This window comes from Trichosurus vulpecula, chromosome 2, assembly GCF_011100635.1.
Source record: "Trichosurus vulpecula isolate mTriVul1 chromosome 2, mTriVul1.pri, whole genome shotgun sequence".
Classification (NCBI taxonomy): Eukaryota; Metazoa; Chordata; class Mammalia; order Diprotodontia; family Phalangeridae; genus Trichosurus; species Trichosurus vulpecula.
The window spans coordinates 43,492,099-43,564,187 of record NC_050574.1 but is presented as its reverse complement, the minus strand read 5'-3'; the positions used below and the strand labels follow the sequence as shown (position 1 = coordinate 43,564,187).

At 40.0% G+C, this 72,089-nt stretch overlaps 5 protein-coding genes across 5 annotated transcripts; 3 read left to right on the top strand and 2 right to left on the bottom strand.

The window, feature by feature from the left end:
• Positions 1-241: 241 nt before the first annotated feature.
• On the top strand, positions 242-6,247 carry LOC118836396 (olfactory receptor 5-like). Its single transcript, XM_036743706.1, has 2 exons — positions 242-250; positions 5,285-6,247. Exons 1-2 carry the CDS (start codon positions 242-244, stop codon positions 6,245-6,247), a joined length of 972 nt encoding a protein of 323 aa, XP_036599601.1.
• Positions 6,248-14,846: 8,599 nt separating this feature from the next.
• On the bottom strand, positions 14,847-15,791 carry LOC118836395 (olfactory receptor 10A7-like). The gene has a single exon (XM_036743705.1). The coding sequence runs from the start codon at positions 15,789-15,791 to the stop codon at positions 14,847-14,849; it is 945 nt and encodes a 314-aa protein (XP_036599600.1).
• A 6,327-nt stretch (positions 15,792-22,118) lies between these two features.
• LOC118836394 (olfactory receptor 5-like) lies at positions 22,119-43,926 on the top strand. Its single transcript, XM_036743704.1, has 2 exons — positions 22,119-22,238; positions 42,964-43,926. The coding sequence occupies exons 1-2, from the start codon at positions 22,119-22,121 to the stop codon at positions 43,924-43,926; spliced, it is 1,083 nt and encodes a 360-aa protein (XP_036599599.1).
• Positions 43,927-53,054: 9,128 nt separating this feature from the next.
• LOC118836393 (olfactory receptor 10A7-like) lies at positions 53,055-54,032 on the bottom strand. The gene has a single exon (XM_036743703.1). The coding sequence runs from the start codon at positions 54,030-54,032 to the stop codon at positions 53,055-53,057; it is 978 nt and encodes a 325-aa protein (XP_036599598.1).
• A 16,191-nt stretch (positions 54,033-70,223) lies between these two features.
• Positions 70,224-71,156, top strand: LOC118835624 (olfactory receptor 13H1-like). The gene has a single exon (XM_036742827.1). It carries the CDS (start codon positions 70,224-70,226, stop codon positions 71,154-71,156), a length of 933 nt encoding a protein of 310 aa, XP_036598722.1.
• The last annotated feature ends 933 nt before the right edge of the window (positions 71,157-72,089 follow it).

The following is a 72,089-nucleotide window of genomic DNA, read 5'->3' as shown; positions in this document are numbered from 1 at the left end:
GAGCAGGATGAAAACTAAAATCCTTTCTCCAGGTTTGTGGAATAAGTTCACTCATGAGTTTGGAAGAAGTGGGAAGAATTCTCTGTGGAGACCATGGGAATGTCCAGGTGTGATGCATTTGATGGGTCTTTATGTTCTTTCAGTGAGAGAATAGGACCAACCTGAGGAAAGTAAAATCTACAGGGCTCACAGGAGGATCTGAGGTAACGGAACCTTACAAGACTTATCACAGAAACACTCCATGGATGAGGTGAGTCTCAGAAAGGAGCTGAGAAGGAAGAGGTGGCTGAGCCAGCTTGGCAGGGGGAGGGAGTGATTGCTTGTTATGGTGGGCAAAGCAAGATAAGGAAAGAGCTGAAGCAGGAGAGGGAAACGCATAGGAAGGACTGAGTAATACCATAAAGAACACCTTGGCCTTCTGTTGTCTTGGGTGGGGGTTATAAAGCACTTTTCTTTTACCAACTCTCTGTGTGAGGTCACATGAGGGTTATTTTGATGATAGAACAGGCTCAGAAGGAGGAGATGGTGCATTGTTAAAACCTGGTAGATTGAACCAAGTCAAACACATGGGACTTCCCCATGCTTCTTCATATGTATGTATGTATATATAAGTGTGTAGATATATACACATATATCTATGTATGTATATATGTGTGCATGTATATGCATATGTATATGTATATGTATGTGTGTGTGTGGAGCTTAGTAACCCTTAATGACCCTGCAATGAAAACCTTCCAACAGGAAGGATCAGTTGCATTGTAATCAGATTTCCCTCTATCTGAGCTTCCCCTTCTCACTCTATCCTATTTGCCCATTTCCTTTCCAATGTTCCCAGGATGTTATGTCATTATTTTTTCAACAAACGCATATTTGACATCTGCTCCTGCTGGATTCAAGGCATGATATTGGAGCTAATTGTCTTGTAACCCTCATGTCACTGATCATTCTTTGGCTAATTAGCCTGTAGAAAAATTTACTTTATGACCATAAAGGGACATGAGATCAGTCCAAAAGTACAAGGTGTTGGCCCTAGGGTCTAGGGGCAGAGTTTGGATGACCATCTCTTTTAGAGGTGATTTCTGCAAGGGACTATGCCAAGTGACCTCTGAGATCCCTCCCAACACCAAGATTTGAGACATCAATTTTCCCCTTGGTTCAGTCAAGACAAATATGATTTTTTTTGTTTGGCAAAACACACACACACATGCACGCAGAAATACATAGGCCAATAATAACAACTAGCAGGAAAAATATATAGTCTTATTGTAAGTAAAATTTAACTTGGCTAGACTGGCTCAAACTGATTTTAATATGTATTTTTAATTTTATGCTTAAATATAAGATGAGAAAAGAGAAAAAAATATCATGTGCACAGCAGACCATAAGAGAGGATTCAACACAAAAAATAAATTTACATTTCAAGAAAACCTTATAATAAATACTACACATTGTTTCAAAGCTGCACAGCTTTTCTTTGTTTCCTTCTTGGTTTGCTTTTGTTCTCTGCTATGCACTTTTTACTTTATTTTTCCCTTCCCCCCTGCCCCCTACCCTAAAGAAGGATAAAATTAAGTGTGACATATATATATATATATATATATATATGTATATTGACATATATATACACACATATATATACCTACACATACACAGATATCTATAAACATAGACATATATACACATATACACTCAAACACGTGTATGTAAGACTGTGCTCTGCTTATTTCCTCCTATCACCTGGTTCTCTGAAGGTGGATAGCATTGTCCTTGATAAAGTCTAACTCTTTCTATATTTTTCTAAATCAACCATCCCATCATTTTCTATACCACAACAATGTTGCTTTCTGGATTCAAAGAGCATCTTCCTTCATAGGATCTTTCAGGTCAATTTGGGTATTTTTAATAGAACGATTTTGTTGCTCAAAGTTCTTCTTAAAGCAATACTGTTACTGTATACAATGTTCTCTTGGTTCTGCTCATTTATCTCTTCATTATTTTCTGGAGATCTCCCCATGGTTTTCTAAAATAATTGAACTCATCATTTCTTATGGCAGAGTAATGTTCCATCGTGAGTATGTACCACAATTCCTCAATTGACAGTATCCCCACAATTTCCAGTTCTTTGCCACCACAAAGAGAGCTGCTATAAATATTTTAGAATAAGTTTTTTTCCATTTTCCCAATCCTCTTGGGAAACAGACCTAACAGCGGTATTGCCGGGTCAAAGGATATAGACAGTTTAATAATTCTTGGGGCATAATTCCAAATCTCTCTCCAATCAGACTGGTTTTAATGAAGACCATTTCATAACACCAGTCCTTGCCTCAGTTCTGACTGGGAAATTCCAGTCAATATAAAGAAGAAGGATTTCAATGTTTTGAGAGCTGACCTCAGAGCCAAGATAATCTGGGTTCATATTCCACCTCTGACACTTACTTTATGTGTCATCCTGGACTGGTCACTTAACCTTAGTGCTCTAGACAGTTTCTGCAAGACCATAAGTTGTAGACAAAGTAGTGCCTTCATTGATATTTGATAGGGAAAAATATAAAGTCAGACCTGGGTTCAAAAAATCAATTTCCAGATACAAGATAGGAAAAACATGGCATTTCATGTAAAAAAAAACAAAAATTGGAGGATTTTCATGGACCTCAAGCTAAATAGGGTCCATAGCCTCATGACATATGGCAAGCCCACAAAGCTAATATGTCCAACCCTTGGCTGTGTGACAAAGATATGGGGAGTATTTTAGAGTATTGTGCTTAATTCTGGTCCCACAGTTTGTGAAGGGCATTGATAAGCTGAAGGACTTCCACAGGAGAACAAGTAGAATGGTGTCTGACTTCAAAATCAGGTTATATGAGATTGGATCGAAATGCACTGGGGTTGTTTAGTCTATCTCCCACACTTAGCATAGCACCTGAAACATAGTTGGTGATCAATAAATGGTTATTGATTGATTGAAGATGAGCAAACTAAGAAGCCACAGGATTGACATCTTTGTTCATTTGAAGGGTTGTCATATGGAAGAGGCATTAGGCTTTCCCTTCATGTTCCAAAAGGACTGGCCTGGTATCAATATGTAGTAGTGGGAGTGAGATTAGAATTGATGTTAGTGCAAACTTCCTCTCCATTAGAGGTCTTCCCAAATGGGAAGTTCTACTTTGAGCTAATTCCCCCTTCCCCTTTGGTTCCCCACCATTCAATATTCAGACAAAAGGGGAAGCAGCACAGTGAAGCCAAAAGAAGACTTGATTAGAAGACTGAAGACCTGAGTTCAAATCTTTACTTTGCTTCCTATGTGATTTAGGGCTGCTGTTCTAGGCCTCAGTTTCTATCTGTAATGTGAAAATTTGGGTTAGATGACATCTCATGTCCCTTCCAGCTCAGAATCTACCATTCTATGATCTCAGAATCCTACAAACACTGGATAGCCACTAGTCAGGGATTTCTCAGAGGGGATTCTTATTCAGGTATGGTTTGGACTATATAAATTCAGAGGTTCCTTGCTATGCTGAGATTCTGTGATTCCCTGACCTTAGGAAACACTGGATTATATGCAGAGTAAAAGAATCAGAGCATCTTGGGAAACCATTGCCAAAAGCTGGAATTCACTCTTCAATATGGTCAACAAATAGTCATTGAACCTCTTCTAATGATGGGGAACTCTCACCTTAAGTAGATTATTTCACTTCTAATTATTGGGAAAAAATTCCATATAGACAGCTGCAATTTGCCTTTCTATAAACTCTGTCTATTTATACTATGATATTATCTCTCTTTTCCATAGCTGAATGTAACTCATGATTACAATCATAAAAGGAGCTGACATTGATGAAACACTTTAGGTCTTGCAAAGCACCTAGCAAATATTACTTAATTTTATCCTTATAACAATTCATGGGAGGTAGGTGCTATAATTATCCCCATTTTGTAGATGAAGAAAATTAGATCAATTTTAAGTGACTTGCTCAGGTTCACAGGACTAGTAAGTTTCTGAAGTAGGATTTGAACTCATGTCTTCCTGATGCCAGATTTATTACTCTTTCTCCTGTGCCACCCAGCTATCTGATCCTCTTCTATATGACAGCTTTTCAGATATTTGAAGAGAGCTGTCATGCCCTGCACCTACCCCAAATCTCCTCTTCTCTAAGTTAAATATCACAAGCTCTTTCAAACACTTGCCATCTGAGGTCACAAGTGGAGACTCCAACAATGAGAAATGTCTTGACCACAGAGCCCCAGATTTCTTTTAGTGTTCCATTTTGGTCACATTCCTGTAAGCTCATTCAGTCCTTTCATAAAGCCACATGAGTGTGAATTATCATTTAACAGTAATAGCCATAGTAAAAATAATATGTTGTTTATTGTTACTTAAAAGGAAGCATTGTATAATATAAAAGGATATAATATATAAAATATCAATGTTGCACATAAGATATTGATATAATATAATAATATAAAGGGCATTGAACTCAGATTCTTAAGACTTGGGTTTACATCCCGTCTGTAGTACTTCCAAATTACGAAACTCTAAGCGTATCTCAAGCTTCAATTTTCCTTCCAGTAAAACTAAAAGAATCATATGTACACTACTCACCCTGCACAGATACTGTAAATAAAACATTTTGTTAGCTGAAAAGTGCTATGGAAATGTAGCTATGGCTAGTTTTGTAGCATCCAGAGTTCATGTTCTTTCCCCTACTCAATGAACCCCAGTGAGTCCACATTGCTGCTTGGTTCCAATATAACCTCCCATTAAGCATGTTAAGCTCTTCTCCAGCTGGCCATAACTATCTTTTCCAGTCTTCTTACTAAACGCCATTTATTTTATGGCTCAGCTACATTTTTGTACTTTCCATTCATCTCACACAATGGCCCATCTCCCAAGTCCGTGCCATTGAACTGGTTGTCTGCCATGTTTGGGATATAGTACCTCCTCATCTCTGATTCTTTAAAGCCCTGGCTTTTATCAAGATTCAACACAAACATTATTTTCAGTAAAAGGTATGCCCCTTTCCAGTCATCCCTGCATACAAATAGTGCCTTCTCCTCTGTGTCTGTTTTGAATGTTCCACTTTATTGGATGTATGACCTCTCACATTACAATGTAATCACTTTTTCTTCATTTTCCCAGGGTTTAATATAGTTACTGATGCATAGAAAGCACTTAAAAGCTTGCTGTTGGGTTGATTTATCACTCTCTGATCTTCCTCCGAATTAGTCCACTTAGCATTGTGACAACACGTAATGCCATGAAGACTGTGCTCTTTGTCCCCAGGCTGAAAGACAGTGGGAGGAGGCCAACATGACACGGGTCCAGGAGTTCATCCTGCTGGGATTATCAACAAGGCCGGGCCTACGCAGTGTCCTCTTTGCTGTGTTCCTGACTCTCTATCTGCTGACTGTCTTGGAGAACACGATCATCATTCTGCTCATCTGGAGCCACACAGAACTCCACAAGCCCATGTACTTCTTCCTGGGGAACCTGAGCTGCCTGGAGATGTGTTATGTCTCAGTCACAGTGCCCACCCTGCTGCTGGGGCTCTGGTCAGGGCCTTGCCATGTCCCTTTCACATCCTGCATGACTCAGCTCTTCTTCTTCATCGCACTTATCTGTGTTGAATGTACACTCCTGGCTTCCATGGCCTATGACCGTTATGTGGCTATCTGTCATCCTCTCCACTACCCAATACTCATGAGGCCCCAGGTCTGCCTCATGCTGGCCATGGCCTCATGGATGGGCAGCCTTAGTGTCTCTGTGATCAAGACAGCCTGCATTGCTGGGCTCTCTTACTGTGGCCCCAATGTTCTCAACCACTTCTTTTGTGATATCTCCCCTCTGCTCAATCTCTCCTGTACCCATGTAGCACTAACTGAGCTGGTTGACTTCATCTCAGCCATTGTCATCTTCTATGGTTCTCTGATGGTTGCCCTGGTCTCTTACATGGCCATTGGGGCAGCTGTGCTACGTATGCCCTCAGCTGCTGCCCGACTCAAGGCTTTCTCTACCTGTGCTTCTCACCTCATTGTAGTGGGAATCTTCTACTCAGCTGCCATCTTCATCTACGCCCGGCCCAAGCGCATGGAAAACATGGACCTCAGCAAATTGCTATCTGTCATCTATACAGTGCTCACACCCATGTGTAACCCAATCATCTACTGCCTGAGGAATAAGGAGGTCCAAGGTGCTCTTTACAGGACCCTTGACAAAATTAAGATTAATCAGAGCTCTGCCAGCTAGAGGTACAGCTAAGAATTGTATCCCCTTAATTTGTTCCAGTAGCTATCCTCCTCCTTCCTGACTTTCCTATCCTATTCTTATAGTCATCCAGGTTTAAGATATCATTGGCATGTTGGATGCATCCATCTCTCTTGCTTCTCGCATCTAGTCGTTTGCTGATCCTTCTTAGTTACTTGACCCTAAAAATGATCTATGATCTCACTGTAGCAGAAAGAACTCTAGATGTGAAGTCAAAAGATCTGTCTACCAGTCCTAGTTCTGCCACATCTATATGACCTTGCATAAGTCACTTGTCCTTTGGGGACCTCCATGTCCTCATTTATAAAATGAGGGGTAAAATTAGATCATCTTCTAGCTCTTTAGCTGTGGTCCCATGATTTCCTCAGTACATAGATTCCCTCTCCCTGCACAAATTAGAATAATTTCATGCTCTCTTTCTATCATATTCTTGTCCATATGTCTTTTTGTTTTTAAATGCTCCCCTCCAACACTGTCAAGCTCAAATAGAAATGGATCCCTACAGGCCACATATTGACCTAGAAAACCACAAATTAATACAATCTATGTTGTATTGGTTTTTTTCTTTTGTTAAATATTTCCCAATTACTTCTGCCTATTGGTCAAGGGTTTTGCAGCTGCTTGTGGCCAGGGTGGACTGCAAGTTTGACCCCTATGCTCTGCTCCTACCATGCCCCCAGTCCCCTCAATACCACCGAGGTGTTGAGCCTTCCTCTAAGAATTTTATTATTATTTTCAAATATGAGTGATTCTCAGGCTTTTGTACCTCACTCTATGTGACTCCCATACCTTTTTGACAATTGCATTTGAACCACTTTTTGCACACAATCATCACCCAGATGCACTCCTTCTACAGATGTTGCCATCCTAATTTAGAGCTTTATTGCCATTCATCTTGAATATCATAGAAGACCCCTTCCTGGTCTCTGTGTCTTTAGTCTCCCTCAATTCCAATACTCTATACATACAAGGTCTCCTGCAAATAACCTATTTACCTTTTGTGTGGAGGGTGTGAGTAAGATTTAAAATATACCCAAGGAGGAACTGTAAAACATGTCATCAAGGAGTTGTATGATAGGAAGAGAAGATGAATTGGTGACAAATTGAGAGGAGCTAGAGATGATAGATGGACAGCCAGAGTGATCACTCAAATCTTGGAAAGAAACATAGAAGGTCTCCATCATTGCAGGAAGACACTTTTTGGTGACTTTCAGTAGGACATGGATCAGATTGGCTGATGTTGGGCAGACCTACATGGGCCAGCATCTGCACCATTGAAAGAAATTACCAAGTGGATGAGATCATATTGAGTGTCCTTTGTACTTGGCAATGGGCAGAGGATGGGTATTCATCTGCATGTGGAAATTAGTTAGCATGGATTTGGCCCTGTATATGTCCTTGGACATGGATGATGACCCAGGAATCACTTGTGATATGGGGGGAAACACAAGGGAATGGAGTGACAGCCATTGACTTTGCTCAAGCAATATCTACTAAACAATAGACATAAAACATTTATTAAGCACCCACCATGTGCAAAAAATAATATGTTAGGAGAGGACATTGTAAAGTACCAAAAGCCTGATTTCAGAATTGTAAGGGATCTCACAGGCCTTCTAGTCCAACATGCACAAAACCATTATCTCTCCATAGCTCCCAAACATAACACAAAATATTAGCTAATTGTTATCTAATACGATCTAATGGTTTCAAAATAAAGTAGAAACATGATAAAAACAGAAGTGCAAGAACTTCTTGGTGACCTCCTCGGCCATCATGCAAGATCCCATCAGCCTTGGTACTCCACCTCCTCACCACCCTCTGTTCCTCTATTTGGAAAGTGGAATTATGAACTCTAACCCTCCATTTAAGGAGAGAGGTCACCTCAGAACATCTCATTTCTCACCTGGCTGCATTACTTGGGAATTTATTTGACTTTTCCACCTTTTCAGCTTTCTTTTATGTGTCATCTTCTCCCATTTGATTGTAAGCTCCTTGAGGGTAGGGACTGTGTTTTTTGTATCTGCATCTCCAGTGCTTTGCACAGTACCTGGCACATAGGTCACACTTAATAAATGTTGATAGATGAATTGATTGACCAGAGATTGGGGTATTCAACTGAGAAGAGTAGAGGCATGTATTTGCTCCTCTGGGAGAACAGCTGATATGGCAAAAAATATTTATTTCTCTTGATTTCTTCTCTCCAGGATATTTGGTGTCAAGGAAGGAAGAAGGTGGTCTGTGTAGGAGGGGTGATGGATATACTTATGTAGCACAGAGGACAGGATGAAGCCTGTGTCACTAGATCTCAGAATATATGGAGGAGAGTAAAGTGTGAAGAACACTGGCTAGATAGGAAGGGCCCAGGACTTTGTGAAGGGAGAACTTTAAAAACTAAACAAATGATTTTATACTTAATTCTGGTGGTAATAAGGACCTGGGCACATAGGGACAGAAATACAAAAATGAAAGTCTCTGTCTTTAAGGAGCTTAAGTTCTACTGGGGTGGGGGGGGATCAACATATAAAAACAGCCAGCATTTAACAAACACTTTAAAGTTTTAAAAACACTTCTCATATATTCATTTGACCTTCACAATAGCCACATATAAGGTATGTACTATCTTTATTCCTATTTTACAGATGATAAAACTGAGGCTGAGAGAGGCTAAGTAATTTTCCCAGAGTCACACACATAGTAAGGGTCTGAGAGAGAATTTGAACTCAAGTTTTTGAAAAGATATACCGGTAAATGTATCTGCACTAACATTTTCTTCGTTACATTCTTAAATATAGACAATCTACAAAACAATAATTCAAACTGATCTGTAATTTGGCCAATTCATAAGGTACGAAAGTTCACACCAAAAATTTAACAATCAGCTTTTTTTTTAACCCTGTGGGAGCTGTCTTCAGCACACCCTGGGTCTTCCCATCTCTATCCACTTCATCACTTACCTTCTTTTGTGTGTGTGTGTGTGTGTGTGTGTATAAGCAAATAATTTTCAAAGAAATACAGGATAAGTTTCTTTTGGGGTGGGTGGGGGATGGGAGAAGAAGTTATTATACAGAAAGTGACCCTCAGTCTGAGTTTTGAAGGAAACTAAAAGATAGAGATGAACAGAGAGAACATTATAGACTATTGAGCAGCTAAGAGATCATTTATTGGTCACTTTGGGAAATGTTGGTTCCATGTAAGAGTTGTGTCAGAAGCCTGATAATGAAGGTGTGAGATTCATGAGAGAATGGAGGCAGCAAGTCTGGGTAAGTTTGGTAGTGCTTTCTCGGGCCTTTAAGTGGTTTTTTACACAGTAATCCAAGGAGGCAGATAATACAAGTGCGAGTCTAGCCATTCTTTGGAGGGGAAATCTGAGGTTCACAGAGGTGAAAATATTTTCAAGAACAGATAGATCTTCATGCTGCCATTTATTAATGTGACCATAAGATGTTCCCATGGGTTCCCTACTCTATAAAATCAGTGTTTGGAATAGGCAGTCTCCAAGGTCTTATTGATGAGCCTCATGCACCCCCAAATACCACCTTGAGATCTTTATGACCTTGGATGTAGGATACTAGGAAGACCCAACACCAGAAAACAAATTATTTTGCTCATAAGAGAGATTAATGAGACCATTCAGCACATATACTACATGGTAAGATTATCAAATCAATAATGAACCTAGAAATCATGCAACAGTTGAACTACCAAATACATAGACAAAGAGAACAATTTTTAAAATTAGCTCAGCTACTTTATTAACTCAGTTATTTATTAACTCAGAAATTAACTTACAAGTCTTTCAAGAACCAAATTCTAAAACATGAAAACAGAATCCTGAGCAATAATCCTAAAAATGTAAGGCACATCTTTCTCCCAGGAAAGTGGGTGGTATCCAGATGGGTAGAGTGTTGGACATGGAATTGGGAAGACCTGAGCTTCAGTTCTAACCCCCACACTTATTAGCGAGGCCATACTGAGCAAATTGCTTGACCTTTTCAGCCTCAGTTTCCTCATATGTAAAATGGAGTTTATAACAGCACCCATTGCCCAGGGTAGTTGTGAGAATCACATAACATATGTTAAGCATTCTGTCAACTTTAAAATGCTAAAAAAAAAGCCAGCTATTGGTAAGGGGCAAACTATGATGACAGTCCTAGATCCAGGCTCAGCCTTAATGTGTGGCTACATGGACTTCCCAACTCCCAGCAGAGACAGAAAGAGAAATGACTCCATTCCTCTGCCAAAATCCAGTTAAAGCAGATCCAGGAGACTGAGTAAGGCCAGGACCCAGGCCATATGGCCAACCAAAAGGAAAGAGTCTTGAAGCAGTGCCAAAGGGCCACCCTCTTGTTGCAACCAGAGAGAAGACAATAAACAAAGCTAAATGTAACTCTAGATTATTTGTGTTGCTGCTTTGCATCAAACATGCTTCAAGTCACCTTCCTCCAAGCAGACTTCTCAAGGATGAGGGAATGGCTGTTGACTCAATCTCTGGCACCTTTTTCAAAGGCACCTTGGAATGATGGGAATATAAATACAACATACTATGTGAACAGAAAGTGATTTCCATCAGTGCAGTTCACAATCTACTTTGGGTACTATGTCTCAGGATCAAAGGAATCTTACTTTATATTCACAATGAAAAACTATCCTGTAAACCATTTGGGGATCATATTTCTATTGTAGTGAAGTAGTTAACACAAGGGGTGGTTCTAGAAGATTTATTCACTATAACTTTACTATGGATAATGGAGAGAAGAAGAAACCTCATAAGACTCTTTCTATCTTTGACTTCTCCCCCTACTAAAGATGACTTACATTAGCACCATCTTTATAGGATGGGAGATCACATCATACCACAGAAAGAGTCCACTTCTTGATTAAAATCCAACTGGATTAAAAATCTGTCTCCACTAGTTATTACAAAAGTAATGTTAGAGAAGTCCTATAAACTCTTGGGGCCTCCAGCTGTAAAATGAGGGGCTTGAATGAGACGCCCTGGAAGGAGCCTTTCAGCCCTAAATCTGTGATGCTAAAAGATTCCATTCTCTGCTCCCTTAGCAACTGGATGCTCTAACCCATGATTCCATGTCCCTACAGTTATTGGTTAATGGATTATGTCCTCCAAGGTGACAAGAAGGAACAATACTGAGCCAATCTTGGAACAGCTTTGACAATATAAAATGAGGATTGGGGAGTAGCTGATCCCTAAGGTACCTTGCATCTTTAAATCTACAAGTCTATGACTCTACATTCCCATTTTATATTGGGGGAGGGGGTGAGGAGAAAAGACATTCAGTCATGGGTAAATGACATTCAGAGCAGGTAAAGAAGAGTCAAGATTCAAACACAAACTCCAAGCCCCACGTTCTTTACAAGTAAAAATGCTAACTTGGAACAGTATGGTGGAAAGGGGAAAGTGCTGGAATTAAAAGGCCAAAGCTTTGAGTCTATAGATGGCTAGCTAGGTATATGATCTTAGGGAATAGTCAACATTTAACAAGCATTCAGATGTTCCAGTCATTGTGTTAGGAACTGGATATAGGGGTAGGAATAGGATTAGAGAGGGCTAGGATAGGACAGAACAGGATAGCAGAGGAACTAGTGAGGACTGAGGAAATTGAAGGGATTAGGAATGCAAGTAGATAATTGTGGAAATTGAGTGACCAAATTGACCATCTCCTAACTCAGTTCTGGAACTAGCTCAGTTCCCTTTCTATTCAATTATGAGTCTAGTTCAAATTCTGTCTTGTAAGAAAACTTTATTCAACTGTGGGCACGGGAAAAAGCTTTATTGTATTGGTTGAACCCAGCCCTGTGTGTGCAGGAAGATAAACCACCTCCCCTCTTGCTCAGAGAACCTTGACTAAGGACCTCAGTCATGCTGACCAGAAACCTGGCCAGATCCAAAGGTTGATGCAAAGAGTTTTCTCACAGTTGTACATCTCAAGCAACCCACATGCCTTACCTGAAAACTGGCCCTCTACTGGTTAATCGGTAATTATTGTCATGTTCCTTTGATTGTTTACAGATACTTGGGAGGAGTGGGACACCTGTTTTTTCTGATTTCAGAGAATTGTACCTGTTCACTCTCCCCCTCCCAACTTGGAAAGTCCCTAATCTTTCATCCAACTAGAAATCATATTACTAATGTTGTTTTCTTTTGTTTTGTTGTTTTGTTTCCTTTTAAGTAATGAGTCTTATTTGATGAATTGTTTTTAACGTAGGAATGTCTGCCATCCCTAGTATTTAAGGTCCAGTGCCAAAGCTAAGGAAGGCAACTGGTTCTGATTTGTTGGTCAATTGGCATTTATTGCTTAATAAATCAAAATGCTCAGAAGCTCATATCTTTGTTTTCTGTCATTTCATCTTTCAACCACGACATTAGTTCAATAATTCTTGATCTCCCAAGTCTTTGACAAGTTCATGTAGGCACCATCTTGGCAAATTGGCATCTTAAAGAGTTTCCTAGAGCATTTAGAAGTGTAGTGATCTGATCAGGATCACACAGCTAGTATGTGTTTGAGATTTACCTTGAACCCACATCTTACTGGTTTCAAGGCCATCTCTCTATCCCTTATACATACTCCAAAAGTGACACAGATCTCCACCCTCAAGAAGCTTATAGAGAAATGGCAGGTATATTGTAAGTTAAAATTCAAGTACAAAATTCTGTCTTTGACATTGAAAGCCTTTCATCACCCAATGCCTTCCCACCTTTCCAGTCATCTTACATTTTACTCTTACTGATACATTCTCTTTGATCTAGTGAGCTTGACCTCCTGGCTATTCCACACATAAGACACTCCATTTCTCAGCTCTGGGCATTTCTCTGTCCCCTCAGCCTGGAATGCTCCCCCTCCTCATCTTCAGCTACTGGCTTCCTTGGCTTCTTTTAAGTCTCAACTTAAGTCGCATCTTTTACAGGAAGCCTATCCCAACCCATCTTAACTCTAGTGCTTTCCCTATGTTCATTGATTATTTCCTATTTATCCTGTACATATCTTGTTCATATGTATTTGTTTGCTTGCTATCTCTGCATTGTGAGCTCCTTAAAGGAAGGACCTGTCTTTTGCTTCTTTTTGTTTCCCCAGTACTTAGCATAGTGCCTAACACTATTAGGCCATTAATAACTATTTATTGACTGACTAGCTGACTGACCAGAGGCAAGTAAAAACCAATGAACCTTCTTGAGCACAATCAGAATAGTACTCCTGGAACATCATTTTGACAGATGAATAAAGAATGAATTTAGTAGAGGAAAGTCTGGATTCAATGACACCAATTAGAAGGCTGTATAAATAGTGCGGGTGACAGGTGATGAGCCAGAGTAGTCAGTGGTCATGTGAAATGACACATCAATCAAACTTGGGTTTTTTGTTATTATTATTTGGTAATTATATTTCAATATAATCGATTTCCTTTGCAATCCTACAGAGTTGATTTTAAATATTTAGCAACCTTATTCTGAGAAAGAGTCCATAGGCTTCACCATACTGACAAGAGTGTTTGACATGCCACAGCCTAAGAACCTTGTAGCTTGCTGCTTGTTGTATTCATTTCAAAGTTTGTAGTCCTAGAATTTCATGTGTAGCCAGTACCAGGAATGCTATTTCTCTATTCCATCCCCAATTCCACAGAAAGAGAACCTCCAGTTTCCCTGATTCATTCCCTCCCCCTTATGTGTAACTGGCTGCATCCTATTGTTATTGGAAAGATCTCACTATATGCTTCAGAAAGAGCCCTTGGAATCTGAGAGATAATTAAGGAGGTGCTTTGTCAGTTTGAGATCATATGAGGAGTGGATCACAGCTCTCCCGGGAGCCTGAGGGAGAAAGAATATTGAAATTTTTGACACTGAATCTGAACCTAGTGTTAATAAGTGGGACTTCCTTGAGAGTACTAGGGATCTTATCTCCTGAGCAAATTTTGTAAAGCAACAAATCTGTAAGGGAAAAAATCTGAGGATGAAAGAAAGTGACTGATCTAATCTAACTATATAAAATGTTGTGGTAGAATGGATGTTCATATGGGAGCTCTGATGTGAATTCTGGTTTGTTGTCATTAACCTTTCAATAAAAGTTCCATGTCCATTTTTGTGGCCTATGTGCTTGCAAGGAGGAGGGGGCATCAGCACAAACATATTCTCCACAGTTGCTAGTATACTCCACTAGAAATTACTTTGATGAGAAAGAGGTTTCATGTAAGGATTTCTCCAAATTTTCTAGGTGTAGTACATGAACCAATGAAATAAGAAGTCTTCCAAGGTGACCTTGGACCCTTCATGTTGGGAAAGTCTCTGACACGAGGGTCAAATCTGATATTAAATACAAGGAATGGTGAGTTCCAAATCATAAGTGGTCTTCCACTGGAGACTATATGATCAATACTTTGGGATGCTGCAGGAGGGATTCACTTCAGGTTGAGACTGGACTAGATTCTTCCTAGTTCCACCCTGTTCCAGAAGTCCCTGATTCAATGATGATCCTGGAAAGCAATACCATTGCCCATGGTCTCATGAAGTTGGCTATCAGAGCCCCAATCCCTTTTATCTTAGTTGTAACCCATAACAGACTGGATTTCAAGTCATCTGGGCACCCCCTTTTTTCCTACCCAACACCCTCCACAGGGAAGCTTTCACCTCTTTGTTCCTCAGGCTGTAAATGATGGGGTTGAGCATGGGAGTGACAAGGGTGTAGGACAAGGACACAACTTGCTTGCTCTCAGGAGAGTAGCTGGACTTGGGCTGGAGGTGGATGACACAAGCTGTGCCATAGAACAGAGTCACAACAACAAAATGGGCAGCACAGGTGGAGAGGGCCTTATGGCGACCAGTGGCTGAGGGCATCCGAACAACAGCAACTAGCACATGGCCATAGGACCCAGTGATGAGGAAGAAAGGCACCATTAGGACAAGAACTGTAGCTACACGGATATAGGCCTCAAAGACAGATGTGTCAGCACACACCAGCTTCAGGAGTGGCGCCACATCACAGAGGAAGTGGCGAACACCTCGGGGTCCACAAAATGGGAACCGGAAGAGCCAAATGGTGAACAGCAGGGAAACTGGAATGCCTGCCACCCAGCATGACATTGCCAGAAGAAGGCAGAGCCTCTGGTTCATGAGGACCCCATAGTGCAGGGGGTGGCAGATGGCCACATAGCGGTCATAGGCCATCACTGTCAGGAGGAAACACTCTGATGTGACACAGGATAGAATGAGAAAGAGCTGGAGGGCGCAGCCCACCAGGAAGATGCCCCTTCCAGCCACCAGGCTTTCCAGCATCCTGGGTACAATGTCCAAAGAGAAGCAGATCTCCACCAGAGCCAGGTTCCGGAGGAAAAAATACATAGGTGTGTGGAGGGCAGTGTCGACCACAGTCAAAAGTACAATGAGGCCATTTCCCAGCATTGTGATTAGAAACATCCCCAGAAACAGCACAAAAAGAACTGGCTTCAGCCTGGGAACATGTGAAAAACCCAAGAGGACAAACTCAATGACAGAAGTCTGGTTCCCCTCAGTCATGCTCTCAGTGGGGTCCTTGGGATGCCCAGGGTCCAGACATGTTTGAGGAGGCACCACCTGAAGGAGAGATGATGAGATAAAAAATACAATATACATACATGCAAATACACATGTATGAATGTGTGCACGCACACATACAGAAGAAAAGCCAACTGAAAGAAAGAATTAGATACTTGTCCCTTGATGTTGGCAAAACCCAAAGAATAGAAAGCATTTGAATCCTGCTGTTGGTACTTGTTATGTGGATAACCATGGGAAAGTCCCATAACCTTTCTGTGACTCAGTTTCCTTATTTGTAAAATGGGCAATGTGGTTAGAAAGGATCAAACAGCAGAGTCAAAAAGTCAGTGCTGGGTTCAAATCCCACCTTAGACACAAGCTGTGTGACTCTAGGTCAGTCACTTAACCTCCTTGAACCTTAGTTTACTCTTGTAAAATGAGGGGGTCAAACTTAATGACCTCTAGGATCCCTTCTAAATCTATAAGCTGGTGATTCTCTGATATACATCACAGGGTTATTGTGAGGATTGAGTGATATGTTGAATATAAAGTGCTTTGCAAACCTTAGAGACCTGCATAAACGTCAGCTAATGCTATGATTGACTATATATCCTTCCCAGAAATCATATGAGATATAGGGGCAGTTAGGTGGCTCAGTGGATAGAGCACTAGGACTGGAATCAGTAAAATGTGGGTTCAAATCAGGCCTCAGATATTTACTAGCTATGTGACCTTGGACAAGTTACTTAACCCTATTTGCCTTAGTTTCCTCATCTGTCAAATGTGCTGGAGAAGGGAATAGAAAACTCTTCCAGTATCTTTGCCAAGAAAACCCCAAATGGAGTCAGAAAGAGTTGGACACGACTGAACAGCAACAACAACACGTCATATCTCCAACCCCAAAGCTTTTGGAGGGGATTATTGTTCCATTGTAATTTCTGTAACCCCAGCACCCAGAATAGTGCCTTACATATAGAACACTTCAAGAAATGCTCATGAAACAGCATGAAATTTTTGGTATTTTCACAGCTTCCCTCTACCCCCAGCAGTCTTCATGGCTCCAACATCTAAAAGCTCTCCCTTGCCCATGTTCCATGCATCTCTATCTCTGGGTTATTTCATGGTGTTTTCCTGTGGACATTCTCTAGACTCAACATATGTGGTGATACTCTGGAGATCTGTGATTTCATCAGTCTCAGTCCTTTCTTCATTGATGTCCATTCAACATCATGGCATGTTGATCATGTCAGGAGAATCTTAGCTTAGCTCAAAGGGGTGCTTCTTACAGGGTTGTTCAACATATGATCCAGTGGAGGCAGGGAAGATACAATGGGGAGGGAAACAACTTATAAACAGGTGAAAATGCATATGGCGGCTCTGAGTCTTAGGCAGCCTATCTCTGCTTTTCCAGGAAAGATGGAGAAACAACACAAAGTTGTTGGAAAAAATCACACAATCTTGGAGCTTGAAGAGGTGCTCAGAGGTCACCTAGTCCAACCTCTACCTTGAAGCAAGAATCCTCTCTATGGCCATCCACAAGGGGACTGCTCAGGGAGGGCAGGCAGGGCAGTGACTAGGACGGTGGGCATTGAATCAGGAAGAAAGATTTGAGTTCAAATCTATCTTAGATTTTAGCTAGCTGTGTAAAGCATTGAATCAGGAAGAAAGATTTGAGTTCAAATCTATCTTAGATTTTAGCTAGCTGTGTAACCCTGAGAAAATCATTTAATCTTTGTCTGCCTCAGTTTCCTCAACTCTAAAATGGGAGCATTAATAGTAATCCCTTCCTATAAAAGGAAGTGCCTGGAGTCAGGAAGACCTTAGTTCAAAGCCGACCTTAAACCCTTGCTAGCTGTGTGATCCTGGGCAAGTCACTTAATCCTGTTTGCCTTAGTTTCCTCAACCTGCAAATGGGGATAATAATAGCTCTTTCCTCTCAGTGTTGTTGTAAGGATCAAATAAGATAATAATTGTAAAGCATTTAGCACAGTGCCTGGCATATAGTAGTGCCTGAATAAATGCCTTCCTTCCTGCCTGCCTGTCTTGCTTCCTACTTAACCTCTTAAAATGGGGATCATAATTATACCTTCCTCATCTGGTTGATGTGAGGGTCAAAGGAGGTGATAATAATTGTAAAACACCACTGTGCCTGACACATTTGATGTTCAATTGCTTTTCTTTCTTCCCTGACTCTTCATGACCCCATTTGGGGTTTTCTTGGCAAAGATCCTGGAGTAGTTTGCCATTTCCTTCTCCAGCTCATTTTACAAATGAGGAAACTGAGGCAAACAGGATTAAGTGATTTGCCCATGGTCACACAGCTAGTAAGTGTCTAAAGCCAGATTTAAACTCAGGTCTTCCTGACTCCAGGTTAGGTGCTCTCTCCACTGCACCACTTAGCTGCCTAGGAGGCACTTAATAAATACTTGTTTCTTTCCTTTCTGCTCAAATATTTTTAACAATGTATAACTCACTTCCATAAAGAATCCTTTTTGTTGATGGAAAGCTCTAATTATTAGGAACCTCTCCCTTACAAAAAATGAAAATATGCTTTCTTACCATAGGACTCTATAGTATAGATCAGGAAAGAATGACAGAAAGCATCTTGTCTAGTCCACTCATAAGGACAAGGAGTCACCAGAGGCTTCAGAGGAAGCACACCCAAGATTTGGATACCCAACATCTACCTCTAAGTCTGTGACTCTCCTCTATACCCCATTGCTGCCATCCTTGGCTTCCACTCATGGCTATTATCTCTGCCCCAGAGGCCAAGCAGAATGAGCCTAATCCATATTCTAAGTGAAGACCAATTCTCTCAATTCCAGAAACAGTGATCATGATCCTCCAAGACCTCTCTTATTTAGGGCAAATATGTGCCATTGCCCTAAGCCACACTCACCACTTATGACCAAAAGCACAGTTGAGAAGACACTTGGTAAATGTCATGAGCACAGGCAGAGCCAAACCTCCTGACCTTTATAATGAGGATAGGAACCATAACTCTTAACTCTCCTGTTCTTACCAGGGAACAACACTTGGCTGAATGGATGATAATAATCCATCTCCACTCCTCTGAACATGATTGCTGTGCTCCTGGATTCCCCCTTCTATGAAAGCCCTCTGCCTTCTCTGGCTATGAACCAAGACACAATCCCACTTCTTTTTTTCTATAATATTTATTTTTAGTTTTAGTTTACAACAGATGGTTCTACATAATTTTGAGTTCCAGATTTTCTCCCCTCCCTCCCCCCTCCCTCCCCAAGACAGCATGGAATTTCATATAACTACCACGAATAACTTCACATTGAATTAATTTGTACACTAGTCAAGTTGTGGAGAAGAATTATGACCAAGACACCATCCCACTTCTAACAGTCTCCCTGCCCTCATTCCTTCACCCCCAACGCAGGCTGCTGCTTGGTGGTGCAGTGGTTAGAACTGGTTAGAACAGGAAGGCCTGAGTTCCAATCATACCTTAGACACTTATGTACTGTGGTACCCACAGCAACTCATTCCTATCCTTGGTTTCCTCATCTATAAAATGAAGAGAATTGCAGACTTTACAAGGTTGTTGTGAGAAGTAAATAAGACAAACAGGCAAAGCTCTTTGTAAACCTTAAAATTCTATATAAATACTAATTACTCTTTGCCCCCTCCTTTACCTCCTTTATGTGCTATCTTCTTCCAATGGAGTATAAGCTCCTATTGAACAAAAACTGTCTTGTTTACTTTTATGTATATCCCTAACACTTAGCACAGTGTCCAGCACATTGTAAGCCCTTAATACAGTAAATGTCCTATCTATCTTTCTGTCATCTATCTCTATTCATCTATCAATCCATCCATGCATTTATCATCTACTCATCCATCTACCTATTGATCAATCTATCATCTATCCCTATCCATCTATCCATCCATCCATTTATCTTTCATCTATTCATGCATCTATCTACCTATCCATTAATCATTCTGTCTATCTATCTATCTATTTGTCAGTCTGTCTGTCTTCTCTCTAGTGGATTGAGCACTGGGTCTGAAATCAAGAAGACTCATCTTCCTGACTTCCTCAGATACTTACTAGCTGTGTAACTCTGGGCAAGTCACTGTTTGCCTCAGTTTTCTCATCTTTAAAAGGAGCTGGAGAATGGAAAATCACTCCAGTATCCTTACCAAGAAAACCCCAAATGAGGTCACAAAGAGTCAGACATGACTGAAAAATGATGGAAACAACAACAGTAATCTATCTGTCTGTCTGTCTATCTATCTACCTGTCTATCCATCACCTGTCTCTATTCATCTATACACCCATCCATTTATCTATCATCTATTTATCTATCTACCTATCCATCCATCCACCAATCTGTCTATCAATCATTTTGAATTCATCTACCTAATGATAATAGCATGTGCCATTTTCACCACCTGACCAATAAGAAAACAAAAATCCCTAACACTTCTAAGGCATTTAAAGTTTTACCAAGTCTTTGCCTCACAAGAGGAATGTGAAATGGATTTATTCCCATTTAATAAATGAGGAAAACAAGGCTCAGATGAATCAGGTGACTTTGTCCAAGGTCTGACAAACAGTAAGGACCCGGGTTCATGCCTTCTTACTCCAAGGCCCACCCGTGCTCACTTCACCACAGCATGTTACTTTCCAATGGAGACACAAGCCGGTCTAGACGCTTTTCCAAGGTCTAACAGTGAGGCAAGACAAAGTCAAGTATTCTCATGCATAGAACAGCAATCAATCCACTTCATTTTCCTGTATCCCTGAACAATAATTCACATACTTCCCATACCCATTCGATGCTCAAATTTTACAAGGTATGTGCCTTCTCACAAGTCCATGAAATGGGTAGTGTAGTCATTATCATCCCTGATTTGTTAAGGTAGAAAATGAGACACAACGAGAGTTAAGTAATTGACCCATGGCCATGCAGCTGTGTCGGATCCATGATATGAACCCGGGTTTCCCAAGTCTGGCTCTAGTGATCTTTCTCTGCACCACTGACTGAACAGAAATTTTCTGATTCCCATTATGATCCCACCAAAGGGGGAAGCATCAGACCTACCTTGAGTTTTCATCCAATCTTGGGGTTGCCTAGGTGCATAAGAGGAAGAAATTTCAATATCTGGCTGTGGCTACTAGGACTGAGATGCCAGGAGCTTTCCCCACAGGACCCCCCCAAGGGGGAAAATAAGCTCATTACCCTTCTCTCCCTTTGGTTCCCAAGTGAAGATGGTGTGGGGAGATGGACAACTGAGATTCATTTATTTCTGCTTAGTCCTCTCTTTTCAAGTATGAGATCATCACACTTCACTCATAATGACCACCACCTAAATTCAGATCCTTATTACCTCTCATTTGGATTATCAATCAATCAACCAACAAATATTTATTAAAAACCTACTATATGATAGCTACTTTGTTATATATTATATTTATGTATATATACTTTGATATATATTAAATATATTTTACAAATATGGCAAAATACATATATAAAATAGCTATCATATAGAAAGCTTTTAATAAACATTTGTTGATACAGATACATATATGTGGCATTTAAGAGCTCAAGTAAATCCTTGATACTTTTTAGTTCAATTCTCTCATTTGATATGAAGAAAATAAGACCCAGATAGAAGTGATTAGTGTAAGGTCACACATCAAAGAATTGATCAGCAATCCCTTATCAAGTGCCTGCTATGTCAGGTACTAGCATCATATACATACACACTTACATATGTGTGCATGTATGCATGTGTGTATGTATATGTGTATGTAAATGTATGTGTATATGCATATATACATGTATGTTTGTGAATTTATATATGCATATAGTTATTTATATATGTGTGCATATGTGTATATTCATCTATATACCCACACATAGATATATATGTGTGGGTGTATATAGAGATACATATATACACATGTCTGTGTCATATATACATATATATTTATATACCTGTCATATAGCATGCTTTTAATACATATTTCTGGATTGAGCAATTGATAATCCAAGTGAAAGGTGATGAGGATCTAAACTAGGGAAAGGTGGTTGTTGTGAGTAGAGTGCGATCTAATCTAATCTATCAGACAGATGTTGTTATAGACATATTAGATATAAAGTAATTTGGAAGAAGATATGTAGGGGAAATGAGTGAATAAAAAAAGCATTTATTAAGCACTTATATATTTACTGAATCCTTCATCCCTGTGCTAAGTGCTAGGGATATAAATAGAAAAGTGAGATAGTCCTTGCTCTCAAGGAGCTTATGCTCTAACTTGGGGACACGAAAAAGGAGTCCACCTGTACGATGAAGGGAAAAGCCCAAAGCCCCAATGGTGCAGTGGTTGGCAGAAGGCTAGTGCCGGAGTTCTTCAGTAGGCCAGTTGACAGTGCCATGAGTCTGAATGGTGTTGAGGCAGTAGGAATGGTAAGGCCTGTTGGATCTTAAGAGGTAGTGGTAGGGTCCGTGGTAAGGACTTTCTTTCTGCATCTCATGGGGATGAATGAAGTTCATGCCTCCCATCTCATCTAAGCTATTTGTGGACACTAGAAGGTGGATGAAAGGAGAAAAGAGGGGGGCAAAGTCATGCCCCCGGTGGTGGCAGCAGGTATTCTTGTAAGAAGGTACTATTTCAGCTGAGCCTTGAAGGAAGCTAGGGATCTGAACAGAATAGCAGAGATGGAAGTACATTGTAGGGACACTACAGAGAAAATGCAAAAACATTTTCTAACAGATAGGAGATAAGTCACCTTCTATGAGGAAAAGGAAGACCAGTTTAGTCTGGCTACAGTCCAGAAAGGGAAATAACGTGCCTGGATAGGTCCTTGGGGGTCCTATTCAGAGGGGTGTCGACTAGAGTGAACAAATCATTCTTGAAGTAAAAGGTTGCAGGTGAAGTTTATGAGATCTATGCTTGAGGTAAATCACTTTGGCAGCTTGTAGAGGATGAATTGGACCAGAGAGAGAGAAATTTGAGGCAGGGAGGCCAATTAGGAGGATGTTCCAAGAGTCCAAGATGGCTGCCCGAAATGATGGAGGGACTGTGTGAAGGGAGAGAAGAAGGCATGAGCCGGGGATGTTACGGAGATAGAACTGATAAGGTTTGGCAACTTGTTGGATCCATGGGGTGAGAGTGAGGAATTAGGTCTCACATTAAGGTTGCAAAGTGATATTCCTAAAACACAGGTCTGAACATTGCCCTCCCTTCTCCATGAAGTCTAAGGTCTCCCTACTACCTCTAGGGTCAAACAAAAACAGTTTAGTATTTAATGCCCTTTGCAAATTGGCTTCAACATAGCTTTTGATCATCATTACACATCATTTTCCTTCACACACTCTTTGGTTGCGCAAAACTCACTATCTTGCCTTTCCTCACACTCAACATTCCACCTCCCATCTCCATGACAACAATACATTTATTTGGCTTCTTAGAATTCTTCATTTCCTTCAAAGCAAAGCTTGTCCACAGCTTCCTACATGAGGTCTTCCTTGATCTCCCTAGCCCTTAGAGTTTCACCCACCAAATTACCTATTACTTAGTATATATTCTGTATACATACATATATATTTATGTACATATATGTATATGTGTGTGTGTGTGTATGAGAAGCAGCCAGCTTTAGAGGGTAGAAAGTCAGCCTTGAAACCAGGAAGACCTGTGTTCAGGTCTTACCTCTGGCCCATTCTGGCTGTGTGGTCCTAGGCAACTCAACAGACTATTCTCTGTTGAAGAGAATGAGTAGAACTGCTATGGAAGAGGAAATTTTCCTGTATAGAAGTTCCCCAAATAAATTACAGGTCTAATCCCTATACATTTGTGTTCATATAGCTCCATCCATAGAAAATAACTTCCTTGGGAGTAGGGACTCTCATTTTAGTCTTTCTGTTCCCAGTACCTGGCACATAGTAGGCACTTAATAAAGCATTGCTGATCGATTAATTGACTGAGTGATTTTATACTAAGACCCTCTGCATCTTATTTTCTCTATATCAAATGAGAGGATTGAACAAAATGATATCTAGGATTTATTTGACCTCTGAAATCCTATGAAATAAAAAAGTAGAGCTGAGGACACACCAGATCAGGGCTTCTCAAAAATTTTTTTGCACCATGGACCCCTTTAACAATCAGTCTGGCTATGCATCCCTTCTCAGGATATTGTTATAAAGTTGAAAAAACATACACAATTACAAAGAATAGTACAGAATCCTTTACCACATCCATATTTCAAAGATTCGGGATTTCATAGTGTGGTTACAATGCCTCTCCATAAATAGATCTTCTTTACTTTAGGAGAGAATGTCTTCAGTCACAATGACAAGAATTTCCAGAGAACCACCTTCTCCATCTTTGGCTAAGCTTGCTCTCAGTCACAGATATGGAGCTCTTCTCAAGCAGTGGGCTCAAAGCCTTTCTAGCTGCCTCAAAACTGCCAGAGTTTGGGTTCCAGTGGCATGTAGTTGAAGAACCTAGGGTCACTTTGATGCTATGATGAATCATATTGTAATCTGGGCACCATGTTCTTGAAAGGACATTGCTAGTATCTTCCAACTCTCCCTTTCTGATTCTATGATTCTGAGTCATTCACAATAGTATTTTTCAAGAAAGGAATAAAATTAGTAACTGTGAATAACTCACTTTTATAAATTCTTCAGGGAATTATATTATATATTTATATATAATATATTTATATTTATTTATATATAAATTTATATATAAATATATATATATATTTATTTATATTTATATATAATATATTTATATTATAATATAATATAATTATATATTTATATGCATAACAAGTGTCATCTGATTTTCTCAACAATGATGTAAGAGTGGTAGTGTAAATATTATCACCGTTTCAAGTCAGCAGGAAAACAATCATTTATGAAGCTCTGATACAATGGTGAAGACATAGTTCTTGCTCTCAAGGAGCTTACATTCTAGGAAATAAAAGAGAGAACATGTAAATAACTAGTTAGAAACAAGATATATTCAGAGTAAAAGGAAGGCACTCTGAGAAGAGAAGGAATTAGCAGCTGAGGGCACCAGAAAAGACCTTGAATATGGGAGATTTGAGATGATTTTACATATGGTGAAAGTGTGACTCAGAGAGGCTATTCACTGACATTGATGTGACATTGGAGAAGTCAGTCAGTGTTTCTGAGCCTCTGAATTCCTCATATAAAATGAGGGATTAAATTAGATGTTCTCTACTGTCTTTTCTAGTTCTCAATCTTGTAACATAGCCCTTACTGCTACCAATCTGGAATGCTTGACCTGATACCTGATTAACCATTTTTAAGCTTAATTGTGCTTTTCATTAATGAACTAGGCTAATTATGGACCAGTCCATGTTATGGCATTTGGAATTTCCAAGAACAGTCCCTGGAGGGAGAGAAAAATGTGACAGGTCAGAGAAGCCAAAAGGGGAAAATGAAGTTGGAGACTTCCAAGATTGTTTACTTTCTGTAGGAGCTGTGGGAGATAGCCAGAGTGAGTTGTAGTCTAACTATCTCAGCCCATCTGTTTGGGTTAGTAGTTAGTCAGAGCTAAAAGAATCTGACAGAAGGAATGGAGCTACTGTATCATTGACCAGACTGGCCGTTATGAAGTGATGACTTTTAAAATTGTGCAGAATAAGAAAGAAGCAGAAAGCCTAGGAGGAGGAATGAAGTGAGGTGTCCGTGGCATCGAGGAAACTGATTTCCCTCTCTGTATCTTCCTTTTGGAATGTGAGGAGATGGTGCAGGTCAAAGCATGTGCTGCTCAGGAGCACAAATATAACATCCAACAGGATTAAAGCACGTTGGTGATGATGTATTCCAAATTCATCCTTCAACTGCCAATGTAATAGTCCCAATACTAGAGCCTGGAGACACCAGTGGCATTGAGAATATTGAAATAATTAAATAAATTATTTTATTATATTAAAATCTTTAAAATGTTTTGATTAATTGAAATCAATGTAGCTATCTAAGAACAAAAGATGTGAATCAGGAGAAGAGGTTGTTTTTTTCTTAAATATCTCACATAAAGCACAGACATCCAAAACTTTTAGGGAATTCAGACAGATTGACAATAGTAAAAGTCAGTTCCGTATAGAAAATTGTCAAAGAATATGACACAAAATATGAAAAACCAGATGGAAAAATCATTTAAGATCACCAATAATAATAGAAATAAATTATTCTGAGGTATTATCTTACAATGATGATTGGTTTTTCGAACCTGATAAAAATGGAAAATTTATTGATGAGGATGTGAAAAATAGGCATAAAAATCTATCGCTAGTCAAAGTTTAAGTTGATATAACTATTTTGAAAAACTCTCTATAATGATATAAGGCAAGTAAGAAAGCTATATTTTTAAAAGTAAAGTCTAGATCCAATTAAATTACCAAACAAAAGTTACAGTAAATAGTTAAAATTAAGGCCTATTCTTTCCTTCTCTTGAAGCAAAGCTGAATTTTTTAACACAAAGTTGCATTATTATCCATTGCAATCTCTCTTTCATGTTGTATAGATTGTTCTGGTATTATTGTTATTGTTGTCATTTATATTATTATGCTGTTTCTGACCACAATTCAAATAAGAACAGCTAGGTGGCACAGAGAGTAGAGTGTCTAACTTCCTGGAGTTAGGAAGACCTGAGTTCAAATCCAGTCTCAGACACTTGCCAACTGTATGGCCCTGGACAAGTCACTCAACCTCTGTTTGGCTCAGTTTTCTCACCTGTAAATGGAGATAATAAGCACTTATTTCCCAGAGTTGTGAGGATAAGATGAAATAATAATTATAGATCATTTGGTACAGTAGCTGGCACATAGTAGGTGCTTTATAAATGTTAGCATATTTTATTGTTATTATAAGATATAGACTAATAGAATTTTAAAAAGAGAACAGCACATTTTTAAGACATCAAAAAATTCCTAAAGTCATCTTTAAATAATGACCAGGGTACAACCCATTGGGATTTTCATCACAAAAGAACTGAAGATGGACCCTAAAGTCAGTCAAGCTAACTGTATGACAGAACCTTCCTCCTACAAGGAGATGGAGGAATATTCAGGGAAATATTAATTATGAAAGGACAAACATCGACCTAATAAGATTGATTGTTAAGAGTAATTTGGAAAGAAAAGCAGAGAAAAGGAAAGAAAAGAAGAGAAAGAACACAAGATCTAGATCTGGGTGAGGGGAAGAAAAAAAGCATAGGGAGAGATTGAATCAAGAATACAGCACAAATGCATATTCTTCTCCCATTACCCTCTTCCTTATAAAGAGAGATGAGCGAGCAAAGAGAAGAATATGTATGTATATATATATACGTGTATATATACATACATATATGAAAACAGGATGAAGAGAAATAAACAATTAATGATTGTAAAGGTAAATGTGAACAGGATGAACTCATCCATAAAATGGAAAAGCATGGAAGACTCAATTAGAAAGCAGATTCCAGGAATCACAAGAAACACATTAGAAACATAAATGTTAACACAGTTACATAACAAAATGGGCAGTTAGATAGCTCAGTGGATAGCACACTGGGCCTGGAGTTAGGAGGACCTGAATTCAAATATGGCCTCAGACAATGACTAAGTGTGTGACCCTGGGCAAGTTACTTAACCCTGTTTGCCTCAGTTTCCTCATCTGTAAAATGGGCTGGAAAAGGAAATAGCAAATAAAGTCTTTAATCATAAGTCATACCTTTTTCTTCATCAGAGAACTTGTACCCAAAAGAAACTTTATGAATGTAACTTTTGTGGGAAAGACTTTAGGAAAGACTAAGAAAGATCAGGCTTTGCTTGACATTGAAGAAGCCATACTGAGAAGAAATATGATAAAGATAATGAGCAAAGGAGAATTTTTCATCATAGATTTGACATTCAACACCAGCGAATCCATACTGAAAAGAAGTCATATATGTCATTAATGTGGGAATTCTCTCACTCAGAAGAGAACTCTTATTGATCATCAAAGAATTCATACTGGGGGGAAACTCCGTGAGTGCAATCAATGTGGGAAAGCCTTCAGTTGTAATCCCTACCTTATTGTATATCAGAGGACTCATATCTTTAAAGCTCATCAGAAAGATCGTTTCATGAAGAACTGCTATGAATGTAGGCAATATGGAAAACCTTTTCTCAGAAGTCATCACTTATTATGCATTAGAGACTTCATACTGGAGGACAGCTTTAAAAATATCTGTGGGAGAGCCTTCAGGTGGAAGTCAAACTTCTCTCAACAACTGGAATGAAACATTGTGAATGTCAAGAATGTGGCAATGTCTTTAGATGACAGGTTAATTGATCACCACATGATTCATAAAGGGAAAAAATTGTTTAAAGACCAGCAGAGTGGCAAAGCCTTCAATAAGAACACCAGAGTTATTTAGCATCAACAAAGTCATGATTGTGAAAAACTTTATAAATTAGTAAATGTGGGGAGTCCTTCAGCTGAGCCTCAGTCCTTAGCTTACTTGGAAAATACAAACTGGGGACACACCCTATGAAAATCATAATTTGAAAACTTTTTCCAGAACTTGTCAAGATTTCCATATTAGAGAGTCTATAAATGTAATGTGTATGAGAAAGCCTTTTTGTAAGAAATCCCAGCTTCTTATGTATGACAGATTTCATACCAGAGATAGATCCTATAGACACAATAAATGTGAGGAAAAGTTCAGACTGACTCAAACTTATCTTGACACCAGAAAAGTTACACCGCAGAGTAAATTGTAAAGTAAGGATTTTATAATTCTGTAGCTATTACTACAAAAGTCATCTTAGCTAAGGAGATACTCAGCTGTGCCACTGATGATTCTTGGGAGGGAGGGTTGATGACTGATTTTCTTTCCTGAAGGGAAATTTCAATCATTATCATGGACAGAATGAAGAATTCTCTATATCTATCAGGAAATTTGTCTCAAGAGCAATGTTTGTAAAAATTGGGGAAGAAATTTCAAGCCTGCTTTTAGCTGAAGCAAATCTTAAGAGATAATATGATACTGGTGTCAGGAAGATGTCTTCCATTCTCCCCTTTTGACTGAGACAGTCACTTAGACTTTGTAAAGGCAACCCTTTCACTCTCTAATTGATTCTCTATTGCACTCTTCACACTTTGAGAATATCTGAAAATCCCTTAGTGCTTATCTCCTAAGTGATATATGGGGCAGTTCAGGGTAATGCAAAATCCAACTAAGGGTTGAGGGGGAGATTCAGACAGGAGAGAAAGAATTGTCCCTTAATCTGAGAGATGATTCGCTGGAGAAGGGAACAACTAAAGATTGAAATGGTTTCCCTACAAACATAATTTATTTTTTCAGCCCAGAGAGAAGTCTAAATTTGTATGAAGTAAGTTATGAGGGGCGTTTTTTGGAGTAAGGGTGAGATGTGCTTGAGGGGGTGACCCTGTCTCTTACTGATATATATCCCAGGGCAAATAATGTGGCCTTCTGAGACTTTCATCTGTTAAAAAAAAGATATACTTGTAACCCCTACCTTACAAAGTTATCATGTGGTTCAGGTGAAAGAATGTTTGTAAATCACTTTTTCAAAACTTGAAATAATATATAGTATACCTTGTTAATATTAATTATATAATAATTATAATATATAATATTATTAATAAACAATTATTAAAGCAAATGTTGATCCCAAAAAGCCAGCATGATTTCACCAAGAATAAATCATTCCCCCTCAAAAAAAGGAAAAATAAAGGAAAGGCAAACATTAAGGCATCTTTTCCAAAAATTCAGACAATGGAATAGAAAGAAGGCCAGAAAGTAACACAGACAAGGAATACAGCTTTGAAAGGTACAGGTCGAACTTGTATATTTAAAAAGAAAACCAAGCTGTACATAATAGGAGATATGCAGTTACATATATAATCTTTTTTCTGTTCTACTACATATTTGGAAACTATTTGATCTTTGTCAAGAATAGTATTTTAAGGGGACAGATCTTATCTCAATGACTATATCATCTTGTTTTAGAAGTTTAATATATAGATATCATTTTTTTCAGGCATCAGTAAAGCATTTGTAAAAAAAGGTTTTTTAAGCTATTGCTGTGGAAAAAAAAGAAAAAAAACATTGAGAGATGTGGACTAGACTTTAAAATATTTAACTAATTTGGGAACTCATTGAACTCAAAGAGCAATTAATTATGGGTCAAGGCCAATTTGGAGAGAAGTGTGGAGGGAAATGCCTCCAGGGACCTGTTCTTGGTCCAGAGCTATCCAGCATTTCTAGCACTGGTTTTGTCAAAGACTTGGCAGGGCTACCCAATAATACAAACTAGAAAGGGATGCTCACACACTGGATATCACAGTCAGAACTCAAATAGATCATAGCCACCTAATACAAAGAATTAAAAGCTAATTAAATGGAATTTAATAAAGATAAAGACATATTTAGGTCAAATAACCCAATTTGTAGGTAGAAAAAAAAAGGAAGAGTTGCCTAGAGAATAAGTCTGGAAAAGACCTGGGGCTTTGAGTGGAATGTTTAAGAAATGTTTAAGTCAAGGGTGTGATCGGGCAGCCTAAATGCCATGGCTACACTAGATTACATTAAAGGAGGCTAGTATACAGAGATAGGGGTCCCACTGAATTCTGTATGGCTCAGATTATGGAAGCATTCTTCACACCTCTTCTTACCCTCACCTTATCTTAGGAAGGACAGTCAAAAGTTGGAAGAAGTCCCAAGGGCTGCTAAGATCAGGGCACTATAGAAATTAAAGCTGGGGGTGAAGGGGCCCTCAATCCAATCCCCTCATTTTGTAGGGGAGGAAAGCGAAGGTCACAGAGAGGACTGACAATAGTGTGCATTTGTGTGCACTTGGAGATTTCCAAAGGACGTTCCAAGTCTTTCCATGTGATTTTCAAAATGACCCTAGGAGGTAGGTGTTGGGGGCAGGAGGAGGAAGAGGAGGAGGATCAGCAGCAGCAGCAGCAACAGTAATAAAAGCCCGTCATTTATCCAACCTCTTAAGGCTTTCAAAATGCTTCCTGTGGTTATCTCATTTAATCCCCACAACAACCCTTAATGTAGGGGTTATCATTATTCTGCCAGTAGGTGGCTCAGTGGTTAGAGTGCCAGGCCTGGAGTCAAGAAGACCTGAGTTCAGATTCAATCTCAGATATGTATTATCTATATGACCCTGGGCAAGTCACTTCACCCTGTTTGCCTCAGTTTCCTCATCTGTCAAATAGGCTGGAGGAGGAAATGGCAAACCACTCCAGTATTTTTGCCAAGAAAACCCCAAATGGGGTCACAAAGAGTCAGATATGACCGAGCAGCCACAATGATCATTCCCATTTAGCACCTGGAGAAAATAGGCTGAGAGGGGTTAAGTGACTTCTCCAAAGCCACCCAGCCAATAAGTGTCTGAGGCAGAATTCAAACTCAGATCTTTTGGATTCCAAGTCCAGCTGTCCATCCACTGCCCAGCTTAGCTACCTCCTATTATACCCCCATTTTACAGATGAGGAAACTGAGGCTGCAAGAGAGTAAGTGACTAGGGTCACAGTCAAAAAGTGTCAAGGGGGATTTGAACTCATGTCTAGATGGTTCAGTGGATAGAATAGTAGGCCTCCAGTCAGGAGTTCAAATTCTGCCTCAGATGCTTAGGAGTTGTGTGACCCTGGGCAAGTCACTTATCCTCTCAGCTTGTTTCATCATCTGTAAAATGGAGATGGCCACTAGATGGCGTCACAGTACATAGAATGCTGGCCCTGGTGTCAGCAAGATTCATCTTCCTGAGTTCAAATCTGGTCTCAGACACTTACTAGCTGTGCGACCCTGGGCAAGTCACCTAACCCCAATTACCTCCGTTCTTCATCTGTAAAATGAGCTGGAGAAGGAAATGGCAAGTCATTCCAATATTTCTGCCAAGAAAACCAAAAAAAAGAAGTCACGAAGAGTCAGACACAACTGAAACTACTGAGAGACAAAAGCACGTATGCGTGCATATATAATAAGAATTATTTATATATGTATAATGTTATCCCCTCAACAACCCTGGGGGGGTAGGTGCTATTTTATCCCCATTTTGCAGATGAGAAAACTAAGGTAGACAAAGGTGAGTGACCTGCCCAAAGTCACACAGCTAGTAAGTGTCTGTGGCTAGATTTGAACTCAGGCCTTCCTGACTCTAGCCCTGGCACTGTACCACTTAGCATTATACACCACTATCCTCAAAGCAACCCTGTGAGGTACACAGTGCAGGTATTATCAGTCTTAACAAAAAAAAAAGGAACCTGTGTCCCAAGGGGGCCAAGTGATTTGTCTAAGCAGGCCACACCACCAGTGAGTGTCTGAGCAAGGGTCTACACGTAAGTCTTCTGACTCCCAGATCACGTCTATTTAATGAGATACTGGCTCTTTCAAATGTCAGAAGGCCATTATTCCTCTGCTAAATCTGTTGACCCTGGATGGTCCCTCCTCAGGGACCACCTGCCCACTGTGGCATGCATGCCCCTCCCTCTTGGATACCCCCTCCCCCATTCATGTGCACATTCCAGACACCACCCAACCCCACCCCCCCCCCCCGCCCCCCCCCCCCCCGCCCCCCCCGCTTGGAGAAGCTTCAGAAGCATAGTCTCTGTCCCCGGCTCTCTGCCAATCCACCAAGGCTCCAACTGAGGTCTCTGGGGTGGCAGACTCAGGTTTAAGCTTCTCTCTGTATCCATCTTCTAACCAAGAAATCCATGAACCTTCAGAAGCCAAGCATAGTTCATAGAGTCCTAGTCTTAAAGTCACAAGTGCTAGGTTCAAATTCTGGCTCTTCTGAGGAATAGATCCTGAGTTAGGGTGAGTTCCTTCCTTGTTTGTGTCTTTGGCTGCTTATCTCTCAATTAAGTGGAAAGTGGTGGGCAAAATGATATCTCTGATCCCTTCCAGCCCCAAGTCCTATGCCCAGCACATCACTTATCTTATGAGGCCGTGGCTTCCTCTACTTAGACCTCAGTTTCTTTAATTTTAAAAAGACTGGGTTGTAGAGATAATTTCTTGGGGCCCTTCCAGCTCCCACAGTCTGAGTCTAGGAGGTCCTGAGGCCCTGCCCACATCCTGGGCAGCTGAACAGATGAGGAAGGTTGGCCAAGACCCCTCCGGGGGCTGAGGCAATGCTAATGAGATCAGAAGTGGCAGCTCTTCTCTTGGGCACAACCTTTTGTTTTTTATTAACTCAATAGCCATTTTCCCAAGTCCAGCTCAACAAACTGGAGGTGCCAATAATGGTCTGAATGCTCAGGGCTTTGCCATCCATTATCCCAGGATGCCCCGCAGTCAGACCTCTGGACTAGAGTCTCTGAAGGGCATAAGAGGCCCAGGCTCAAACTGGATCCTCTCTACACTCAGGTAAGGGGGCGAGAAGTGGTGTGGGGGGGATTTGGATTTGGAATGGGTAGGCTTGGACCAAAGTCCTAACCCTGATTATTTATTTCTACCTCTATGGCCTTCTACAAGTCATTTCTTCTTACTGGCTTTGTTTCCTCATCTAGACAATGGAAGGAATAACATTTGTACTACCTATCTCCCAGAACTATAGGGAGGAAAACTCTCTGTCAACCTTTAATGCCATTAAAACAAGATAAAGGTAAAGGTGAAATTTGAACACAGCACCCTGTGAACATTGAATGTGGGAGAGATCACTCCCAGCAGAAGGTGAGGATTGAGGTTAGAGGGATGGGCTGGCAATCTGAGGAGGCTGCTCAGAGGAGGTGGCCCTTAGCAGTGACTCAAAGAGGGAAAGGAGAAGCAGACACTGAGAGTTACTTCCACGGCTGCCAGAGTGGATGCTTAGCAGGAAAGATGAGTGAATACATCCATGCATGCATGAAAATGCATCTATTAACTGCTTACCGTGTACCAGGAACTAAGCAAAAATCTCATCATACGAAGACAAAAGGGAGATAAACCCCCACCCTCAAGGAGGTTGTAGTCTAATAATAGGAAATTATACAAATAGGGGAGTGGTGACTAGAAAGCAATTTGTGTGTGGATAGTAACAGGAATGGTGAGCTGAATTATAGGTCACTCAGTTGCCTTTCCAGATAAAATGCTAGTTTTGATGTGATGACTGCAGCCAAAGCAAGAAATAGAAAGCTAGAGAGGAGGCAGGAAAATGGCAAGATGCACTGGGTGAGTGGCTGGCTGGGAAGGCGAAGCCTGATCTGGGAGACCCCAGATAGAGTGGGCTAAAGGGGCAAGGATGAACTCACTCAGTGATCCAGAAAGCCATGCCTCCAAAAGCAGGGACATCAGCATTTTAAATAGACTGCGATAAGGTCTGAAAGATAGACAAGAGCGAGACTGTGAAGGACCTCCAATACAAGGCTAAGAAGTCTCTATTTCATCCTAGAGACACTAGAGAAGGAATGACATTTATTGTTTTATGTTTCAAGTTTGGTGGATACGGTTTATTGTTTACACCACAATCACACCTCGGATATATCACTTGTGCCTATAGAGTCAGTTCTATTTTATAATCAAGAAAAACAATAAAGGAAAACAAACTTCCAGTGTACAGTGACCACACCTCTGAGTGTGTATGCTGTTCCACCTAGAGCCCCATCCCCAGACCCCTATTTCTCTCCCCACTCCCATATGCAAAGCTCTCTTGAGAGGAGGGAGTTGTGTTTCATCAGCAGCCCTCTGGAGCCAATCCAGGCTATCATCTTTAACCTGCTACACTTTAGTGTTGTTTTCACTGACACTGTTGTAGTCACTATGCATGTTGTTCTCCTGACTGTTTGCTTTGATGGTAGAAATCAGTCCATACCAAAGGAGATACCATGGTGCAGTGGAGAGAGGGATAGATGTAAGGTCATAAGACCTGGGTTCAAATCCTGGCTTTTCCACTTACTACCTGTGTGAGTCTAGGCAAGTGATTTCGTTTCCCCGGCCCTCAGTTTCCTCAGCTGTCAAAAAGAGGAGGGCTGGAGGAGATGACCTTGAAGGTCACATCCAGCTCTAAATCGATGATCCCATGTTTGAATCATGGCTCTGACACTTATAAGATGCAGGTCACTGGAGCAAGTCACAATCTCTTTCAGCCTCAGTTTTCTTAGTGGTCCACTGAGATAGGGAGATTAGGAGAACCCAAGGCCTTCCCAGCCCTAAGTCAAATTTCCTACTTCTTTTTACTGTGCTGATTCACCATTCCTTATGGTGCACTAATATTCCACTATATTCACCACCACAGTGTATTCGCCCACTTCCTAATTAATAGGTGTTTATGGGATTTTAAAGGGGTGGGGGTAAATACCCAAAAGTGCTGCTATGGATTTTTTTAGCAAAATTTAGGACATTTCTTTCTGCCTTTGACCTCTAGATATTACATAACCAGTAGGGAGATTTCTAGGTTAATGACTTTGAACAATTTCATGATTTTTCTCACCAAATTCTAAATTGCTTTTCAAAAGTGTTAGCCCAGTTCACCATTTCTCTGAGGCTGTTTTAGTGTGCTTATATTCCTATAATCCCTCCAACACTATGTATTTCTACCTTCTGTTATCTTTGCTAATTTATTGAGTTTCAGGGAAAAGGTCAAAATTATCATTTAAATTTCTCTTACACCTTATCAGTCTGACTATTGAAAAAAATATATGATGATTGATAGCTTAAAATTGTTCTTTTGTTGGAATAGTTCAATAGCTAGAGGGATGAGCTTGAGCTCAAGAAGCCCTGAGTTCAAATTCTGCCATAGATAGTTACTAGCTGTGTGACCTTGCACAAGTCATGTGACTTCTATCCATTTCAGTTTCCTCATCTGTAAAATGAGGTTGTTGGACTCAGTGAACCCTAAGTTCCTTCCAACTCTGACATGGATCGTCCTAGGAGTGTTGGGTATGAAGTAAAAGACCTTGTGTTTGAATCCATCCTCAGCCACTCATATGACTGTGGGCTAGTCACCCCTTCTCTGGGCCTCAGTTTCCTCATCTGTAAAACAAGGGGATTGGATTAGGTGACCTTTAAGATCCCTTCCTGCCTCTGAGTCCATTGCCCTATGATGCCGCCTATTTAGATCACTCACCCCCAGAGGATTTCTGAATGTGAGATCTCATGCCAGTTAGAAACAATATTTTGGCAGCCGTAGGAAGAATAGTTGGAGAGAAGAGAGGCTGGAGGCAGAGAAGCCAGTTTGGAGATTATTAAAGTAGTCCAGGTAAATGTGGCTAAGGATCCAAATTAGGGTGGTGTCTATGCAAGTGGAGAGGAGGACACAGAAGCAAGAGGTGCTGGGAGAGAGATGAAGAGCAGTCAGTGAGGCTTGCCTCAGATTGGATGTAGAAGGTAAGGGAGAGGGAAGTATCAGATGTGACTCTTAAGGTCTGAAGCATAGAACAGGGCAGTGATGAAGGTGCCCTCAGAGAAAATAGCAACATTTTTGAGATGGATGGGTTTAGCATCGGGGGAGGAAAGACAATTTCATTTTGGCATATGGTAAGTTTGAGACTCTTAGGGGATATTCAGTGAGCAGATGGGGATGCAGGACTGAGGGCCAGGGGAGAAATGAGGCCTAAGGAGAGTTTGTAGACATCAGTATAGAGGTGATAACTACAGCTGTGAAAGTGGATGAAATTCCCGGGGGAGATTGTGCAGCAAAAAGGGGCAGAGAGTCTTCTGCTGCTGCTGCTTTTGGATAGAAGGAAGATAAATTGGAGGTAAAGAAGGAGAAAGAGAAGACAGAGAAGTAGGAGGAAAGCCACCAGAATTGTGTCAGAAAAGACAACCAAAGATCACAGATTTTGAGCTGAAAGAGACTTTTGCAGTCAAGTCCAATTCCCACATTTTACAGGGAAGAGAACTGACCCTCAGAGAGATGAAGTCAGACTCCCAGCTAATAAATGTCAGAGGGGAGATTTGATCCCATGTCCTCTGACTCCAAATGTAGTAGTTTGAAGCAAGATAGATTCTCACTATTTTCTTGTGACTCAGTTCAGCCCTAGGCTGGACCCAGGGTGCTTTGGTGACCTGGGCCACACAAGATTACCTGGCTGGCTTTGACAGAGGGCTGGAAACCTTTGACAGTCCATAGACAGCCAAGGCCCTCAGTGAAAGAGTAACCAGAAGGATGGGAGTGGTCACCAATATTTGAGAACCACTTTAAAATAAAGGAAAATCACAATCGTCAAAAGACAATTTGGTTTGGAGTTCATGAGATGACATTGGAGGGAACAGGATGTGGCTCTTCAGAGAGTCCCAGTGTGGAGACCGCTGATGTACCTTTGTGTTCTTTAGGGAGAGAACAGGGTCATCAGAAGGATAGAACAGCCCGCAAGGTCCATCTGAGGTACTGGGGTGACAAGGCCTGGCAGAGTTCATGATGGAAGTCTCCATGGAGGAGGTAAGTCTCAGAAAAGAGATGGAGAGGAGGAGGCTCCTGAGCCAGCATGTCGGGCATTGGAAGGGGTGGGGAAGGAAGGGGCGAAGGCCGCTTCTGATAGATGGTGGGAAATGATTTGTAAAGTTGAGGGTGAAGGGGCTGGATTTGTGATTTCACTGGTAACAGAAGCTCTCTGGATGAGAAAACTCCCTCCACCAATACAATCAGCTCTTTCTCTGCAATTTTTAGCCCAAGAGAGTTATCTAGAGGTGACTTACCCAAGGTCACATAGTCACTAAGGCTCAAGAGTCAGAACCACACCTAGGTCTCTAGTTGCTCTGCCACCCCCTGAATCTTCACCCCTTTAATAGGTCCTAGAAATCAAATTACTTGATAATATTGACAACACCCCACTCCTGGCAGGTTGCAAAGTTCTTAGCCAGCAATGAACTTTGGAATGAAGTGGAATAAATATTCTTTGGCCCCTTTTCACAGATGAGGAGGCAGGCTTAAAGAGAAGCAGAGACTTACCCAAGGTCTCACAGCTAGCCAATAAACCAGGCCTTCTGATTCTTGTGCTAAGACTCTTCACTGACTAACACCCAGCTTACTTGGCTTTAGTGCAGCTCTATGGGAAAGCTCCTAGCAGGAAGGGTTAGTACTTTCAGATATCCCTGCCTCTCCATACCTCTCTCTATGTCATCTTCACATCCCCCAGGGTTCTTAGAATCTGCAAAGGTTCAGGGTACTGGGGTCCAATACTAGGGAACATGAAGAAGATAGCAAGACACAATGAGGCAAATTTATTGAGGGGACATGCTTATGATATGATCGGTAATCAGAGGAGATGGTGGAAATGGGACAGACTCCCCTGAGAATGGAGTGTCCATACCAGTAAAGTCTGGGGAGTTATAGATGGTCCTTATCTGAATCTATAAGGGCTAGGCATTGTGGGAATCAATCAACCAACTAATAAGCATTTATTATGCTCCTGCTATGTCCCAGGCACTGCACCAAGCCTAGAAAAATGTGCCAAGTACTGGGAGAAAGTCAAGAGCCTGGACCTGGGTACCAGTGATGATTGATGTTAGTGAAGGGAGCTAGTGAGTTGATATTCAAACCCCAAAGCAGTGGGAAAATGGCCTTTGCCAGTTACTGATGGTCTTACTTTGAAAGGGTAACTCAGGGGTGCTGAGCCTCTATGGTGAGTACATGGGGGTAAATGACACAGGGTGAACTTGAGAAAAGTACATGCATTCTCAGAGACTCAGTTTCCTCAACTGAAAAATAAAAGACTTGAAACTGATGAACTCTAAGGTTCCTCCAAACTCTGATGTTCTAAGTTCTAAAGCCCCTTGCTCTGACATTTTGTCTTCTGTGTTATAACGATCTTCCTAGCTCTGATATTCAATGCCCCAAGCTCCTTCCCAAATCTGACATTTTCCATTCTAAGGTTCTCTCCAGTTCAGCTTGGACATTAATGTGCTATGTTCTAAGTTTCCTTCCTGATTTAACCTTCTACAATTTATAACAATTCACTGAGGGGGAATTGGCAACTATTTAATCTTAAAATGTCAGAACTGAAAGGGCCTAATATATTTTGTAAAGGAGGAACCATAGGCTTGATGTAAGGAAAATTTCCTGATAATCAGAACTATCCACAAGTGAAATGAGCTACCCCAAAGGGCAATGGATGCCCCAGAGGGCAATGCTTGTCCCCTTGGTTGGTTGTTGCCCTTTGTGCTTGAAGAGAACCAAAATGCCATCACTATGTCAGGGTCAAGGTACACTGTGTCCTACTGTGGCTGATCAGACTAACATGAGCTTGGAAGGCTCTATCACAGGTCAGGTGCAAATAGTCCATATGAATGTTTGGAGTGTAGATGTCTCTAAATTTCCTCATCTCACATTTCTTTTTTTTGTTTGTTTGTTTGTTTTTTGGGTTTTTTTGCTTTTTTTTGGCAGGGCAATTGGGGTTAAGTAACTTGCCCAAGGTCACACAGCTAGTACATGTGTCAAGTGTCTGAAGCTGGATTTGAACTCAGGTTCTCCTGACTCCACGTCTGGTGCTCTATTCATTGCGCCACCTAGCTGCCCCTCTTTTGAGCTATTGAGACTCTGCTTTGCTCATAGAGCACAGCACCATCTTTGATGTGGGCATGCCATGCTGGCAGTCATGTGCTAGCATCTCCCATGTCCCAAAATTGATTCTAAAGCTTTTCAGAGAGACCCTGAGTGTCCTTGTATAACTTTTTCTGACCTCCATGTAAGCACTTGCTTTGTATGAGTTCTCTATAAAAGTCTTTTATGTTGATAGTAACTATCCAAGTGTTCCCCTATCTATCAGACAAAATCTTGGGTGATAATGAATATCAGAGATTTGAAAGAAATGAAAAAAATTTCACAAGGTCAGTTAGAGGTACAGCCAGGAAGAGAAGTCAGGTCTAGCTCATTGGTGATTCATTGCGCTTGACCAAGTGGTTTCTCAGTGTTAGACCTCAGCTGCCCTGACACTTGCTTTGGAGGTGATGGAGAACTATAAATGTAAATTAGCCATAAATCCTTCCCCTTGCTCCTCTTGCCACCTTCTTTGGCCATGTAGAACAAGTCCAAAGTCTTCTCTGTATGAAGACAGAGATCGTGTCCTTCCTAAGTCTTTTCTACCAAGCCCTTCCAAGCTTGCCGACCACGGGTCCTGTAAAGCAGGTGCCATAGAAACAGCCATTGGCTCAGTCTGAAATCACAGGATAGGAAGATGGAACTGCTCAGAAAACAGAGGGTGCCGGGGGCTCCTGGTCAACTCTCCTCTTGGGGCTGTTAGCTTTAAATTCCCTTGGTCACCAACCTCAAGAAAACATCAGGCAGCATGACAACACGCAGGGACATTGAAGAGGAAGATATATCTGCTCCAGGAGTGGAAAATACTAAATGGCATATGACACCCTTCCACTGTTGAGGTTCAAAACTTCTATAAAATGCCATCCCTGGCACAAACCTAAGGGGAGGTGTTCAGCCAAGCAATCCTGAAAAATTTAATTTGGATCTCTCATTCAGGAATTTCTCTAAACCTGTGTGTGGGGGGTGTGTCTTTCTTTCTTTCTTTCTTTCTTTCTTTCTTTCTTTCTTTCTTTCTTTCTTTCTTTCTTTCTTTCTTCCTTCCTTCCTTCCTTTCTTTCTTTCTTTCTTCCTTCCTTCCTTTCTCTTTCTTCCTTCCTTCCTTTCTTTCTTTCTTCCTTCCTTCCTTTCTCTCTTTCTCTCTCTCTTTCTTTCTTTCTTTCTTCCTTTCTTCCTTTCTTCCTTTCTTTCTTTCCTTTTCCTTTTCTTCTTTTTTTATTTTTTTTCTTTTTTACCATTTTTTATCATGAACCCCTTTGGCAAAATGATGAAGTTGATGGGCCCTTTCTTAGAAAGATGTTTTTAAGTATCTAAAAATAAAATACATGAACTTACAAAGGAAACTAATCATATAAAGGCACCTAGGTGGTGCAGAGTGTGGAATCAGGAAGCCCTGAGTTTAAATCCTCCCTCAGACACTTACTAGCTGTGTGACCCTGGCCAAGTCACCTAACTTCTGTTTGCCTTGGTATCCTCATCTGTTAAATGTGGAAAATAGTATGGAACATCCAGGATTGTTTTGAGACTCAAATAAGATAATATGTATATGGCGTTGTGTAAATCTTAGAGCACTATATAAATACTAGTTACTATTATTAAAATAAAATTAGCAGTTTTTAAAGTTTATAGACCACAGGTTAAGAGCCATAATCTAAGCATCCTTTTGAAATTACTACTACTACTAATAGCTAACGTTTTTACTGGTTTACCTTTATTATTTTTATTTTCTTTATTTCTTTATACAGGTATACAATATTTATTATCTTTAGATATCTATATATTTGTATTTATATGTAACATCTAACATAACATTATATATATACATACTGTATTTATTATCTTTAATGTAATGAGTACATTACAGTCAGAGGGAAACAAATTTTAATTAAAGAAATTCACGATTAATTTTGGCATGTTTGTTACATTTTAATTGCTTAATTAGAAATGTGATTTTTAAAGTTATGCTCAACAAGAAAACTGTGCAAAATGCATGAAACCACCCCCTGCAAGTGTATGTCAAGAACACTAGAGCCTTGAGTAGAGAGTTTGGTGTGGAAGTTTCCTCACTTACATCATGGAGGTTTTAATAGATAACTTTTATATAGCGGTTTCTATGTGCCAGACACTTTGCTAAACATTTTACAAATCATTGGCTTATTTGATCTTCACAACAAACCTTGGAGGTAGGAGCTATTTTTATCCTAATTTTACAGTTGAGGAAACTGAGGCAGACTGATGTGAAGTGTCTTGCCCAGAATCACATATCAAGTGTCTGAGGCTAGATTTGAACTCCAGTCTTCCTGACTCCAAGCCTAATGCCCTTTTCCTTGTACCATCCTTTTTTCTAGCAACAAGACCACACAGTTGCACTCTGACCTAGAAAAAATAGAACTTTTTATTTTCTATTTAACTATGTTAGCCAAGGGTCTCCAGAGAGGGGAAGGGAGGGGAATAAACTATTTATAAAGCTCATACTTACGTGCTAGGCACTGTGTCAAGCACTTTACAATTATTATCTCATTTAATCCTCACAACAATCCTGTGAAAGAGATAGTTATTATCCCCATTTTACAGATAAGGAAACTGAGGCAGACCCAGAGGCTAAATGGCTTGGCCAGGGTGATGGAATGAGTGTCTGAGGTTGAATTTGAACTTAGGAAACCCAATTTTATGAGGACGAGTTTTAAGAACTGGGGACCTTTAGAATTGAGAAGGAAAGACTTGGGAGGGACACAGTCAGAGTCCTCAGATATTAGGAGAGGGATTAAATTGTTTCATATGGCAACAAAATGCAGAGAGAGGGCACAATTTATAAGTGAGAAAGAATTCAACAATTTCATATAATTGAAAGTTGGCATTACCTTTGTTGGGGTAGCTAGGTAGTTAAATGGATAGAGCACTGGGCCTGGAGTCAGGAAGACACATCTTCCTGAGTTCAAATCCAGCCTCAGACTCTTACTAGCTGTTTGACCCTGGGCGAGTCACTTAACCTCAATTGCCTCAATTTCCTCATCTGTAAAATGAGCTGGAGAAATGGCAAACCACTTCAGTATCTCTGCCAAGAAAACTCCAAATGGAGTCACAAAGAGTTGGACTCAACTGAATATGACTGCCAATAATAATGAGTTAGTTTCTAGTCATTTGAAGTCTTCAGTTGGTGGCTGGATTACCACTTGATTGGGTTGGCAGAGGTTAGCCCCAGATGACCTCTGAGGTCCCTTTCACCTTCAAGCTTCTGATTCCATGATTTCGTATAAAAATCATTGCTTCATAGTACATGGAACATAAGACATAATGTTGTAGAATCTCTGAGTGGGATGAAGGTTCAGATGTCATAAAGTCCAAATCATACCTGAAGAATTATGTCCTCTGTACCATCCTTAACAAATCACCATGGAAGCCTTACTTTGCAAACTTCTAGAGGTGGAATTCCAACTGCTCCTTGGTAGAACAGCCTACTGGGATCCATCCAGTCCCACAATTCCTCTTTTTCTTAGTTTCTTCATCTGTAAAATGGGAATGATTTTACTTTCACTACTGACCTCAAAAGGTTGTTGTCAGGAAAGTCCATTGTAAAACTCAGCATGTTGTAGAAATGGGAAGCTATGATCCTCTTCAGAGAATGCAGGCACCCTGTCCACATTTTTGCTACAATGGGCCACCCGCCGTTATGGGAATTCTGTTTTTGTCCCTAGCCTGGAAGACATTGGGAAGAGGCCAACGTGACCCAGGTCCAGGAGTTCATCCTGCTGGGCTTGTCAACAAGGCCAGGCCTACGCGGTGTCCTCTTTGCTGTATTCCTGACCCTCTACCTGTTGACTCTCTTAGAGAATACAATCATAGTTCTGCTCATCTGGAGCCACACAGAACTCCACAAGCCCATGTACTTCTTCCTGGGGAACCTGAGCTGCCTGGAGATGTGTTATATCTCAGTCACAGTGCCCACCCTGCTGCTGGGGCTCTGGTCAGGGCCTTGCCATGTCCCTTTCACATCCTGCATGACTCAGCTCTTCTTCTTCATCACGCTTATCTGTGCTGAATGTACACTCTTGGCCTCTATGGCCTATGACCGTTATGTGGCTATCTGTCGTCCTCTCCACTACCCAATACTCATGAGGCCCCAGGTCTGCCTCATGCTGGCCATGGCCTCCTGGATGGGCAGCCTTAGTGTCTCTGTGATCAAGACAGCCTGCATTGCTGGGCTCTCCTACTGTGGGCCCAATGTCCTCAACCACTTCTTTTGTGACGTCTCCCCTCTGCTCAATCTATCCTGTACCCATGTAGCACTCACTGAGCTAGTTGACTTCATCTCTGCCATTGTCATCCTATGGGGTTCGCTTCTGGTTGCCTTGGCTTCATACATGGCCATTGGGGCAGCTGTGATGCGTATGTCCTCGGCTGCTGCCCGACACAAGGCTTTCTCTACCTGTGCCTCCCATCTCATTGTGGTTGGCATCTTCTACTCAGCTACCATATTCATCTATGCCAGACCCAGCAGAATTGAAGCCATGAACCTCAACAAAGTGCTTTCTGTCATCTACACAGTGGTCACACCCATGTGTAACCCAATCATCTACTGCCTGAGGAACAAGGAGGTCCAAGGTGCTTTGTGTAGGACTCTCCATAACGTTGGGTTCAACCAGAACTATGACAGCTAGAGATTCAGCTAACAATGTGTAGCTTCAGCATTTGAAGATATCCACCCTCCCCCTTCCTGACTAGCCTGTCCCAATCAACGACCCCACTGCTTTCGCAGGTATCCGGGCTTGGAACCTCAACGTTATCTTTAGTGTCTCCATCCCTCCACTTCCTACTCACAGTTACTAAGTCCTGTCACCTCTTCGATATCTTAAGGATCTGTGATCTAATTAATATAGGTATTTCTTCTACCCACAGAACTAGCAATCCATCCACACCTCCATGTTTCGTGTAATTCTTCTTCAACTCTTTCCATAAATCCTCTGACACCAACCCAACATGCTGAAGGCTTTCTCTGAGCTTTTTTTAATATTACCTGGAAATTTATGTAGTTGAGCTGCTCAACTCATGCTAACTGCCTGAGCAACCTGCCTTCTTTGCCTGCAATCTACAGCTTTAATGAGGCCTGTGACTCTGTGTCCTATGCACTGGTCATCATCCCCATCAGTTCTATCTGCACAAAATTGCCTGCACTTTCCTCAATCTCATCTCCTCTGTCACTGTCTGCTAAGCTCCTCACTTCTTACTTCCTTTCTCTGCCCATCCCCTCAATCCCTTTCTCATTCATTGCCTATTTGTTATGAATGCAATGGACTCCTATGGGCTTAGTGGAATTGTGCTGAGAGAGAGAGATTATGTAACATGGACTGAGTCCTCCATCTAGATCCTCTGGGTATATGTGTTAATGCAATGCTGACACTGTGTGGGAGGTAGAAACAGTGATCAAGGTATTGGTGCTTCCTGGAAAAAACATGGAGAAATGCAAACATTTATCAAGCACCTACTGTGTACTGAAGATGATTCCAGATCCTAGGGAAAAATTCAGAGTTTATAGAATCACTCAGAGATGAAAGAATTAACAGATGTCATTTAGGCCAACATATAACAAGACAGCAATCCAGCCAAGAGAAGAAGGCAAAATGTGGTCACTGCCTTCAAGGAGCCTATCACTGTGTAGGGGGATGATAATAAAATAATAATAATAATAATAATAATAATAATAATTTGTTGTTGAGTCATTTTCAGTCAAGTCTGACTCTCTGTGACCTTATTTGGGGCTTTCTTGGAAAAGATACTGGAGGGGTTTGCCATTTCCTTCTCCAGATCATTTTACAGATGAGGAAACTGAGGCAATTGGGGTTAAGTGACTTGCCCAGTGACAGTTTTGCTCTAGTCTTTGCATTCCCAGCTCTTAGCAAAGTACCTATCACGTAGTAAATGCTTAATAAATGCTTGGTGCCTGATGATCAAATGAGATAATATGTGTTAAACACTTTGTAAACCTTTAAGTGCTATGGAAATATTATCATTATTAGTGGCAGCTAGGTGGTAGAGCACCAGGCCTGAAGTCTGGCCTTGGGCTCTTACTAGCTGTGAGACTCTGGGCAAGTCACTTCACCCTGTTAGCCTCAATTTCCTCATCTGTAAAACAAGCTGGAGAAGGAATTGGCAAGTCATTCCAGTATCTTTGCAAAAAAAAAATCCCAGGTGGGGTCATGATGAGTTATACACAACTGAAACTGAAATGATGACAACTCTATCCACATATCGGGTAAGTACACAGAGTAAAGCCCTTTGCAAAACTTAATGTCCCATAAATTATTTTATTATTATTTTCCCTCTACTAAACTATAAGAGTTTAAGGAACTTAAGATGGAGTCGTATGAGTATTGGTTAAAAGCATTGAGGAAGTGGCAACTACATGGTGCAGTCAATAGAGAATTGGCCTTGGAGTCAGGAAGACCTGAGTTCAAATCTAGCCTCAGACACTGTGTGACCCTGGGCAAGTCACTTAAGCAATACTGGCTCCCCCCCCCCAAAAAAAAAGAATTGAAAATATTTAGGAGATAGAATAAAAGACCAGTGACCGGAATGAGAGGGGCTTCCAACAGCTTCCTTTGGGTATTTGAAAGACTTTATGGCAAAAAAGAGATGACTGTTCATCTTGGCCATCCAGGACAAAAGTTGCAATGGATGGAAGCATCAGGGAGATGGATTTAGACTGGATGAAAGAAAAGCAAGCAAACAGATACACTTCCTGTCCCTTAGAGCCACTCTGAGAGGGCTGCATTAGGGAACAGTAGGGCTCCCTTCCCTCGATGACCATTTGTGAAAGTTGTCATAGAGTGGATTTTATTCAGAAATGGGTTGGATCAAATGAACATGGAGGCTGCATCTAACACCAAAATAATGTAAATTATGTACATATTTGTAAAGGTCTGCCCCATCCATTGTAATTAATAAACTCTTGCTAAAGTTTTTTTGCAGCCTTTGTGTGAGTAAGGGAATCAGAATAATAGTTTATATTTCTATAGAGCCTTAAGGTTTACATAACACTTCGTTTAAGACAAACCAGGGAGTTTGCTAGTGCAAGAACTGTTGTCTCATTGAAGGTAAAGAAACTGAAGTTCAGAGATTTGACACAGTTGGTGTCAGAAGTGAGATTCAAATCCTGGTCTCCTGACTCCAAAACCAAAAGTTTTTTTTTTCCTGTTGTTGTTTATTTGTTGTTGTTTAATACACCACACAGAGAAATATGGCTTGGATACACAATGTGGGGCATTCTTGAAGGAGCTCTGAAATGAGTTCCTGGGTAGTAAAATGTTGGCCTGTGGCCTTTTGCTAGCAAAATGAGTTAAATCACAGTGTAAAGGAAATAACTGGAGGAATGCCCAGGATGAATGAGTCCAGAAATTAATATGCCTCCCCTGGGGGCTAAGGAGTCAATGTTTTCTGTGTTTTTGCCAGAAATGCCTTTGACGTAATCTTTCATGCTATCTCTGTGAACAAGATAGATGTATAAGACTGTGCTATGAAGTGTTTCCAAAGCCAAGTGAGTGACTAGACCTGAAAAGTAGTCATTAACAGGTCAACATTAACATGGAAGGAGGTCCCCAGGAAAATATTCTTGGGATCTGTCCTTGGACAAGTGCTGAAAACATTTCAATCTATCACTTGGGTAAAGGCATAGATGACTTGTTAATAAAAATGGCAGATAATGTGAGTGTCTAAGAGATGGCTGATTTATTGTATGTCAGCCCTGGGACTTTAAATGGTCTCGAGAGGCTAGGATGTATGAATATGATCCTCATTTTAACAGAGAAAAATATAAAGTTATTCACTTAGGTTCCAAATTTTCCCTTCAAAAGTGCAGGATGGAGAAGGTATGGCTAGAGACAGCTTTTCATTTTTAGAAGGTGCGGTGGTTCTCATGAACTCCAAACCCAACACGAGCGAGCAATAGGATGTAGTACCTGAAAGAAGGCTCACCCAATCTCAGGCAGCATTGAGAGAGGGACAATTAAGAGAGTCCTGCTTGTCACACTACCTCCAAAGCATGGCACTGAGTTCTGTGCATCACATTGTAGGGGGAAGAGACTGTAAGATTGGAACCTGGATGGTCAGGAGTATTTGAAGGGATGAGATACGGTTAATCTGGAGCTACTAAGCCCTAAGGCAAAGGGACAATGGGTGGGTTGGGGGAAGGAAGAGGAAATAATAATAAAAATAATTAATAATGGCATTTGTATGGTGTTTACTGTGTGCCAGGCACTGTTATTTTCACTCTGCTTAACAGAGTGATAAGTGTTTTGCTACTTTACAATCTACTTCATGAATATTATCTCATTTAATCCTCACAACAACCTCGTGAGGCAGGTGCTATCATCATCCTCATTTTTCCCAGTGTTCCAGATCAAAGTTAAGTGACTTGCCCAGGGTCACATAGCTAGTAAGTATCTGAGGCTGGATTTGAGCTCAGGTCTTCCTGATTCCAGGACTAATGCAGTGAAGGGAAATCCCAGGAACAAGATCAACATTGTTCTACTAATATTTGCCTTTTTCTTCAAGGCTCATTCTTCAGTTTTTTTCAGCATCCTGAGAATCACATATATTTAGGAGAGATGTCTAATCACTGGGCCCCTCCCTGGTCTTTCTGGGCCCCTAAAGTTCCTCTTTTCCCTGCGTTTCCAAAAGGAACAAACCCATTCATCTCTCTTATTCAATGGAAACAACATAGGGGGAGTAAGAGAAAGGAAGAAGCGTTTATCTAGTGCCTTCTGTGTGCCAGGAACTGTGCTAAGCACTCTGTAACTATCTCATTTGATGGTCACAAACACCCTGAGAGACCAATTCTGTTATACCCATTTTACAGGTAAGGAAACTGAGGCAAACAGAGGTTAAATGCCTTGTCAAGGGTTACCCAGCTGGTGTCTGAGGCTGGATTTGAACTCAGGTCTTCCTGACTCCAGGCCCAACGCTCCAAACCACCATACCACCAGCTGCCTCTATATAGAGTTGCAAAGGGGGCTTTTATTAAGAAAGAAATGATGAAAGTGAATGATCACAGGTCTCCTGCATTTGCAGAAGACACAAAAGGCCTACACCCAAACGATCTTCTTCTCAGCCTCTCTGAGTCTGTCATCAGTCTTGGCATTTTAACTTCACCCTTATGACTCCTCCCACTCCTGTTTCTGTAAGGGAGTAGGTGACCACAGACTCTATTTATCAGTCACTGGAAAATAATGGGTCAATAATTGCTAAGTATAAGAGTGTGCATTCCCAGTCCTGTGGTTCTCGGTTGTTGCTATTGTTGATGTCGATAATAATGACTCATTTCAGTTGTGTCTGTCTCTCCATGGCCCCATCTGGGGTTTTCTTGGCAGAGATACCAGATGGTTTGCCATTTTCTTCTTCAGCCCATTTTACAGATGAGGAAACTGAGGCAAATGGGGTGAAGTGACTTGCCCAGGGTCACATAGCTAGGTAAGTGTCTGAATCTGGATTTGAACTCAGGTCTTCCTGATTATGGGTCCAGTGCTCTACCCTCTGGGCCACCTAGCTGCCCTTGAAGTCCAACATAAGCTCCATGAACAAAGGGAATGTTCCATTTCTATCTTTTTCCCTCCATTTCTCAGAAAAGTACCTAGTATATAGTTGGTATTTGATGGGTATCTAATTATCTTTTTTGTCTTTTTTATTCATATAAATCTGTAATAGTAAAAGTTCACTTCTAAAAAAAAAGGATTGACTGCAACCTCCGGGTTTTGAGATGCAACTATTTTTATTACTGTAGCTTCATTATCCCGCTATCATGTTCTAATTTCGTAAGAAAAAGGGTTAGATTTGCTGTATGGGACAGAAAGAGCAGAACTTAGAAGCAACTTATGGAAGATGCGGAAGGATCAATGTCTGCTTGGTGCGAATGTTTTCCAACCATCATATCGATTTAAAAGTAGCTCAGTCTGCCTTTGGGGGCAAAGGCCCTCCCTCAAGGAAGTACTTCAAGCAAAAGTTGGATGTCTTGGAATGGAGATTCTTTTTCAAGAAGACGTTGGAATAAATGGCTAATGGAGATCTTTCCAACTCTGAAATTCTGAGATGTTCTAAATTCAAAGGATGTTTAATTTTTTTCAAGTTTCTATGTTATGTTTGTCACCATTATTTAATTCCAATATTGTCACATTATTGTCTGAAAATATGGTAGATACAACTTGTGAATTTCATGTTGATAGATATCCATATGGACATAGATATCCATATAAATATACATATACATATCCACATAAAGACATGTATAAATGAATGCATATGAAGGTCTCCTCTACCACCTGTGGTATGTGATACATTTTTGCTACACTTATACATGAAAAAGGGTATTCCCTGCTTCTCCATTTCAATTCTTGCTGTTTTTGTTGTTGTTCAGTTGTTCCAATTGTGTCTGACTTTTCCTGACCCCATTTGGAGTTTTCCTGGTAAAAATACTGGAGTGGTTTGCCATTTCCTTCTCCAGCTCATTTTTCAGATGAGGAAACTGAGGCAAACAGGGTTAAGTAGCTCACCCAGGATCAAACAGCTAGTAAGTATCTGAGGCTGGATTTGAACTCAGGAAGATGAGTTTTCCTGACTCCAGGACCAGCACTCTATGCACTATGGCACCACCTAGTTGCTATAGTTTATACTTTAAAAATAACATTTTTGTATTAATGTGGAGGAGGTATTGGTCAGGGGAGGCTGACTGAGGTTAGAGGGACAAATTAGGAGAACTCTATGGTAGTCCCAGGAAGGGTTTACAAGGACATTAAGCAGGCTGTTGGCAGTGCAGGTAGAGAGATGACAACATTAGAGGGGATGAGAAGTATTGAGAAGATGAAATTGGCAAAAATGAGGAATTGAATGGACCAAGGAATGGACCAAGTTGAAGACTATAAGGAGTTGGTGCCGACTCTGGGGCTGTTGGGACCCTAGCACTTGGCCTGTTTCCTGGGTAAACCAGACAGGCTTAGTAGGAGTGGAACAGCAGGCACCTGGAGGGAGGGCCTCCGCCCTTGGGAAGCCCCTGTAGTCATCCTACACATGCAGGCAGAGCCTGTCCACGAGGGACACACAAGCCCAGAAGGAGGGACCCAGCTGGCCTTTACCTAATGCTCTTGAACCATTTCCCAACGCAGTGCTTTGTTATTTTACTTACTGGAACATCTTTGATACTTTACGGGGACATCCTGCCTTGTGTCTCACGTAGCTCATACAGCTCTGATATCATCTTGCAACATGCCCGAGCATTGCCATGCCCTCGTAGATACTGTAGTGCAACATCCCCCCTCGTTCCCATACCCCTACAGATACCGCCTTGCAACAGTCCTGATCTTTCCCATACCCTGGTAGATACCATAGTGTACCATACATTGCAACAATCCAGATCCTTCCCATGCCCATACCGATTCCCATACTGGAACAAAGGGCAACAATATACCCGTACTGCAACATTTCTATCCTGTCCCTCGGCAACATTTCTGTTCCTTCCCATGCTGTCATCCTCACACCCATTGGCCACCTTGCTTATGCTCACATACTGCAAACCCTATAAAAATGGATGATTTCTCCCAATAAATCGGAGTTTCTTCCATCTTGACTCCCGCCTCATTCATCGCATACTGGGACAGGTCCTTGGAGGACAAGGACCCTCAACAGAATATGACTCCTAAGGGTACAGTTCTAGGTTACTAGGACTATGATAGTGTTCTCAACAGGAATATAAAAGATAGGAAAAGGCTTTTCAGAGAAAGATAATGAGTTTTATTTTGGAGATGTTAAATTTAAGGTGCCTATGGGATATCCAGTAGCCACTTGGTAATATGGAACTGTCACTCATAAGAGAGGGATCACATATTAATTGCTGATTTGCACTTTCACCAACATGAAATACTATTTTTGGGGTATCTTTCACTTTTTTGAAACTGAGTTCTGTTTTGATACAAATAATACCATTTCCTGCTTTTTAATCTTGTAGTTATATTTTGTGCTAGCTGCTTCATTTTATTCGTATTTCTTTTTCTTTTAGCAAAATGCTGTTTTGCTTTCCTGTAAGCAATGATTGATTTTGTTTCAATTCTGTAACTCTTTCTTTTAATAATAGAATACAGGCCATTCATCTTTATTGTAATAAGTAGTACATTTTATTTGTTTTCAGTCACTTTCTTCTTATCATTTTCAATATTTTCCTGACAAAGCAAAATCTGTCATAATGATTTATAACTCCTTGGACAAATAAAACTAGTCAATCATTCCATTTATATATTAGCTTTTAAAATCCATTTATTCTTGTTTTCCTTGAGGCTTAACCACTTTTCTATTGTTGAGACAGAAGTCTTGCCTTTGGGATTGTCATCTCTTATGCTATTTCCCCATTTTATTGTTATATTGAAAATCTTTGTTGAAGATATTTAAAATACTAAAAAATAGGGTTTTGCCCTCTTATTTGATTACTTAAAAGCCATTATCAAAGAAAGAGGCTAGATAACATATTTCAAGAAATTATCAAGGAAAACTGCTCAGATATCCTAAAATCAGAGTATAAAATGGATATTGAAAGAATCTGCTGATCACCACCTTAAAGAGATCCCAAAATGAAAACTTCTAGGAACATTACAGTCAAATTTCCAGAGCTCTAAAGTCAAAAAGAAAATTCTTCAAGCAGCCAGAAAGAAACCCTTCAAATACAGCAAAGCCACAGTCAGGATAACAAATCAGCAATTAATATGTGACCTCTCTATTATGAGTCCCAGTCCCACATTATCATGTGGCTACTGGATATCCCATAGGCAACTTAAATTTAACATCTCCATCTCCAAAATAAAACTCATTTTCTTTCTCTAAAAATTTTTGTGGACACTTCCAGCTCTGAGAGTCTATTACTTAATTATGATACTGGTGTTGTTAGTGAAATTCAACAAAGGTAGACTGAGGCATATTTTCTCCAAGAAAGATAGCGTTTTATTAACAATAAGATGGGCCTAATGATTGCTTCAGTTAGCCAAAAAAAACCTGGAGATGGAGACACAGTTCCTTTTTATATGGGAAATAATAAAATTGGTTATAGAATTGATAACATCATGGGCCTGAGAACAACGTGATTGGTCACAGAAGTGAGACATGGAAGTTGGGAACGAGGGGCTAGAAACAACCTCCTCCTTCCCTTCTGTAACTAAGAAATGTTCATTGTTTGAGTGTACCTGCAAGATTAGATAGTGAGCCAGGTTTCTTTGGATGGCAAACCAAATATCGTTGAAAGATAGATCAGTGGTGTAAAAATATTAGACCAGACTCCCTGCTCTCCACTTGCATCCCCCAAAGATAACAGATTTCTTTGAGGCAAAAACAGAATGATGATAATTGGATTTCTAAATTTAACTCATTACAGGCCAACTGAATTTCTGGGCTAAGTTGAGAGACAAAGACCTATGGCTTAGGCAATTATAGTAAATATATTAGACCAGATGCCCTGTTGTCCACTTGTATCCCTCAAGGATAACAAATTTCTTTAAGGCAAAAATGGAACAGTGAGAATTGGATTTCTAATTACATTCTCATTACAGACCAACTGAATTTCTGCACTAAGTTCAGAGACAAAGAACCATGTTTTAGGCAGTTATAGGACAAAATCAATTAATTGTAAATAGGATCAATACAAAAGGATATATTATCAATTTAATCTTGTCACTGGAAAATAGTCTTATAGCCCTTGGTTTCTGGATGTTGACTACCAGTGTTCCTAATCCTCCCCATTATTGTCATAACCAAAAGCAGACCATTAGGGTTCAAGACATCTGGGCACCCCCTTTTTCCTACTCAACACCCTCCACAGGGCAGCTTTCACCTCTTTGTTCCTCAAGCTGTAGATGATGGGGTTGAGCATGGGAGTGACCAGAGTATAGGACAAGGACACAACTTGCTTGCTTTCAGGAGAGTAGCTGGACTTGGGCTGGAGGTGGATGACACAAGCTGTGCCATAGAATAAAGCCACAACAATAAGGTGAGCAGCACAGGTAGAAAGGGCTTTATGGCGACCAGTGGCTGAGGGCATCTGAACAACTGCTGCCAGGACATGGCCATAGGACACAGTGATGAGGGAGAAAGGCACCATCATGACAAGCACTGTAGCCACAAGAATGTAGGTTTCAAAGACAGACGTGTCAGCACACACCAGCCTCAGGAGTGGCGCCACATCACAGAGGAAGTGGCGAACACCTCGGGGTCCACAAAATGGGAACTGGAAGAGCCAAATGGTGAACAGCAGGGAAACAGGGATGCCTGTCACCCAGCATGCCACTGCCAGAAGGAGGCAGATCCTCTGGTTCATGAGGACCCCATAGTGCAGGGGGTGGCAGATGGCCACATAGCGGTCATAGGCCATCACTGTCAGGAGGAAACACTCTGATGTAACACAGGACAGAATGAGAAAGAGCTGGAGGGCACAGCCCACCAGGGAGATGCCCCTTCCAGCCACCAGGCTTTCCAGCATCCTGGGTACAATGTCCAAAGAGAAGCAGATCTCCACCAGGGCCAGGTTCCGGAGAAAAAAATACATAGGTGTGTGGAGGGCAGCGTCAACCACAGTCGAGAGTACAATGAGGCCATTTCCCAGCATCGTGATTAGAAACATCCCCAGAAACAGCACAAAGAGAATTGGCTTCAGCCTGGGAACATGGGAAAAACCCAAGAGGACAAACTCCTCAACTGAAGATTGATTGCTTCTAGCAAAGTTCACAATAGGGTCCATAGGGTCCATCCCTTCCTGAAGCTCCAACGTGTATAAGAAAGTGATGAGCTCAAGAATACAGCAGGACCTTATTGTAAAAAGAAGAAAAATCCACTGAGAAATAGGACTATACTTTCTTTATCTAAGGTTATCACAATTGTAGGTATAGGTGACAAATTCAAATCCTAGCTCTGAAATTACCAGCCATATGACCAAGTCAGATTCACCCTACTTGTTGAATCTTACTTTCCTTAGAGGTAAAGTTATTTGATCCAGGTTACTTAGGTCTTAAGTTGTAGAATCAACATTGAGTACAAGGCATCTGACTTCAAATGAAATTGTTCTTTCTAATGTATCATACGGGCTTGGTTACTCCTGGGCTGATGTTCTTTTGATTAGGGCAAGAGATGACAAAGCTCCACCAGTATTCTCATGATGGCAGGGGAAAGTGAGGAATCCAAGCACATTGGATGACCCCCCCCCATAAGAAACTTATGCAACTACCTAGCACAAGAGTTAAGCAGCATGGAATAGCATGGATAAATATAATCTGCAACACTGGAGAAAAGATCCAAATCATTGAGCTCACATGCCTATTTGAGTATTTTAAACAAGAGATACTTAATTTTGGTGAAAGGAAGCATTGAGTGACATACATTTGGGTGAAAATAAAAGTCAGCACTATGGATATTCTCTCTTTTTTGAAAATCACAACTCCCACACCTTTATATATTATTTTGAGTTTCCATGACCAAAAATAAAATCATAACTATATAACCAACTTTCTAGTGATGAGGTTCTATGAGCCTGGTGCTCTGACAATAGGTACAGTCAAACAAGACTACACTGAGAGCCTTTGTAGCTTGGTGGGATGAAATGGATTATGGACTTCCCTGTCATATTCTTCAGAAATGAAGATTCAGCTCATATGCCTCCTTTGGGAAGGCTAACCTGACTCCCTTAAACATTATTTTTCTCTCTTCCTAAAGTATTATGCATATCATTTTATGTTTTTATCTTGTACGCCTATTAAATAATAAGCAGTTTGAGATCAAGGACTGATTTTATTTGCTTGTTTGTTTTGTCTTTGAATCTTCCACACTTTACATAGTCTTCCAAATGGTGAATATTTAATACATTTTTTGCCAGATTGGATTGGGGAGTCACTTCTGTGCCAAGATGATGCACTTTAGTCAATGGTTTTGAAATTCAATGAGTTTGTAAAAACTCAAATCATCTCATCTCATCTCATATGTATTTGTCTATGTGCATGTTTTCCAATACCTTGAGAGCACAGAACTTTTATTTTCATCTTTGCATGGCCAGTACCTAGAAGGAGGGCTAGAAATTCCCAGAGTGGCAGAAGAGCCATGAAATGTGATGGACAGAAATGGGCACTGTATTTTGTGGTCAGGGAATCTGGCTTTTAATACTAATTCAGTAATTTAATACTCATGTGACTTGGGCAAAAGTTCTTTTACTTCTAAATGAGTGATTTATCTAGGTGTTCTTCAGGATCTCTTATCCCTCTTGATAATATGAGGTTTGTTTTTTAAGGTTGGGTGAGACAAGCCTTGTCTGAAAGCAAAAGAGCAGCAGTCTGCAGATGGGGAGGGTATGAAGACACATCGGCACAAACACTCATTTCCTGAGCTCCTGTCTGACATGACAGACGTTCCACACTCAGCTTGATGTTATCTAGGCACCTCAAACCCAAAATGACCAAGACGGAACTTGGGATCCCCCGCCAAAATCCACCCCTCTTTTGACCTCTAAGGTCCCTTGAAATGCAAAGGTTTGGGGTTCACCAGCTGAGCAATCTATACCAAATTATCCTCTTCATTAATTAGGACTGGACATGAAATTAATTAATGTCTTTTAATTACTCAACATAGATCTGCTATTTCACAAAAATATCTAAGAAATCATTGGAAATCAATTATACCTCAGCTCATACTATTACTTAGGGGAAGGAGGTTCATAAGTTTCCTGCCTTCTCTAAAGCAATGTGATTTAAGCATTATTGTGGAATAATTCTTGTGTAAAGAGGTCCTTCCGCTATAAATCAACTCCCATGTCTTTTCATGATGCGAAGCAGGCAACATATGGTCTCTCTTAAATGCTTTGGAATTGATTGTATGACATGGGAGACACTGGCACAGGGCTGCCCAGCATGGTATGCCCACATCAGAGAAGGGGTTGTGCTGTATGAGCAAAGTAGAATTGAAGTAGCTGAAAAGAAACATAAGATGTGCAAATTTAGATAGTTCACCCCAAATGTTCACATGGACTATTTGTGCCTGACCTGTGGTAGAGCATTCTGAGCTCATATTGGTCGGATCAGCCACAGTTGGTATCCATGAGAATCTGGACTAGGATCTGAGTCTTTCAATCTCAGGAGCAGACATCTTTCCATTGTTCAATGCTGCTTTCTGGTAGATTCAGAGACACTTTCTCAAGAAGAAGCAGAAGGCTGGTCATATAGCCAAGTATCTGAACTGCTAGACTGGCAATCTGTCTGTTTTATCTCTCTGAAAGATGGCTCACAAACCATGTTGCTATAAGTTTGGTTTTTTTACAGCAACTCTTGAGACAAGTAGACTATGTATTATTAGTCAGCTTTCAAGGGGGGAAACTGAGGCATGAAAAAGTTAAGTGATAACCTGTGACCATAAAACTATTAAGAGTCACATCTGGGGCCAAACCCAAGTTTTTATTCAGTGCCCTTTCCGTGACACTGCACTGAAAAGTTTGAACTGTAACTCTGACCCAACCCAAGAAAAATCTCTGGACCTACCTCTAGTTCTAGCTCTTTCCTGGATTTCCTTCCTGAGTGCATGAGAATAGGAGATTTCAATCTTTGGCTATGGCTACTGGGACTGAAATCCAGGGAGCTTTCCCAGAGGATTCAAACAACAAAGAAACTGAGCTCATTACCATTTTATACTATGGGTTCCCAAGTGAAGACAGGGTAGGGAGTGGGACATCTAAAGCTCCTTCATTTCTGCTCAACACCAACCCTCATTTTATGGCTGAAAAAATGCCAGGCATGCCAACTGCTGGGGAAATGGAAAAACACATGGAAATGCACCAAAAAATAGTTCATATCTTATAGACATATTTAAAACAAAGAATATCAAAGAGGGTTTACTTTCAGAGACCAAAGGTTCTGTCAATGCTGACATTCCCTCCAATAATGCAGGTAGCAAGTTCTTGATGTGTTAAGTCATTATGAGTTCCTGTATCCCCAATAACTCATTGTCTGGTAGCCAATTTTAGCAGCCTTATTCCCCTGGTAAATTACAAAGCTAGGCCTAAAATCAATTTCTCTTGAATCTAACTACAGTGACCTGTCCTTTTCATAGAAGCAAAATACCTCAAAGTTGTAAGGGACTTCAGAGGACATCTAGTCCAAGTCATACATAAAGCAAAATCTCCTCCACAACAAAACTGACACGTGTTTATTTGACCTTTGCTTGAGGACCTCTAGTAATAGAGAACTCTTGATCTCCCAAGGCTGCACATTCCACTTGGTGGTAGCTCTCTCAAGTCTTTAGGACATTTTTCTTAACTTTTAATTTTTTTGCAGGGGGGAAGGCAGGGCAATTGGGGTTAAGTGACTTGCCCAAGGTCACACAGCTAGTAAGTGTGTCAAGTGTCTGAGGCCGCATTTGAACTCAGGTCCTCCTGACTCCAGGGCGGTGCTCTACTCACTGAGCCACTTAGCTGCCCCAGGACATTTTTCTTTACATCAATCTAAATCTGACTTTATTTAATTTCCATTTATTGCTCCTAGTTCTGACCTCTCGGGCCATGTAGGCCCTTGTTCACTTAATAGCCCTTCAAATACTTGAAAACATATGCAATGTCCTTCCCTAAGGTTTCTGTTCTCTAGGCTACATATATCCAGTTCACCTTCATTTGACATGCTTTGAAGGCCCATCACCATTGTAACCCATTTTTCTGGATGCTTTACATTCCCTTATTACAGTAGTAGACAATGTTCTTTCTAAAAAGCGTTTCCAAGAACTGAGCACCATACCCCAGATGTTGTTCCTGAGGGCTCTTACTCTCTGGATGTAGCATAAGAGCACACTAGCTTTCTTGTCTGTCATATCACAGAGTTGACCTCTAATGAACTCAGAGCCCATTAAAATACTCAGTTTTTTAATGGACAAACTTCTGCCTAATTACACACACTTTTTTTCCCTTTTTAGCTGATTTTTAATCTAATTGAAAAATCTACATTTGTTTGTATTAAATGTTCTGACAAGTTGTGAAGACCTCTCTCCTGTCACATTAATAACCTACTTCCCAAATTTGTCCTGTCTGAAAATTTGATCAGCATTTTATCTTTTCCATTATTCATATTTTGATAAATATACTGGAAAGATACTTTGATTTGTAGTCAGAGGACCTGCCTGTAAATCCCAGTGCTGAATCTTTCTATTTTTCTCAAGTCATTAAAGGTCATGTCGCTTCAATTTACCCATGTAAAATGAAAACATTGGTTTACATGGTCTTGAAAGTCCTTTCAGTTTTAAAATCATTATCCTATGTTCAAATCATAGAGAAAAGGACATATTCTTATTGTACTCTTCTAGACACCTCCTTCCTACCTGGTATTGCCTCTCCAAGAATTCATGTGCATAAACAGGGTTTTTGGAGAGGGGAAGGTGTGAAAATTTACTTTAAAAAACTTAAAGGCTCTCACTTATGTACAGGGTATCCCTAATGTGTGGACACATAGGCAAAAATGCATATTTTGAAATATTTGGAATATTAACGGCCCTTAGCCCCCTTGACTTCTTTTTCTGGGGTATGCTAAAGGAGAAGGTTTAATCAATGAAAATCACAGATGCAATACACTTGATTGAATGCAGAAAGAGTGAATGTGCTAAAATTGTCAGCAATGTGGATTTCTTCCATTGACTTCATGTGAATCTTGCAAAGCGCATCAACCTTTGCATCACAAATGATGGAAATCATATTGAAGATGTTATTTGTTAATATTCCAATTAAATAAAATGTTGTTAAAAACTTCATTCATTTCATTTCTTGAAAATACACATTTTGCCTATGTGTCCAGACTTTAGGAATACCCTGTAGAATGGACCCCCAAGTTCTCAAAGTCTTTGTCCATAAAGCAGTTGAAGACAACCTGTTAGTTGCTTGTAGTTGACCTAAGTCAGCCAGTTCTTTTCCAGAGACTGAATTCCTCTGTGGTGTTTTGTCTTGACAGTCAAATGAGCTTGTTTCTTATTGATGTTATATTTTGACCTGTTTCTGCTAACCTCCTGACAGAACTTCATGAGCTCTAGTGGAGTGCACCAGATTTGGTCTGTTTCATGTTTTACTCCTATCTTCTGATCTGAGTTCTTTCTTACAGCTGTGGGGTGGGTTTCTTTCTTTCTTTTTGATGATTTTTTTATATTTTATTTTTTCCAATTACATGTGAAAGCAATTTTAACATTTTTTAAAAAAATGTTGAGATCCAAATTCTCACCTTCCCTCACCTCTCCCTCCTTGTGAAGGCAAACAATTTGATGTAGGTTACAAATGTGCAATCATGAAAAACATATTTCCATATTAGTCATGTTGTGCAAGAAAACACAGACCAAAAAAAAAGGAAAGGAAAAAAAGAAAATAAGAAAAATAAAGAAGTATGCTTTAATATACATCCATACACCACCAGTTCTTTCTCTGGAGGTGTACAGCATTTTTTATTATAAGTCCTTTGGAATTATCTTGGATCATTGCATTGCTGAAAATAGCTAAATCATTCATAATTCATCATTGTGCAATATTGATATTCCTGTGTACACTGTTTTCCTGGTTCTACTCATTTCACTTTGTATCAGTTCATGTAAGTCCAGGTTTTTCTGAAATCATCCTGTTTATCATTTCTTATTATACCATAACTAGTTCAGTCATTCCCCAGTTGAGGGGAATCCCCTCAATTTCAAATTCTTTACCACCACAAAAAAGTTGCTACAAAACCAAAGAAATATACATTACAACTATTTACATTTCAAATGACTTTCCATTTCCATTTTATCCAATGTTCATTTTGTCCAATTATGTCCATTACAGCTTGCTAATAACATCTTCATGGGCAGGTAGGTGGTATAGTGGATAGAGCACTGGTCTTGGAATCAGGAAGACATATTCATGAGTTCAAATCTGGATTCAGACACTTGATAGTTGGGTGACCCTGGGCAAGTCATTTCAACCTGTTTGACTTAGTTTCCTCATCTATAAAATGAGCTGGAGAAGAAAATGGCAAACCACTCTGGTATCTCTGCCAAGAAAACCCAAGGGTCATGAAGAGTCAGACATCATTGAAAGGACTTCAACAACAAAAAATAACATTTTCTCTGCCCCCTTCTTTTGACCGTTAGCTCATTCATTTTGGTATTTGTATATACATCATTCCACTCTTATGGTAGTAGACAGCATGCATGCTACTTTTCGGATGCTGTTTTCTTTTCTCATAACTTGATGTGTCTTTTCAAATTTTTTGTTGTTGCTGTTTAGTCCTTCCAGGCATGTCCGAGTCCTTATGACCCCATTTGCCACTACTATATTATATAGTGCTAGAAATTCTATTTCTATAGCAATTAGAAAAAAAGGAAAAGGCAGTGGCGCCAAGATGGCCACATGAAAACATCATCTTACTGCAGCTCTCTCACAAGCTCAGAAATCTATAAAAAAGTGAATCTGAGAAGATTTGAGAGAGTTAGAAGCTGCTAGCAGTCTGAGTGGGGCAAATTTCCAAGCCAGGAGAGTCCAAAAGGTCTACGGGATGGAACTGTAGGCTGGGAGAGTGCTCGGCTTGTGGAGCTGCACCAGACAGCACCAAAGGGGAAGCAGCTGCAAAAGTCAGCCAGCGAACCAGGCTGGGAGAAAGCTGGGTGCCTGAAACTGGCAGAGATCCCCAGGCCTCCCAACATAGGACAGGAGTCTGTAGAAGTGATGAGAGGCAGCAATGCAATACCACCTACCATAAGACATCAACTCCTGCGGCTTGCAGCCCAAAGGTTAGAAACGCGTCTTCTTGAACTTCTGGGAGACATAATGGCCAGGTAAATAGCTCTAATCCCTCCCCACCGACCCAGAGAATGCCTCGGGAAAAAATGCTGGAATAGAAGAGACAGAAGTAGGGCTTCAGTGGCCAAGCAGTGGGAGTTCCTAAGTCCCAGAGGGGCAGAGCCAGCAGTGGTCAATACCAGGAGCCCAGACATACCTTTGCACATCCAGGGGAACTGGCAGACAACAGCACAGACAACAAACAGCTGAGGCCATTGCTGAAGAGCAAATTTCTGAAGAGCAGCCCCAAGGGAAGAGGAGATTTCAGGCAACCAGACCCATCCCCCACACCCCAGGAAACTGAAGGCTATAATATACAAAGCCGGTAACTAGACTCACATTCCTCAGAACAAGAAACCTGGGACAGAGAGCCCTGAGCCCCAAAAGCAGAAATTCACTGTAAAGCCAGGAAAAAGCTAAACAACATAAGAACACAAAAAAACTGAGGACCATTGATTCATTTTACAGAGACAGGCATGATCAAAATACCGATTTGAAAGAGGTAGCATTGATGCTATACCCACATCTAATACCTCAAAGGGGAATGTGAACTGGTCTCAAACCCAAAAAAACATTACTGGAAGAGCTAAAGGAGAATTTTAAAAACCAAATTAGGGAGGTAAAAGAAAAAAATGGAAAAAAAATGGAAATAAAAACGACTGATGAAATCAAGTCCTTAAAAAATAAGATTGGCAAAATGACTATGGAGATTCAGAAACTAAATAGAGAAAATGACACCATGAGAGATAAAATCAACCAATTGGAAAAGGAGACTTAGAAGCAAAATGAAGACAACCACTTATTAAAAATTAGAATTGAGCAACTGAAAGCTAATGACTCTATGAGGCATCAAGAAGTAGCAAAACAAAATGTAAAGAATGAAAAAATAGAAGACAATGTGAAATATCTGATTGGAAAAACAATTGACCTGGAAAATAGATCCAGGAGAGACAATTTAAGAATTAATGGTCTACCGGAAATCCACAATGATAAAAAGAGCCTTAACAATATCTTTGAAGAAATTATCAAAGATAACTGCCCAGAGGTCCTAGAACCAGATGGTAAAATAGTCGTTGAAAGAATCCACCCATCACCCCCCCTAAAGAGATCCAAAATTGAAAACACCAAGAAATATTATAGCCAAATTTCAGAATTACAAAGTCAAGGAGAAAATACGGTAAGTAGCCAAAAAGAAACAATTCAAATATCGTGGAACTATAGTCAGGATCATACAGGATCTTTCAGCTTCTACATTAAATGACAGAAGAAATTGGAATATGATATTCCAAAGGGCAAAGAAGCAGGGACTACAACCAAGGATCAACTACCCAGAAAAACTGAGCATCATTTTTCAGGCAAGGAGGTAGACATTCAACGAAATAAGGGAATTCCAGATCTTCCTGATGAAAAGGTCAGAACTCAATAGAAAATTTGATCTTCAAATACAAAACTCAAGAGAGACATAAAAAGGTAAACAGGGGGAAAGACCCCCCAACATAATTAATCAATAAGGGCAAATTATTTACATCTTTATATAGGATTATATCATCTTATGTATGATATATGTGTGTGTGTGTGTATTATGTCAATCTTGAGAATAGTACAATTATTATGACAATTGAAAGGGATACACATACACTGTGGATGTCTGTATAAAATAACTGATATAAGGATAAAAAACATAATTAAGAGATGTAAAGGAGGGTTCTGGGAGAAGAGGTAAGGAGGTAGTAGAAAAGGGTAAATTACAACAAATGAAGAGGCACAAAAACACATTATAATAGAGGGAAAGAATGGAGGGAGAAGAGCAGTATTTGAGCTTTACTCTCATCGGATCTGGTTCAAGAAGGGAATAACATACCCTCATAAGTATAGAAATCTAACTTGTCCTACAGGTACTAGGAAGGGAAAGGGGGAAAAAAGGGAGGGGGTCGTCAGAAGGGAGGGAAGAAGTGGCAAGTGGAAAACGGTAAGATAAGGGAGGGGAATCAAGAGGGAGGGTAAACTGAGGAAGGCAGTGGTCAAAAGCAAAACTTTGTTGAGGAGTGGAAGGGGAAAGGGAGAAATAAAAGCATAAACAGGGGGGAAAGAGGATGGAGAAAAAGACACAGATAGTAATCGTAACTGTGAATGTGGATGGGTTGAACTCTCCCATAAAGCAGAAGCAGATAACAGAATGGATTAAAAACCATAATGCTACACTATGCTGTTTACAAGAAACACATTCGAAACAGGGGGATATGCACAGGTTAAAGGTAAAAGGCTGGAGTAAAATATATTGCACTTCAGCTAAAGTAAAAAAAGCAGGTGTAGCAATCCTAATCTTGGACAAGGCAAAAGTAAAAATAGATTTAAATAGAAGAGATAAGGAAGGACACCACACCCTGCTGAAAGGCACCATAAACAATGAAGCAAGATCATTGTTTAACATATATGCACCAAGTGGTAAGGCATGCAGATTCTTGGAGGAGAGGTTACAGGAAGAAATAGACAGCAAAACTATAGTAATGGGAGACTTCAACCTCCCCCTCTCTGAACTTGATAAATCTAACCTCAAAATAAATAAGAAAGAAGTTAAGGAGGTGAACAGAATTTTAGAAAAGGCGGATATGACAGAGCTCTGGAGAAAACTTAATGCGGATAAAAAGGAATATTCTTTCTTCTCAGCAGTACATGGCACATACTCAAAAACTGACCATATACAAGGTCATAAAAACCTCACAATCCACTGCAGAAAGGCAGAAGTCGTCAAAGCATACTTTTCAGATCACGACGCAATAAAAATTATTTGTAACAAAGAACTGTGGAAAAATAAGCTAAAATTTAATTGGAAACTAAATAATCTAATTCTAAAGAATAAGTGGGCCAAAGAACTAATCAGAGAAACAATTAATAACTTCATTCAAAAGGATGACAATAATGAGAAAACATACCAAACTTATGGGATGCAGCAAAAGCAGTTCTTAAGGGAAGTTTTATATCTCTAAATGCTTACATGAATAAAACAGAGAAAAAGGAGATCAATGAATTGGGCATGCAACTGAAAAAACTAGAAAAAGAATAAATTGAAAATCCCCAATTAAATACCAAATTAGAAATACTGAAAATCAATGGAGAGATTAATAAAATTAAAACCAAGAAAACTATTGAAATAATAAATAAAACAAAGAGCTGGTTTTATAAAAAAAAAACAATAAAATTGATAAACCTTTGGTCAATTTGATTAAAAAAAGAAAGAAGAAAATCAAATTACCAGTATCAAAAATGAAAAGACTGAATTCACCTATAATGAAGAGTAAATCAAAACAATAATTAGGAATTATTTTGCCCAATTGTATGCCCATAAATTTGACAACCTTAGGGATATGGATGGATATCTACAAAAATATAAATTGCCGAGGTTAACAGAAGAGAAAGTAAAATTTCTAAATAAACCCATCTCAGAAAAAGAAATAGAGCAAGCCATCAATGATTTCCTTAGGCAAAAGTCTTCAGGGCCAGATGGGTTTACATATGAATTTTATCAAACATTTAAAGAACAATTAATTCCTATACTTTATAGACTATTTGGGAAAACCAATGAAGAAGGAGTCTTACCAAATTCTCTTTATGACACAGATATGGTGCTACTACCCAAACCAGGAAGAGTCAAAACAGAGAAAGAAAATTATAGACCAATTTCCCTAATTAATATTGATGGCAAAAATTTTAAATAAAATATTAGCAAAAAGATTGCAGCAACTTATCATGAGAATAATACAATATGACCAGGTAGGATTTATTACAGGAATGCAAGGGTGGTTCGATATTAGGAAAACTATCAGCACAATTGATCATATCAACAACAAAACTAGCAGAAACCATATGATCATCTCAATAGATGCAGAAAAAGCCTTTGACAAAATACAACACCCATTCCTATTAAAAACACTAGAAAGCATAGGAATAAATGGAGGCTTCCTTAAAATTATAAATAACATCTCCCTAAAACCATCAACAAGAATTATTTGTAATGGGGATAAGCTAGATGCATTCCCAATAAGATCAGGGGTGAAACAAGGATGTCCATTATCACCCCTACTATTCAATTTGGTACTAGAAATGTTAGCTGTAGCAATAAGAGAAGAAAAAGAAATTGAAGGAATTAGATCAGGAAAAGAAGAAACTAAATTATCCCTTTTTGCAGATGGTATTATGATTTACTTAAAGAATCCTAGAGAATCAAGTAAAAAACTACTGGAAATAATAAACAACTTTAGCAAAGTTGCAGGATATAAAATAAACCCACATAAATCCTCAGCATTCCCATACATTACTAACAAAGCCCAACAGCAAGAGATAGAAAGGGAAATTCCATTCAAAGTTACTGTATACACTATAAAATATTTGGGAGTCTATCTGCCAAGACAAACCCAGGGCCTATATGAACATAATTATGAAACGCTTTCCACGCGAATAAAGACAGATCTAAATAAATGGAAAAATATCAGTTGCTCATGGTTAGGCCAAGCTAATATAATAAAAATGACAATTTTACCTAAATTAATCTATCTATTCAGTGCCACACCAATCGAACTACCAAAAATTATTTTACAGAGCTGGATAAAATAATCAAAAAAATTCATCTGGAAGAACAAGAGGTCTAGAATATCTAGGGTATTCATAAAAAGAAATGCTAGGGAAGGTGGCCTAGCCCTACCAGATATTAAACTGTACTATAAAGCAGCAGTCATCAAAACTACCTGGTACTGGCTAAGAAACAGAGTTGTGGATCAGTGGAATAGGTTAGGTATACAAGATGCAGAAGTCAATGACTATAGCAATCTACTCTTTGATAAACCCAAAGAATCCAGCTTCTGGGCTAAGAATTCACTATTTCACAAATACTGCAGGGAAAATTGGAAAATATTAGGGCAGAAACTGGGCATAGACCAGTATCTTACACCATATACCAAAATAAAGTCAAAATGGGTTCATGATTTAGGAATGAAGGCTGATACTATAAGCAATTTGGGAGAGCAAGGAATAGTTTACATATCAGATTTATGGAAAAGAAAAGAATTCATGACTCAACAAGAGATAGAGAGCATTACAGAATGCAAAATGGATAATTTTGATTATGTTAAATTGAAATGTTTTTGTATAAAAAAGCCAATACAACAAAGATTAGGAAGGAAGCAGAAAATTGGGAGAAAATCTTTACAACCTCTATACTTTAGAGATGCTGGCCTCATCTCTAAAATATACAGGGAACTGAGCCAAATTTATAGGAATACAAGTCATTGCCCAATTGAGAAATGATCAAAGGATATGAACAGGCAGTTTTCAGAGGAAGAAATTAAAGATATCTATAAGCATATGAAAAAATGCTCAGAATCACTACTGATTAGAGAAATGCAAATCAAAACAACTCTTAGGTACCAGATCTCTCTGTCAAATTGGCTAAAATAACAAAACAGGAAAATGATAAATGCTGGAGATGTGGGAAAATTGGAACATTGTTACATTGCTGGTGGAGTTGTGAATGGATCCAGCCTTTCTGGAGAGCAATTTGGAACTTTGCCCAAAGTTCTATAAAAATGTGCATAGTGTTTGACCCAGCAAACCACTTCTAGGGCTGTATCCCAAAGAGATCACACAAGTGGGAAAGGGACCCATATGTACAAAAATATTTATAGCAGCTCTTTTTGTAGTAGCAAAAAATTGGAAATCAAGGGGATGCCCATCAATTGGGGAATGGCTGAACAAGTTGTGGTATATGAAGGTAATGGAATACTATTGTGCTATAAGAAATGGGGATGATACAGACTTCATAATAACCTGGAAATACCTATACAATATAATGCTGAGTGAGCAGAGCAGAACCATGAGAACATTATTCACAACCAGAGATATATGGATTCTGTGATGACTAACCCTGATAGACTTGGCTCTTCTCATCAATACAAGGTGCAAAGACAACTCCAAGGGACTCACGATGGAGAATGCTATCTACATCCAGATAAAGAACTATGGAGTCTGAACGTAGGTCGAGGCACACTTTACACTTGCCTTTTTTTCCTTTTTTTCCTTTGTTTTTTTGGGGGGGGGGATTTTTTTTTCTATTATGCTATAAGAAATTACGTGCAGGCTCATTTTAGAAAAACCTGGGAAGACTTGTATGAACTTATCCAAAGTAAAATGAGCAGAAGCAGGAGACTATTTTACACAGTAACAGTAATATTGAATGATGATCAACTGTGAATCACTTAAGTATTCTCAGCACAATACAATGATCCAAGAAAATTCCAAAGAACTTAGGATGAAAAAGGCAAAACACCTGCAGAGAACAAACTGATGGAGTCTGAATGCAAGGAGATAAAATCAAGGAAGCAACAGTACTATAAAAAGCAAATGCTGGATTTTGGGATCAAGACCATTGCTGTAATAGAGGCAGCTAGGTGGTGCAGTGAGTAGAGTACTAGATATGAAGTCAGGAATACCTGCCTTCAAATCTGACCTCAGACATTTACTAGCTGTGTGACCCTGGGCAAATTATTTAACCTATGCTTTCCTTGGTTTGCTGAATAGCTGAATTGCTTTTTTTCTGTGAGTCAATCAGATAATTACATCTTCCAAAACTTCTCCACTAATGGCTGAGTGGTTCAGAAAGTTTACTCTGAATTCCCAAGCCAATCTCAGCACTTCAGATTTTAATGAATGCCTTGCCCTTTAGAGGCCCTCTCCTGAAGCCTCTGGAGTCAGTGAGGAGGAGAGATGAAGGCAAGTTTTGCCTCCTTCCCCAATTATTCTCCTCCTTTTGCATTGGCTCCATTCAGGTGCCAGCCTTCCAATACTAGAAGATTTCCTTGAGATTGTATGGGTGGGTGGTATGTGTGTGGAGGGGGTTAGTGGTTTTTGGAAAAGAGAGCTAGACGGACAAGAGAAAACTTGATCCTGGGAACTGTTTGGAGATCCAACTTTACAATTTTCTTTTATTTTTGGCAGAATGAGACCCATTGGTTACTGGCACCTTCTTGTAGCTACCCACACAGCAGGTGAAAAAGAATGGTTTCGATCTCTTTGGAGAAGACTTCCTATCCTAGGTATGTGGTTTTTTGAGGGCCTGAGTGGGTAGTGAAGCCATAGAGGTGGGGGATGATATTGAACCAGGGACATTTTCTGCAAATGCTCCATCATTAATGCTTTCAAACAGGAAATGAGACAGAACCATCAGAAGTGGATCATGGAGGACAGTGAATGTATATATGAAAAAAGGATGTTATGGACCAAAGAGAAAGCTAAAGTTTCTTGAGAGATCCTTCTTCATAAAAGAATGAAATATCAGAGCTGGAGAAGAAAAAAACTGTTAGAACACAAAATGGAGAGATACATTAGAACATAGAATGTTAGAACTTGAGAGTTTTGTTAACCTAAAATGTAGAATGTCAGAGCCAGAACAAATTTTGGAACATAAAACAGAATTCAGAGCCTCCATGGGTCTTTCAGACCAACCTCATACTTTTATACATTAGGATATGGAGGTGAAGAAAAGTGTAGTGATATCCCTAATGTCTTAGTAGCCAATATGGGATTATGAGTAGAACTGTCATTAAAAACCAGATGTCTTGAAGATGATTCCAGTGAATTTTCCCTTATGATATGCTGTCTCTTGGTGCTGTTCTTAGATTTGAAACACAGCTCTATGAACACCTGCTTCCACTTTCTGGCAGGAATCTGTTATTGCCAGATGTACCCCTGAGGGGGTAGTGTCTGCTTCAGACTGCCTGCTTTAAATGGTTTGATCAGTTTGAATAAGTTGTTTTCCCCCAGGGAAATTAGTCTTGAACTGAATCAAAGGAGCTGACCCAGGACAAATAGTAATAACTGCATTTATAGATCCCTTTAAGGTTTGTAAAATGCCCTAAACATATCTAATTTTATGCAAAAACAATAATCCAAGGATTTAAATGCTATTATCATCCCCATTTTACAGATGAAAAAACTGAGTCTGAGGGAGATTAAGTGATTTGCCCAGGGCCACATAACTAGTAAATATCTAAGGTTATATTTGAACACAGATCTTTTTGATACAGGGTCCAGAATTCCAATCAAAGTGCCACTTACCATTTGTTGGTAAATTTAATTTATTTTCCACATGTCACAACATACACACAGACACATACACAGAGAGAGAGAAAGAGAGAGAGAGAGAGAGAGAGAGAGAGAGAGAGAGAGAGAGAGAGAGAAGCTGTATCACATCCAGGGACCTGTGGCTAGTCTGATCAGGAGAGTAAACTGGGGCAATTGATTGAAATAATTGGAGATTTTGAGCATGAAAAAGAGAAAACTGATTGGGATATGATCACTGTCTTAAGATATCCAAAGGTCTCTCACGTGGAAAAATAAATAGGATTCTGTGTGAATCCAAGGGGAGAATGGGGACATGGTATAGTTGAAATGGTGCTGAGCTTGGACTTTCAAAACTTGGTGTGTGTTTTGGTCATAATATTCACTATCTTTGTGATTTCAGGACAATCACTTAACCTCCTTGGGCCTCAGTTTCCCCATCTGTAAATTGAAGTGGTTATATTAAATAACCTCTAAGGTCCCTTCCAGCTCTGAAATACTATGATCCTTTGACTCTATAAGTAGTAGGGAAGCAGATATTGACTCAATATAAAAATAAACTATTAAATTATTAAACTATTAAGATAGAGAATTAAGTTACCTTTCAAAATAGTGAGCTTCTCATCATAAGTGTTCAAGGAGATCATGGATTCATATCATTTTACTTCAACAAACATTTATTAAGTGCCTACTATGTGCAAGACTTGAGTGATCCAATTTCAAAACCAAAATAGTCCCTGACCTCAAGGGACTTACATTCCTTTGGGGAGAATATAGCATTTCTACAAATAAGTAAATTCAAATTATATACAGAGAGACAGAAGATGATTTAGAGAAAGAATTCTAGCAACTAGGGGGTGAGGGAAGCTTTGTAAGCCTTTATGAAATCATAGATGTTTAGTTCTTGGTCAAAATGGCTCATGTGAACTGGTCTGACATTCAAAATATCTGTCAAAATAGTTACAATTTGAAAAAAGTTGTGATTTTTTTCTATTTTACTGCAGTTAGAGAAGAGAGAAGGCCATGGATGGAAGAAATGAAACAGATGTGACCTATTTTATTCTAGTTGGACTCTCAGAGTATCCCAGAGCCCAAGCCATCTTCTTCTGCTTGCTCTTGATGTTCTATCTTATCATATTACTTGGGAACAGCCTCATTCTCTTCTTGATCCACTTTGATTCCCGGCTCCACACTCCCATGTATTTCTTCCTCAGTAACCTGTCCTTCCTGGACATGTGTTACACTTCATCTAGTGTGCCTCAGGTTCTTATCAACTGCTTGGTCAAGATTCCTTCCATTTCCCTGGGCAAGTGCCTGGCACAGATGTGTGCTGGCCTTTACTTTGGGGTTGTAGAATGCCTCCTACTAGCTGTCATGGCCTATGATCGTTGCATTGCCATTGGAGATCCACTGCGCTATCCAGTTAGGATGAGTCCCCAGCTCTGTGTCAAGCTAGCAGTGGTGTCCTGGGTGATAGCCTTTCTTCTGACTGTGGTTCCAACCCTTACAATGCCACTGGAGTTCTGTGGCCATCACATGATCAATCACTTTTCTTGTGAACTCTTAGCCATCCTCAAGCGAGCTTGCAATGATCTGAAGTTATATAAGTGGTTGATGATGGCTACCAGTTCCTTGACTCTCCTGACACCCTTTGCCTTCATCCTTGCCTCCTACGGACGCATCCTTGTGGCTGTACTGAAGATGCACTCAGCAGAGGGTCGAAAGAAGGCTTTCTCCACCTGCAGCTCCCATATAACTGTGGTAGTTATCTTCTATGGTACAGCTATCTCTGTGTACATGATTCCTCAGGACAAGGCCAATCAGGATCAGGACAAGATCATCTCTATGTTGTATGGTATCTTTCCACCCATGCTCAACCCCCTCATCTACAGCCTTCGGAATAAAGATGTGAAGATAGCATTAAGGAAGCTAGTAGGGGAGAAGAATGTCTCCTAAGAAGAGATGTTTGGTCATTTTTTAACAAAACTGGGGCAAATGAAAGAAGTGGTGCTCTTACTAACCAAAAAAAAGAGTTTTCTTTTCCAAAAAAATCCCTGTAATCACTGGCGAATTAAATGATGAGGCACATCTTAGGCAGTTGCTTTCTCAGAAGTGGAGCTTTAGCTGTCTCAGAAAGTCTAAACATTCTCTTTTCACATCACAAATGCACCTTGAGGAAGAATCTCAAGAATTTCTGTTAATTCGACAATGACCCTTCCCTGCACAGAAGCTCACCTTGAGGTAGTATGAATCAGTGCAAAGAATTCTGGGTTTGGAATCAGAAACCACCTCTGCCCTTCTGCCACTTATTAGTACTATGAATTTGGGCAAATCACTTAAAGTCTATGAATCTCACTTTTTTGTTGTTCAACCATTCTCAGTTGTGTACAACTCTTCATGACCCTATTTTTGGGTTTTCTTGACAGAGATACTGGAGCAATTTGCCATTTCTTTCTCCAGCTCATTTTACAGATGAGGAAACTGAGGCAAACAGGGTAAAGTGACTTGTCCAGGGTCACACAGCTAGTAAATGTCTGAGGTCAGGTTTGAACTTATAAAGACGAGCCTTCCTGACTCCAGGCCCAGCATGCATTGTACCATCAAACTGTCCTGTGCCACCTTACTAATATGTAAAATGAAGAGATTTTACATTATGACTAGTAACAACCACAGTAATAACTGACTTTCACATAGTGATTTAATTCTGCAAAACACTTTATTTTTTCCTCATTTTGTTCTTTACAGCTACCTTGGAGCCAAATGAAATCATTGTCACTATTTCTTAGATGTGGACACAGACTGAACACAGTTAATTAATTTGACTATGAACACCAAACTAACGAGTCTGAGGTAGAATGTGGACTGAGGTTTTCTTGACTCCAAGTCTAG

Coding starts and splice junctions, on each gene's coding strand:
- LOC118836395 (XM_036743705.1), bottom strand. CDS start 15,791: ATGACTGAGGGGAACCAGACTTCTGTCATTGAGTTTGTCCTCTTGGGT.
- LOC118836394 (XM_036743704.1), top strand. CDS start 22,119: ATGAAGGGAAAAGCCCAAAGCCCCAATGGTGCAGTGGTTGGCAGAAGG. Junction 22,239..42,963: donor GTGTTGAGGCAGTAGGAATG/GTAAGGCCTGTT, acceptor TTTTGTCCCTAG/CCTGGAAGACATTGGGAAGA.
- LOC118836393 (XM_036743703.1), bottom strand. CDS start 54,032: ATGGACCCTATGGACCCTATTGTGAACTTTGCTAGAAGCAATCAATCT.
- LOC118835624 (XM_036742827.1), top strand. CDS start 70,224: ATGGATGGAAGAAATGAAACAGATGTGACCTATTTTATTCTAGTTGGA.